This window comes from Ammodytes marinus, assembly GCF_949987685.1.
Source record: "Ammodytes marinus genome assembly, chromosome: 16".
Classification (NCBI taxonomy): Eukaryota; Metazoa; Chordata; class Actinopteri; order Uranoscopiformes; family Ammodytidae; genus Ammodytes; species Ammodytes marinus.
The window spans coordinates 22,041,576-22,102,091 of NC_137220.1; the positions used below are offsets into that span (position 1 = coordinate 22,041,576).

Sequence of the window (60,516 nt, forward strand, 5' to 3'; positions counted from 1 at the left end):
TTGCCTCCCCCCAAAAAAGAAATTGCCACAGCATCTGAACCTGTACAGCCACTTGTAATTTCAGCATTCAGTTAAATGTAGTGGAGTAAAATATATGATACATCTCTCTGAATTGTAGCGTAGTATAGGATGAAATGGAAGTAAATTGTATGTATTAACTTACCGATCACTGACAGCAGCATGTGATCCAGGAACAAGGCGATAAACACAATAACCAGGACCATCTTCTTCAGCTGAACCTCCTGTCTGAGCCAGGTCAGTAAGGCTAGGTTACAAAGCGTACATGTAGAGTGTTAGTCCTTGTATTCAAATTGGTCCCAATCCACTGTTGAAAGATTGCTACACTCAAAACTGAAAATAATTGATATCTATAGGCAGGAGTAAAACGTGATGGTATACAGCATGAGCTAAACTTGATCCGATGCCCATTGCGAACAAATGTCAGCCATCCATCCACAGTAATCAAAGAAAAGAAAGATTTCATTTCTGCCTTAGATTTAAAAATGTCCTCAGCATTGCGGCACAGTGTCATACCACTGCTCTTAATACTTTGTCTTTATCTTTAGTTTGTGTGGATTAAGTTTTTGAATATTTTGAATGTCTTCCCTTTGTCTGACTTTTGTATATCTGCATAGTGCATACATACATATCAATTTCCTTTATTCAAATCAAATCAGTTTTATTTGTATAGCCCAATATCACAAATAGACATTTGCCTCAGTGGGCTTTACATTCCATACAATATGACACACCTTGCCCTTATACCCTTAGCTCGGCTGAGAAAAAACTCCCTGTAAAAAAACCTTCACCGGGATTTAAAAAAAATTAGACAAAGTAAGGGATCCCTCTCCCAGGACGGACATACTGCCATAGATGTCATAAGTAGAGAAAAATCACGAAGGAATTTGATCATTGACCAGATGTTTACATGGTAATACTAAAGTAAAGTGTTGCTTCCATTCAGCATCCACATTTCTACAAACATAGCTAGACATTTAAATAGACAAATCTGTCTATGACTGTAAGTCCAAAAGATACAGCAGCAGAAGCATTTGCAACAAGAAAACCAAGAAAGTGATGGGAATAATCTAGCTCAGACTTACCCATGTTTCCGGCTATTTTATAGAGTGGAGTGTTGCCATTCGCAAACCCCGGGACCAACTTAGACAGTTCAAGCAAAAATAAACAAGCTACTCAGGTATACACTTTATCCTGGTGCATGGCATGAAACATAACATTGACACTGGCTATAGGTTACTGGGAGGACTACTACGTCTTATCTCACCAGATGCTATCCTTCACCTGCGCAAACACACACACTCATTTGCCACAGGAACCTATTTGCATTCCGTTGGTGATGCTGTACAACTGAGTAAGAACACTAGTCTTCCGGGCTGTACGCAAAGTTGTTCTTTCTCTTAATCAATTGCTGAATGTGTTCAAAGAGTTCCCTGGCCATTTACCCACTCTGGCTAATACGATGTGGAATATTACTTTCACAGGATTCCCTCGCATTATAGGGGCCATAGACTGCACCAACATTCCATTGAATGGACCCTTTAGGGAACAAGACGGTGACTATGTGAACAGAAAGTCATTCCACAGCATCAACATTCAGGTAAAATACAGTAGTTTAAACTCTTTTTCAGGGGATTGGTGACACACGCATTGCATGCATAGTACTAAAGGTTTTTCAGTGCAGCAATGTATAGCCCTATATTATTCAAATATCCATCTAAAGCACAGTCAGTACATTTCCTTCACACCATTAAAGCTGGGGTGGAGGATTTGGAGAGAAAATGGCAGTTGGGATAGAGATTCGAATCCAAATACCTCAACCGCTCCACTTTTTCTCTTTTGGACACCAACAAAGTCGAGCCAAAGTGAATGGACAGTCCCAACAGCCAATAAGAACAGAGAATCAGAGCCTCGCTCTGACTGGTCAAAGTGTACAGCTCATGTTAAATTTGACCTATCAGAAATCACATACCCCAGCTTTAATGATATTGGGCTCCTGTTTAAAAGCCTTTACTGGAATATGTTTTAATTTTTAATTTTTAAATTGTGAAAATAACCTTTAATGCCTTTGATGATGATGACGACTTGTGAACACCAGCTGATGGTCACAGGTCTGAGTGTTAAGTGGCTTGAGTCAATCCATGACTCATCTCTAGGACACCTATTTTAGCAAGGTATGACTTCTAAATACATCAATAAAGGCCTATTGTCAGATTTTTGGAGTGGATCATCACTGGTGTGAACCCCAATCCGCAGTAATCACAGGAAGCGTAGTATTTACGCGTCATTTGACGACTTTTGCATTTTGCATTTTGTCTTTCATTAAATGCACGTGTTATTAAGTTATTTTAGCGGACGTTGTGAGAACATACAGTGTAGCGGTGTAGGCGTGATGTATGCAAGGAGATGCAAGGGTTTTGACTCCTTTCTGTCAGCTGATCGCCAGGGATTAGTTACGGTGTTGTCAGGTAGAGCATTTGGTGCACGTGGCGGTCTGTATTTAAAGTGTAGCGGTAATTGATAATAATTGTCTTTTCCCTTATATGGAAAGTGACTATGCTAAAGTGAGGAACTGACGTGCAGGGGCAGTGACAATGCAGGTAAAAGTGAGGTGACCATCTTGTGAGATTTTTACTCCGCCTCACGTCGGGGGGAGGGAGATACGCCAATCTAGCTGACGTATACCTCCGAGGCAAAGTGAGGGACAACGGGCGGAGAGCTGTCACTCAAGAGATCGCGCCAATACATTTTAACCTCCAAAAGAATAAAAACTAACAGGGGCGGTGACAATGCAGGTAAAAGTGAGGTGACTGGGGCTGAAACATCAGCATGGTTACCAAGGCAAAGTTGGTTTCACCCATACATAATATATAATATGGATGTAGTATCCGTGCTGACCTCAGTTATTCACATGGCATCCAATAATCCTGGTTTATGCGCGTCGCCATCTTGTGAGATTTTTACTCCGCCTCATGTCGAGGGCTGGGAGATACGCCCATCTAGCTGACGTATACCTCCGAGGCAAAGTGAGGTACAACGGGCGGAGAGCTGTCAATCAAGAGATCGCGCCAATACATTTTAACCTCCAAAAGAATAAAAACTAGCCTGCTAGAAAAAAATTCACCCCCCTCAGTGTTGTCATGGAGATATGAACTAAACATACAGACTAGAATGGTTTTGTGGACCAGGCTGTAAATAGGTTTAATAAGACTTTGAAAACGGCCTGTCTAACAAGTGAGTCAAAGAAAAATGGCTCAGTCTTGGTACCACCCCCAGTGGCACTTTCGGGTTACTACAATTTTGGTCACTTCCTTATTGGATGCTGGTAAAAATCTGAGGTTTGGGGCTTGGTTTCACCACACTAACTAGTTAATATGTTGGGTTAAGTTGTTACTAAATATTGCAGTAACTATTAGTTGGAATGGCAGAATGTTTTAGACGATCACAATTTTTTTCACTAGTGAACCATATGTGGTTGTTAGTCGAATGCATCTTCAATTAAAGCCTATTATTTGTCCAGCTGTGAGGAGTCACTTCAACTCATGCACCAGAGCTCTTCATGCCACATTTACTTCACCGCTCATTTAGAAAAACAAATTGTACTATTCGCACAGTCATGACTCTGAATAGAAGTCATGTTTGCCTTGCGGGGAATAGATATGAGAAATCAACATAGCTATGTCAACTAAAATATAGGGCATGACTTGTTTCGCAGTAAGGGTATTTTCTGACTTTTTTAAAATCGTAAATAGCTGAGGTATTATTGGCGAATAAAAGATAACAAACCCAGCATAATATTCTGTACTTAAGAACCAACTTACTTCCTAGTTCTGTTTCACAGGAATGCTGTTACAACTGTTGTTCCTACCATGAATGTATGTGATTTGTGGAGCTAATGTGCCATGGATGCTATCAGTATTGTTTTTATTTGCATTAACTCAGACTTTAAAATAATAGTATGACGGAATAATCAGATTTTTATTGTGTCTTAAAATAACATTATTTGTAATGAAAATGTTTTCATGATTTTCTTTCTTTTGTCTTTACCTCGTCATCCATTGCAGCACCAGAATATGGATATGTCATACACGTCTCGCCCCCTGAGAAGTGGGACCTTGACATTTTAGTCGCTAGAACAGCCATCATGATTGTATAGACAACAAAATAAAAGAGCTTGGTTCAGGGGTGAATATCTGAGGCATCAACCTATATTACCTGATTGTAATCATGTTAGTACAAATTCAAATCACAGCATTACCACCTACGAATCCAAATATTGCACAGCCATGTCCTGGACTGTCATGGTTAACGTTGTCTGCAGTTCATTTCATTTGTACAGAAGGTCTGGAACTGCTGTAATTGGCAAACGTTCACTCACTTAGAGGCGGGTGTCTGTTGAAGTTTAAAGCTGAGTGGTTGACTGCTGGTTTGGTGTCTGTGATGTTGAAGCCTGAGTAGATGAGTGAGAAAACTCCTCCAGGATAGCTGGAGTTAATGGAGCAGGTGAAGACAAAGCTGTAACCCCTGGTGACCTCCGCACCTTCAAGAGTCCAGACCATCCCTCCATCAGGAGAGGTTAGGGAGATGCTGGGCTGCTGCAGTGGCACTGTGTAAACCAGAATACAGATGTAAAGTTGACACAGTCTGGACATGCATATCAGCAACATTTAGATGAAGACAGATACTGCATTTACAAGCATATAAGCATTGCTTTTCTGAAAAGTAATGCGTGCAAACAAGATTTCTAATGTAACATTTCCCACCAAAGTTGAAGAAAAAGCTCTGGGCACATCCAAAACATTAAAGGATACATAATGTACAATGCAAACAAACTATACATGGCAATAATAAGTATATATATTAAGACTAGTGTGTGCCCATATGGTGCTCAGACTTAGTATAGGTCTGGTAACAGTAAAAAAAATAACAATATCAATAATTATCTGATCAGCTGGTATCAAATAACAACAAATATAATTACAATTACAATGCAACTGGATCTAGGTATATTGTCTTTCCTTACTAGTTACAGACACTCTGACATAATCACTTAGGGGGGATGTGAAGTCTCGACCTGAAACCCTTTTCTCATACTGACACTGGTACGATCCCTCGATATCAAAGTTGACTTGCAAGATGTTGAAGGTAGCAGAGTTGGTTCTTGATGTTTTGGTCTTTCTGAATGAGCCACCTGTATGTTGCAGGATGAATGTTCCACCTAAATGCTTGAGAGTTGAGATTGAACATGTGATGCTGATGTCCTGACCCCAAGTAACCTCACTAGCAGGATTCATGGAGATGCTGGGCTTTGGGTAGCCTGGCATTCCCAGACCTGCCACTAGGCGCTGGGAAATAAAATGTGCTGCGCCTGTTGGTCTGGAAACTCTCCATTGAAGCTTTGTCAAAAAGACCAGAAATCTGGGCTCACGTTTCAATTGGTTCTATCTAACATGGGCACGCCAGAGCCCTTTGTATGGTACTCTGGGGAGGACGTAACCGGATGACGACAGTGACGTGCATGTGACGTCGAAGCCGTGATAGTAAACATCAAAGATGGCTGCGGATATGTTGTGTGAGTTTGAGACTGCTTTGGCCTCGACCCTTTACGATTTGGAAGACGGCACTCAAATATTTCATTAGCAAGTAAGTGGACCACGGCAAACGTTTAATTTAACAGTTTAACAGCTGTTCGCTAAACGAACGGGGCTTACGTCACCTTGTGCATCGCTCTGATTGGTTGTAGTGCTATCCAACTGCGTGCAGTGGCATTTGAAATGCACAAGTAGGAGCCGCCCTTTGAGTTGGAAATGACTATTGATCGTGGCCAGACCCTCTATCGTTCAAGATGTGAGGGTCTGGATTTCCAGGCTAGGCTTTGGGAGGACTACTAAAAAAAAACACAATGTTAAAATGATAAGATACATATTTGCTTTGTACTGATGTGTGTATCTTTATTTTAAATTTGTAATTTCTATTTCATTGAATGCCAATTAATATAAGATGAAGATTGGGAAAAGTATTATTTCCGTACCAGTAACAAAGAGTCTGACAGAATCACTCAAGGGGGAGCTGAAGTCTGTTGTGCTACAATTGTGTAGTAAATGGTAATGATGTTAACGATAACGGACACCAACATTAAAGGTGAAGTAAGCGGTTTATTTATTTTAATATAAGTGTTAAATTGCTCTTTATTCATACAGTTATCAGTACCTACCTTCCCTTTCAGGATAATAGCAATTTGGAAACATGTGAATAATGTGAATGCAGGAGGACATTGGACAATATCTAAGTTGCTAAATAAGTATGACCTGGGAGTGGGACACACAACCTCCTTTCCACCATGGAGACAGACACACACAACCATAGCACACATATTTAAGGATAGAAGAAGAAAATGATACTTCTTTATTAAACTTTTGTTTTTTTTTAAACTTGCTGTTGAGATTTGCTTCACCGTACATTACAAAGGACAACACTGAAAATGATTTGTACCTGACAGAGTATACTGTAGTGAGGCAGTGGCACGGTGTAAACACACTATGACAGTTAGTGATGCAGGCTAAGAAAAACTATTTACAGCTTTTACAATTTCGGACAGCACCTGTCATGGATGATGAGGCGATTTCCAAATGACCTTCATTCAACTATAATTCTGCAGAGCCCATCTTTTCTTTTGCTACAGGGGAGGGGGAGACTATTTTAAGGGATTATTATACTCCTGGAATGGATTTTGCTTTGGTTGAAAGGCAGCCATTGTGTCACATTAGAAGGAAAAAGATGTGCGTTTCACAGCTACTTGACGTGAGGACACTGCAACTGCAAATTTCATACAGACGACGATGCACAGTAAGACACAGGGGGGGGGGGGGGGAAACATTTGCCTCAAGCAATAGACGCTCGCCAACATATATCTACATTTCTGATTCCAGTGAAGAACAATTGAGTGACGGGTCATTGTTGGTGTGGCAGTGATGTGGGTGGAGGGAGGCAGTGTGGGGCGGTTGCTGGAAAGAGGATGAAGGAAGAGCTCTTTATAGCTATATTGTGGAAATACCATATATACACACACATGTACATTTAGGAAAAAATAACTCTTTTCTATCAGTACATCTCAGTCCCAAAAGTTCTCACAACTTTTTTTCTTTTATATATATACACATTATATTACACGTAATGATTCTGCATACTGTACATGAGTTTTCATAAAGGTGTGATTTAAGAAGTAAGTCTTCCTACATTTCAGTATCTCCATCCTTCATTTAGGTTCACACGCTCTGCATATTATTTAGCTTTGAGACGATATAAAAAATTAAAAGTGAGATTGTGTGTTTTTTGTTGCATTTAATCTATAAAACCATCATATCGGAACACAAATCAGTCCTAAGAGAAAAGTTGACCTGCTTTCATTCAACCCGATGCTGCCAGTCTGCAGCACCTGTATAAAGATATTTAGCCTCCCTCTCTGGAGGGTTTACGGGTTCAAACATTCCATTCAGACTTTCTCTGTTCCTTCAGTTCATCTGTTATCTGGTGCAGTTTTTTGTCTTTTGTTTCAGTCTGCTGTGGCGCGGTGGGAGGGTGTGAGCCGTGTGGAGCAAAGGTGCCCGGTGTATAAATTCAGGGGGAGGGAGATGCAGGGGAGCAGGGCATTGGGCTAGGGCTGCTTGAGGTAACAGACGAGGGCAAAGGGCTTGAATGGCTGCTCCCGGGTTTAGGTTCATCCTCTTCTTCTCCTCCCTCTCTGCCGGCTCCTCTGCTCTTCCCGGCTCCTTTCCCTCCCCCCGCTCCGTGGCCCTCCAGCCCCTCAGAGTTCTCCAGCATCTCCTGGATGAGAGGAGGCATGGAGCCGGGGATCTCCATCTTCAGTGTGATCACTCGCTCTGCTCCTGTGAGGGAAAGGCAGAGAGAGAGAGAAAGAGAGAGAGAGAGAGTTCAGGATAAGAGAAGAAGGCAGATTCCCCTGGAGAACTAGGCTGACAATTGCGCAACCTTAGCCCGTAACCTGCATGACTAACGTGATTAGGGCATCTACTTTAAATACAGGTGGTTAGATTAGAGTCCAACCAGTCCATTTCATCTGTTAAAAATTTACTTTTTTTTGACTGAAATCACTTTTCTATCCTCAGTAGCAGGATTGGAAATAATCATAATCTCAAAAGGAATCTAGTTGTGGTCTTGCAAATATGAGATCCCCTGTCTTTGCAAAATCTTAGTCTGTGACTATAAACTCAGAGACTAATGACTATGACTAATTGTCACACTTTAGTGCCTGTAACCTCTGGTGGGTGGTGTGTGTGTGTGTGTGTGTGTGTGTGTGTGTGTGTGTGCGTGTGAGTCTCACCCTTCACACTGATGCTCCTGAGGTCAGTAATCTTCATCAGTATCTTGGGGAACATACAGGGTTTATCAGGCCTCCTCCTCCTTACGTACATCTGTGCACATACACATAGACAAGACATGGAGGAAACAAAATATAGATATTTGGATAAGCAGCTAATTATGTTAAAAAGTTATCAAAATATACAGGTCCTTCTCATATAATTAGCATATTGTGATAAAGTTGATTATTTTCCATAATGTAATGATAATAATTGAACTTTCATATATTTTAGATTCATTGCACACCAACTGAAATATTTCAGGTCTTTTGTTGTTTTAATACTGATGATTTTGGCATACAGCTCATGAAAACCCCAAATTCCTATCTCAAAAAATTAGCATATCATGAAAAGGTACTCTAAACGAGCTCTTAACCTAATCATCTGAATCAACTAATTAACTCTAAACACCTGCAAAAGATTCCTGAGGCTTTTAAAAACTCCCAGCCTGGTTCATTACTCAAAACCGCAATCATGGGTAAGACTGCCGACCTGACTGCTGTCCAGAAGGCCATCATTGACACCCTCAAGCAAGAGGGTAAGACACAGAAAGAAATTTCTGAGCGAATAGGCTGTTCCCAGAGTGCTGTATCAAGGCACCTCAGTGGGAAGTCTGTGGGAAGGAAAAAGTGTGGCAGAAAACGCTGCACAACCAGAAGAGGTGACCGGACCCTGAGGAGGATTGTGGAGAAGGGCCGATTCCAGACCTTGGGGGACCTGCGGAAGCAGTGGACTGAGTCTGGAGTAGAAACATCCAGAGCCACCGTGCACAGGCGTGTGCAGGAAATGGGCTACAGGTGCCGCATTCCCCAGGTCAAGCCACTTTTGAACCAGAAACAGCGGCAGAAGCGCCTGACCTGGGCTACAGAGAAGCAGCACTGGACTGTTGCTCAGTGGTCCAAAGTACTTTGTTTTGGATGAAAGCAAATTTTGCATGTCATTCGGAAATCAAGGTGCCAGAGTCTGGAGGAAGACTGGGGAGAAGGAAATGCCACAATGCCTGAAGTCCAGTGTGAGGTATCCACAGTCAGTGATGGTCTGGGGTGCCATGTCAGCTGCTGGTGTTGGTCCACTGTGTTTTATCAAAGGCAGGGTCAATGCAGCTAGCTATCAAGATATTTTGGAGCACTTCATGCTTCCATCTGTTGAAAAGCTTTATGGAGATGAAGATTTCATTTTTCAACAAGACCTGGCACCTGCTCACAGTGCCAAAACCACTGGTAAATGGTTTACTGACCATGGTATTACTGTGCTCAATTGGCCTGCCAACTCTCCTGACCTGAACCCCATAGATAATCTGTGGGATATTGTGAAGAGGAAGTTGAGAGACACCAGACCCAACACTGTGGATGAGCTTAAGGCCGCTATCGAAGCATCCTGGGCCTCCATAACACCTCAGCAGTGCCACAGGCTGATTGCCTCCATGCCACGCCGCATTGAAGCAGTCATTTCTGCGAAAGGATTCCCGACCAAGTATTGAGTGCATAACTGAACATTATTATTTGAAGGTTGACTTTTTTGTATTAAAAACACTTTTCTTTTATTGGTCGGATGAAATATGCTAATTTTTTGAGATAGGGACTTTTGGTTTTACTTTACTTTTTTGCCAAAATCATCAATATTAAAACAATAAAAGGCTTGAACTACTTCAGTTGTGTGTAATGAATCTAAAATATATGAAAGTCTAATGTTTATCAGTACATTACAGAAAATATTGAACTTTATCACAATATGCTAATTATATGAGAAGGACCTGTACATGTGTGTATCCAAAGCCTAAAATATCTTCTTCCTCCGTGCCATTGACTAGAGCTCAACTGTTGTCCAGAAACCATTAAAAACTCAACAGTTAGCCACAGTGTTGGGACTTTTGACCCACATACACCTTCCTGCTGCCTGAAATACTCACTCTAGCACCAAATGTGAATTAATCCGCAGCTGAAAATAGTCCCAGAGAAATGCACTAGTTCCTTTTGTTTGGGTAAAGTTCACTAAAAAGGGACAGTGACCAGATGTTTTGTCGACGCCCTTTCACAAGAATGAAACAATATATCTGAGAGATGTTTTAAAAGATTCAGTACAAGTAGATGGGCTTGTGCTGAGATCCACAGATAGGGTGAAGTTGTCAAACGGGATGGTCACGTTGTTAGTTTGGGTCTTCTCATAGAACTTTTTGACAAGACGTCTATCCTTAGGTGAACCCCAAAGCTTCAGTTGTCTACTGTGTTCAGCTCATTTCTGTATAAGTGCACATCTTTTTTTTGGAACTGGAGGGTGTCTCCCTCTGGTGTGGCTACAAGGTAATAAACTGCGAGCAACAAGAGAGTGCTAGAACTACATGCATTAGAATTAGATGTCAAACCTTCAAAGCTTCAACGATGGGCTCCTGAAGAACATCCACCTTATTTGAGTGTTCCAGATCCTGGCGGTCTGCAAGCGCAAACACACACAGACACACACATTAAGATACCACACATTAAGATACCACACATTAAGATACACAGCCAATGCAACATGATATTACACAATTATAAACTATAAAAGTAAGGGCACAGAACAGGAATCTATACAGCCCTATTGCACACAACAATATTATTTGTCATCATTATCTATACTTAGACTTTTGCATTGGTATAACTTCAAAGTACAAATCCATCCTTGGATTGCTGTCAACATATGGGTTAGATATATATTTTTTTTTAACTGAAACTAATTACTTTTTATACAAATTTTAAATTATTTTCATCCATTGATTGTTACATTACAGATGCAATCCAATCTAGTGAAGCATACCCCCACAGAGCAGGCAGATGGCACTGAGTAACCCCGTCTCTGCGTCGTCCATCTCCAGCGGGAGCAGCGTGTTGGCGAAGGAGAAGACCAGGTCAGTGAGGGGGCCGAAGCCAGCGTTGTGCATCTGTGTGCGGTTCAGAGTCAAACCATCAGAGAAGGTCATGGTGTCCTGGTCCGGGGTGTAACGGGTGCAGATCCTCAGTATCTAGGGGAAGAAGGGGACAGAGATCAATCATTTAAAAAGGATTTTATATATATTATTAGATATTTTTTTTTTAAATACAGAACTTGGCGGTTGGAGTGGAAAAACTACATTGGGTTAAATAACACCCAAAATATCCATCCGTTTTAACGCACGTGTGTTCAATGTTCGCTACAGCACAACTCATTCAAAACATTTCTTTCAATCTCCCTATTTTTTGCGCATTATCTCTTGTTCGCACAAGTCAAAAACCACCTCAAGCGAGCGTAACAACTTGTTTGCGAATAAGAGGATTTTTATTAGAATTCTGGCGTTTCCATCACAGTTTACTGATTCGATACTTCATAATTGGTATAAAAGTAGGGGGATGGAAAATCAGCTACTGACTGTCTCATGCGTGCAAGGTTTGTCTTTGTTTACTGTAAGTTGCTCTGAGGGTTGTGTTTAGGGCTATGATCTCACCAGTATGTCGAGGCAGGCCGCTTTGAGCAGTGTGATCTGATCTGCAATGCTTAACGTTGTGAAGCCAGGCAGCTGCTTGGCGAACTCCACCGTCTTAATGATGCATTTGGTGGACAGTTCACTGAACTTGTCCCATAGGTTGACATCCAGAGCGACACGGTGCTCGGAGCTGTTGTTCTGCAGATTGGGGAAAAGAACACAAATCTCTTCAAATAACCTGACAAAGTTACAAACACAACACCTTGTGCGCACTCCGATCTGAATTTATTGAAATGAAACTGTGTCTGTCTGCGTATGTATGGTGTGTACCGTGGTGTATTTTCCCAGCTGGCAGAGGGAGGGGAATGTGTTCTGATGGGCCAGGCGGATTCTTTCTATCATCTGCTCGGTGTCCGCAGACAGGACGTAGATCTCCATCTCGCACGGCCTCTTCTCCTCCTTCTTCTTCTTCGTTCTGTCGTTTCGCACCACTGGTGGCGGAAGAGGAGATGGGGAAGATTTAGCTTGGGGGGGTTTAAGCGGGAAAGTTTGCTTTTAACATCTCAAATCAAGGACAACTGTTGTACAGTTGGTCAAGTCTTGTGTATATAGTTTTGCTTTGGCTTTTCTTGTATCTCCAGGGGCAGTCCTTTTCTAGTCCATATCTTAAAGGTTTTAAATCCCGACTGAAAGACACACTCCTGGGCTGTACTACTCAGGCTTTGGAGAATATACATTTCTAACAGTAAGCCTGAACTAAAGACTCACAACTGAAGGACTGAGGCATCTACAAGGCAGCAAAGGTCTACTGAAACAAGTTTACATTATGGGAAATGAAGGATGCAGCACCAGGCAGTTTGAGCCTTGAAAAGGCAGCATTGTATAGGGATGCCAGAGTCTGTGGTGGATTTGAAACCCCACCAGAGGGAGACAGACATCAAGGTTAAAACACTCTGCTGCCTGGGCACGCCGAGCTTCAACTGTATTGGTTTTTCGCTGGCTGAAAAACAGAAGTCACAAACAGCGCTGTGCTTGTTGGGATTAATATTGCATGACTACAAAGACACTTCAAGCGCTGACAAACATTAACCCTTTGTAATGTGCCTCTAGAAGCTGTGTTACTCCCCACACAGTGATGTTCTGTGTACTCACACTCCTTGGACATGCCCACATCCAGGCATTTCTGCAGCCGACAGGACTGACAGCGGTTCCTCGTCACCTTGTTTATGACACAGACTTTGTCGCGGTGACATGTGTACGCCATGTTCTTCTGGATGCTCCTCCGAAAGAATCCCTGACACAGAAACACATGGGAAATGATTCAAATGTGAAAAGTAGGGACAAGTTCTTTATTAGAAGAAAACAAATCCCTTTCACTACTGCTGGCTCTTTGTGAGAGTGCCAATCGACTTAAAAAAATCCTTTGTTTGTGCAATGACTGGCTGATCTTGTTGATGGGTAGCTGATTGCAGGTCAGTAGGTACATGGTATAACAACAAGCAAACAGAAGCCCACACAAATGTATCAACGCATGTGTTTTGTGTGTAGGATTAAATGAAGCAAAGAGGCTTACAGGGGGGGACGTGTTAAGGTCGCGACCTATTTCCAGACCCATTACGCAAATACCGAGAAAACTCACGCTATGTATAACTGTATGTCATTGGGTTTTTTCTAGCTGTTCATCTGTTCCCACACACATGTCCCCGGTCATCCAGAATAGGTAGTGGATGCTCTCTGTGTGTGCATGTTGCAAATGTGTTATGTAACTAGGTACATTTATTAAAGTACTGTACATAAGTAAAGTTTGAGGCCCTTGTACTTTACTTGAATCTGTCCTTATCATGCCACGTTATACATCTCCTCCACTACAATTCAGTGGGAAATATTCTACTTTTTACTCTACACTTTACACAACATTTATCTGATTACTTAAGTTACTCGTTACTTTACAAAATATTGTATACTACCCAACAGTGTACAGGGCTGCAAGCAGACATCGAACATTAGGCGATGTATTGGTAACTTGACTGTCAACATTTTTCATTTTCTAGGAACCATTTTTGATAATTGTAATTTTTAATGGAAATATGCCAAAAATGTCATGGTTCCAACTCTTTCAAATTGAGAATCTGCTGCTTTTCCTTTTAAATCATTTGAATGTTCCACCAGCAAACAATCTATCTATGAATGAAATGTGCGGTTTATTTCCAGCTTTTACATTAATGCATGAGTAATAATAATCTATTTATAGTAGAGCAATCACTTTTGCTTTTAATACTGGTACAGGTTCATTTTCCTGGTTAGACTCACACACTTGTACTTAGGTTACGTGAATGCAGCAGAACCTACTTCAATACTTTTGAATTCAGATACATTTGTACTTTTACTCCAGTGGTTGTAATAGTGGACTTGCAATTTGTAACGGATTTATTTTCCTAGTAAGGTATCTCCGCTACCATTTGAGTATGTTTTTTTTCCAGGTACTATTTTGTCGGCATAAGTTTGACGTATGTTCGGCTGCTTACCTTGCAGCCCTCGCAGGCGCTGACTCCATAGTGGTAACCTGAGGATTTGTCCTGACACACGAAACAGGGCTTGTAGATGCGAGGCGGAGGTGGAGGCGAGGCCGAGCTGGGAACGAGCAGGTCCTCTCCGGAGCTGGTGCTCTCCGTCTCTATAGCTGCAATGGGAGGAGGAGGTTTTACATTAAGTCACACTGCCATAAAAATGCATTTTGGTTCAAAAATGTAATTCATACAGTGTCCCCTATTTTTGTTTACCAAATGCTCAAGGTGCAGAACTGGGGGGGATACACTCGTCAGGTCAGTGTAACACTCATTGGTGCACTGTAACACCGAAATATTTGCACAGGTTGCCAAAGGAGCCCAATACCAAAACTAAATGAACAACTGAAGACACAGGTTTACATCAGAGTCAACCACCCTGAATGTCATCCTCACCTTACATAACCAGGGGCTCTTGACTGAAGAAAAGAAATGCACGGGTCGGGTACTGCATGCATTGCCCTCTGTTGAAAGCGTTACTTTAATTTCTCTTCAATCAAGTTGCTTGGTGGGTCTTTCCGGCCTGATATTTCATCATCAGCCATGTACCATAGAGCTATGATGAAGCACGCATAACTGTCTACTTAGCTAGAGGCTTCTGACTTTCATCCTCCTCTTCAAACCCGGTTTCTCTGAAAAGCTATTTCTTTCACTGTATTTTAATCCATTATGAGATCATGTGAGATTTTATGCTGTCAATAGTCAGCCCCCCTCTTCTTGTGCACAGCTTTTTCTAGGAATACACGCTTTCCATTTGTAGCAAATTAAGCCATAACATCCTACACCTAATTCTGTGTCCTGGGTCATTTTGTCAAAGGGGTGTATTTTATTTTTAGAGACCTGACGAGGATGCAGTGTGACACATTTTAAGGTCCTGACCCTTCAGATTAGGATGCCGAGACCGCACACACATCCTCTGCTTCTCCCACTCTCCTTCTGCCTCCTCTAACCTAACACACACACCCACCCTTCTCCCATCCCCCTGCTTTAGTAGCCATACCAGACATTCCAATATGGAGGAGACTCAACTCCCCTCTATTGCTCTGCTCTGTTTACGTAGTGAGGGAAAAAGAGACAGAGAAATAAAACGAAGAGATCCTCCTTCTCCTCCTCAGCCATCAAACCATTCCTCCACCTTCCCTCTCTTCACCCCTTTTATTTGTCTTTCCGCTCTTCTCACCGACACACTAGCCAACAGTTCCCTTCAGCCCTGTCTGACCTCTTTTAAACTCTCTCCTCTTCTATATATAAATATATTATTTTCGTTATTGTTAAAAGGGACACACACACACACACACACACACACACACACACACACACACACACACACACACACACACACACACACACACACACACACACACACACACACACACACACACACACACACACACACACACACACACACACACACACACACACACACACACACACACACACACACACACACACACACACACAGCTAAGTAGTGCCGAGCACGGGGCAACATTTTGAAAGACCGTAATATTGATAAGCTCTGATGTTATCAGTACTGCATAACTTACGCTTTTGTTTATGACGGATTTTCGCTATTGATGCTGGCACACAATCATGGCAGACCTGTGTCTGTGCAGGGGGCGGGCACTCACTGCCTGTCTGTCACTCCCTCACACACTCACTGAGACGGTGATAGATGCAGGACAGCATCCACCTCAAGAAGGCTAATGCTAGCGCTATGTTAAGCTAGCGGGAGCCCACGCTGTTAATTCAATTATACAAACGTATGACACGGGAGTGTTGTGACCATAAGTTGTGACTGGCTATCTTTCTGGGAGCGTACCATGGACCTATTATAAAGTTGAGAGTAGCCTACACGACTCTTTTCATTATTTACCGACAGTTGGCATTCTTACATCCGGTTTAGCGATATCAAAATAAGAGTCCGGATTTCAGAGAAATTAAGATGATTTAATTTTTTTTAACCGTATAACCTTTAGTATTAACCGGTTAAAGATCTTCTTAACGGTTAACGGTTAACAAGTTAACCATGGACATCCCTAGTCCCTGCCTTTGGTTTACTGTGCAGATGTTAATGTGTTGAGAGAAAAGCTGCCGGTTTGGATTCGTAGACTCACTTTCTTCATATTGTTGAGATGAGGCATGTTATTTTACCAGAGAGGAACAGGGTTCAACATAACTTTTTTTTCCTACTGGCCCGCCGGGCCAGTGGATCCGAGTTTTACTGGCCCCTTGTATATTTTCACTGGCCCTGCACACACTTTTTTTTTCTTCATAATTTAGTGTCAATAATTATAATACCTGTATTAGAAAAATAAAGAAAGATAACCAGATCTAAAGGGAATATCTATACTGTAACAGTATAGATATTCCCTTTAGATTTGGTTATTTTTCTTTTAGTTAATTATATGAAATGTTGATATTGCTCATACACATAATATAAAACCAGGCAAACATATTGAATTAGAAGCCTACAACTGAAAGTATGTTGAAAGAGTCGGCCAGTATTTTAAAGTCCAGTAGTTTGATGGTTGTTTTTATTCTTGAATTTGGGCAGTTTAATGAATAGTTCACCTGCAGAAGTCATGTTCAAACATTTAAAAAAAATAAGAGATTAATGTCTGATCATTCTTTGTGGTGTGGTAGGCTGTTTTTATTACTTTCTATATGCATTAGGGATGTGAATGTGTCGACCGAATGACCGGTTTTCCACTTCCGCGATCTGATTGAATGTCTCGAGCCTGAAAGCACAGTGCCAAACTGCGCGACTATAGGAACTGTACAGTGAGCGGAGTCCCTCCGTTCGTTTCTGTCTACAACCGACACAATCACCGGAGACGCATTCACAGCGTTTAAATAAAGCCTCTCATTTGTATCACCATTGGGGCTTGGATGCAAATACTGTAACATTACGGCGGCAGATAAAGGAAAAGCGCAGTTATCATTTTCTGCACCTCAACCTCTGCTGTGGGAAGAAAGAAAGGGGGCAAAGCAAGTCGATTAATTTGTCGACTCGCAGGCGGACGGTAGGCAGCTCTGCCAACGGAGCGAGAGTGCACCCGCTTGTTGCTCCGCCTGTCAAAACGCCCACGCATCGGTTGTCCACTGGCCTTTCATTAAAAAATATATTTTATATTAGGTTTATTATATTGAGTCTTAAATAAACACTGCTTTCATTACGACTCTCAACGCGCATTTCAATGAACCATGATGTAGTCTACAAAAAGATACTGAACTGTGATTGGCCAGTCACTGGCCCGGGCGGGACAGTGACTGGCCAATCAACTTGCCCTGCATATGATTTTACTGGCCCCGGGCCATCGGGCTATACGTTATGTCGAACCCTGAGGAATATTTGTCATTCGGGAGGAGGATATCCTTCCATATTAATCAGATAAGGATAATAGTTTTTATATATTAATTTATCTCATCAGTAAACATATTGAAATTGCCTAATATTTGTTTGTATAGTCATTTGACCACTTGTTTTTTGAGAAGCTAACGTTCAAATGTGTACCTAAATACAGCCACACTGAGCTGCTTGCACGACTGCAGGCTCTATCTATCTAAAGTCACTCATATACTATAACTGCTGCTTCTACTACTATGTGTTGTAAAAGGTAACTGTTATTAATAACATGTAGTAGTTTGCTCTACAGTGAGGTGAATTTTGGACATCATTATTTGGCATCATCACTGAAACGTGCTACAGTCATATGAAAAAGTTTGGGACCCCCTTCTAATTTTAGGGATTTTTGTTAATCATTAGCTGGGATTTCAAAGAAGCAAATTCCTTTACATATATGACATACCTTAGGTAAACAGAAGCAGTTCAGCGGTGTCATTTTGTTTATTGGAATAATAGAAAATATGCAATAAGCATCATAACAATTTGACTGGTGCATAAATGTGGGCACCCCAAAAGAAAAATGTCATCAGTACTTAGTTGAGCCTCCTTTTGCAAAAATAACAGCCTCTAGACGCATCTGGTAGCCTGTGATGAGTGTCTGGATCCTGGATGTAGGTATTTTTAACATTCTTACATACTAAAGCGATCCAGTTCAGTTAAATGTGATGGCTGCCGAGCATGGAAAGCCTGCTTCAAATCATCCCATAGATTGTCGATGATATTCAAGTCATTCGACTGCGACGGCCATATCAGAACATTGTACTTTTCCCTCTGCAGGAATTTGAACTGTGTTAAGGGTCATTGTCTTGTTGGAATATCCAACCCCTGCGCAACTTCAACTTTGTGACTGATGCTTGAACATTATCCTGAATAATCTGTTGAAACTGGGTTGAATTCATCCGACTATCCACTTTAACCAAGGCCCCAGTCCCTGAAGTGGCCACAGCATGATTGAACCTCCACCAAATTTGAAAGCAGGTAGCAGGTGTTTTACTTGGAATGCAGTTTTCTCCTTTCGCCATGTAAAGCACTTTTTATAATGATCAAATAACTTATTTTTTGTCTCATCAGTCCAAAGCATTTTCTTCCAATATGAATCTGGCTTGTCTAAATGAGCTTTAGCATACTCCAAGCAACTGTATCTGTGGTGTGGGCGCAGAAAGGGCTTCCTTCTCATCACCCGGCCATACAGATGTTTTGGTGCAAATTGCACTGAATTGTTGAACCATGTACAGATACACCATCTGCAGCCAGATGTTCTTGCAGGTCTTTGGAGGTGATCTGTGGGTTGTGTGCAACCATTCTCAAAATCCGCCGCATATGCCGCTCTTGTACTTTTCTTGGTCTGCTAGACCTGGGTTTAACTGCAACTGTGCCTGTGTCCTTCCATTCCCTGACAACATTCCTTACAGTAGAAATTGACAATTGAAAAATTTGGGAAAGCTTCTTGTAGCCTTCCCCTAAACCATGACAATGAATAATCTTTGTTTTTAAGATCTTTTGGGAGCGGTTTTGATGATCCCATTCTGTCTCACTTCTGCAGAGAGTCAAAGAGAAGTGCAACTTGCATTTAGGCAGCTAAAATACATTTTCTCATGATTAAACAGATCATGAGAAAACCTTTATATGAGGTTCAAGGCTTAACAACATAATCCATCCAATTTTGTGTTTAAAGTTCTCAGTTTTACATGCTGTTACATGCATTAAAATCAGCAAAACCACAAGGGTTCCCATATTTTTGCTCAGCCAGTTTTTCACATTTTATTTAATTTCATAAAACTAAATACTGCTTTTCAAAAAATCTTTGTTTGGAAAACATCCCAGTACTTAGCTGTTCCTGGTAAATGAAAGACATACCACTTTTATCTTTTTTGTGTGAAAGCAGAGTCAATTATAATGCCGGCTGAGTGGGGTTCCCAAACTTTTTCATATGACTGTATATCTATGACTATATAATGTCATCTTTGCATCTATACGTGTAACACGTTTCATTGTAGGACTGATAGCAAACAAATACTTTGTAGTAATTAGGGAACATTCTTAGTTTTGTTTGTCTAAAAAAACGCTCAAATCCAATCCAAAGGTCAAGTCAAATGATAGACTTTTGCTTTAATAGACAAGGAGTTTTTCGAAGGTCAGCCCGGATGCTACATCCATATTATTTACTATCTATGAGTTAGACCAGCAGCCAGCTTGCTTTGAAGGCCTAGGTTTTAACCTTTTAACTGGATCAGTCCCCAATCAGTGGACACTAGGGCTGCAACTAACGATTATTTTGATAATCGATTAATCTGTCGATTATTTTCTCGATTAGTGTTTGTCCGTAAAATGTCAGAAAATTGTGAAAAATTGATAAATTTTCCAAAGCCCATGTTGACGTCCTCAAATGTATTGTTATGTCCAAAACACACAGACATTTCAGTTTACTGTCATAATAGGATTAAAGAAAATATTCACATTTGAGAAGCTGAAATCAGATAATTTGGACGAACCATTGATAGTAGTTCGCCTTTGCGCCAGATTGCACACAGCACTTTTGATGTAAAAGGGTGAACTCTGTTGCTAAACAAATAAAAAATTGGATGATTTTTGAGTTCAATGATAATGAGAAAGAGCTCCTGTGCTGTGATAATCCCGCTTTGCTGCTCTGATGTCCAAACAAATCTCTCTGGCATAGCGGCTTCCGGTGCATAGTCACATTTTTCAGTTGGTGCGAAATGTGTCTCTGCAGGGCTCTGAGGCCATCGCAGAGAATCTCTGTGGCTTCACGGAATATCTGCGCAATCGTTTTCGCAGAAGTATTTAGGGCTTTAGTTTTCCCGGGGTGAGAGGGGTTGGTTTATTGTCATTATACAAGACAGGAATGCACAATTACAAAGACATGCAATTGTAGCAGCATGGCTGTAACAAACTATACAACAACACATTATTTGCTAACCCTATATAACCATAATGCATAGTTAGAACCCTCCCAGATCAGGTTAGATCAATTCCAATATTGACAATGCTAAATGTTAGCCAGTGCTAGGGTAAGCAGTTTATTAAATCTGATGTAAAATGCTGTTAAATGTTCTCCCCAGGCGGTTCTGGCTTTATGCCAGCAAACAGTCCCTGAATAGAGAGCATGCTTTATCAGCTTAGAGACTGGCCTCTGATCACAACACTGAACTACTCTCACCGGACAGTTAACAAGATGCAGACAGAAGTTCTTCAACATTGACGTCCATTATCACTGTTAATGATCTACTCCTGATGTGAATCAAAACATAACTTTAAACCCCATGTACAGTGTCTCTATACCATTCTACTAGGGGTTTGAACGTTTACAAAAATGTCTATCCGTGTACACAACGGAATTTTTTTCGTGTACACGGTTAACCGTGACGCCATTGTCCTCGTGCGCCCGCCGTCCTGTAGGCGAGCGCACACACACACACATACGCGTTCGCCTGTCATGTGCGCCGTCATTATCGCGCTTCATTAATTTCCTGATTAATATAGCCTATCGCTTTCTACATGTCCACGTTTATGCAGGTTGAACAGGTGTTATAAAGTTCGGGTTACTTACGCGCGTAGTTCACGTCAACCGGGTAACTTTAATCTTTAGGTTATCTTTCATCACTCTTCCGTGGCTGTGAGTCGAGCCCGAGAACGGCGCCTCCCCGTGTGTGTGTGCGTGTGTTTGCGATTATACACACACACACACACGCCGAGGGACAGACAGATTGGGCAGACTAGCTTTTATCCTCCCCAAGTAGTTTATTAGTGATGTAAAATCAATAAGTGCGTGTCTCCAGAACATATTTAAAAACTTTGAAAAAAAGAACATTTAAAATTTGAAGATTTTTTTTTTTAAACGGTTTTCGTTTATTGATTTTTCCAAAACGGTTATGATTTACTAAACGGTTACTCGTGTACACGTGCACACCCCTACATTCTACACCGCTTCTGTTTAATATTCAACTTAAAGTACAAGTGGGCAATATGGATAAAAGCCTTCTCATTGTATATGAAATGATATCACGATATCAGTTTCAATACACAATGGCATTGTACATGTAGTGGACTGTGTAGGGGAAATCCCTTTGAGAACCAATTATGGGTGAACTTACCAGATGGAAATGTCTGTTTTTACTTATCAAATGCAGTACAAGTTGACAGGTTAAGGTATTTCATCCCACAAATCATCATTCAACAATCCTTTAATACAATTAGAGCTGCAACGATTAATCGACGAATCGATTATTAATCGATTACTAAAATAATCGTCAACTATTTTGATAATCGATTAATCGTTTCAAGTAATTTTTTAATAAAACATTTCCAAATTCTCAGATTTCAGCTTCTCAAATGTGAATATTTTCTGGTTTCTTTTATCCTATTATGACAGTAAACTGAAATATCTGTGTGTTTTGGACATAACAATACATTTGAGGACGTCAACATGGGCTTTGGAAAATTGATCAAAATTTTTCAACATTTTCTGACATTTTACGGACCAAAACACTAATCGATTAATAATCGATTAATCGAGAAAATAATCGACAGATTAATCGATTATCAAAATAATCGTTAGTTGCAGCCCTAAATACAATCCAATATTGCCAAAAAGCAATGACAGTTCATTGTTTTGCTCACACTGGCCAAATTTAACCAGATATGTTAAGGAGATGGCTTCCACAACTCAAACAATTTGGCAAAATCTCTGATGGATGACATATTTATATCGTCTTCTGACAAATTTCAGCAATCTAGAGCTTAATCAATGAGTTTATCAATCAATACGTTGATCAAAAAGGAAATTATAGAGCACCTTCCGTGTCCAATTTTAAAAAATACCACTTTTTTATCAGGCAAATAAAAAGCCGAAAATGTGTTGGCTCAGACGAATCAAAGCATTTGGCAACACCAGGTTGTATTGAAGGATTTTTACAATTTGTTTCTGATGCTTTAAACCAGGGGTGTCCAAACTACGGCCCGCGGGCCAACTGCGGCCCGCGGCCCGCTTTTTATTGGCCCGCGGCCGATTTTAAGAATATAATGTAATATGGCCCTTTAAAAAAAAAAAAAACATTTTTTTTTTTTTTTTTTTTTTTGCATTTCTTAGTTAAGCCACTAGTGCAGGGGTGTCAAACACTGATTGATTGGCCTGTGGCACATTTTAAAAATATAATGTAATATGGCGCTTTTAATTTTTAAATAATTTAAATGCACTCATTATATTACAGAGAAATATGTCCCATAAAAGAAAAAGAGCCCATCCCAGAGGACCCTGCATAATATTTTATTTTAAATTAATATTATTATGGAAAATCTATGTCCTTCTCCAATAGCTTCTAATTCATCTGACACAGTGTCTCCATTTTTTTTTCATACAAAATTAATACTTAAAACTTAATTTCCCTCTCAAAGTGCACCAGATTCATGCATTTCACTTTAAAAACGTAAAAAAATCTCCCGGGGGGGCATACCCCCGGACCCCCTTAGGAGGGTCGAGACCTCGGCTGGATACTATTTTCACCCTGCTGGATATTGGATGCAAAGGCAGAAAACACTGGATGTATCATTGGCATATAAGCAAGAGGGGAAATGTGTCTGTTTAATGTGCAAGGAAAGTGTTACCGTGAAGAAGGATTACAATTTACGAAGACACTATGAAACTAAACATCAGAGCAGCTACATGTCCTGATAAATGTGTTATTTTTGCAAAGTGGCCCGGCCCTTCGTAGATTTTTCTGTATGTGGCCCTCAGTGAAAAAAGTTTGGACACCCCTGCTTTAAACACATCTCAGTTTCACGTAAAGATAAATATTGGATCGGGTTCTGCATCAAATACTCAAAATGAAAAAGGACTTGGATTGGTATCAGGGCCAACATGGTTATTTGGAGAAATTATGAAGAACGTTTTTGATGGTCTTGCCAATAAGTAACATAACAGGAAAAAGCTAAGAACACAAAAATAACAATGAGCTTTAGCTCTGCAGATAGTGTTAATGCTGTACGGAAGTTTTAGAAATGCTTGTACTATGTACATACCGTATTTTCCGCACTATAAGCCACACTGGACTATAAGTTGCAGGTGTTATAATGTTCAATTACCATATGTAAGAGTTTGTGCACATAGGGGATTGTCGGGAAAGAGATAGCTGCTTGAGGAAGCTCCCATTCATTAACATTTCAACAAACAAGTTGCATATTTGCATAACGTATTCAAGTGTTACCATTTAGTGCAATAGTAGCTACTAGGGATGGGCACGAGTGTTTTCGCTACTCGTGTGATCGCTTGCATTCCTCGAGGATCAATCGATTCCTCATTAAACTTTTTTCTATTTTTAGAACGCAAAGCATTTGTCTGCAGAACAACGGTTCACCGCAATAAAGCGCTCAATGCTTATTGTCAAACAGTCACAGTTGCCATATAATATTAAGGATTTTTTTCCACAAGTTTAAAACACATTTTCCTCACTGAAAGTAATTAAATAGACGGGCCACAATTTAAACCGATCGAGTAGGTCTGTGGTGCGGAGAAAAAAAGCATGGTCTGTAGTTGTAACAAAAAAAATAGCCTAAGTCACCATTTAAAATAAGAAGGGCAGCAAATAATATAAAATGATTGTCCTACAATTTAAATACATATAAATAACTCACCAAAGCAGATAGTTGTATATCCAACCGCGTAATGCTCACTCCGTGTCCGTGAATAATTACCGCGACTAATTCCTCATTAACAGAACGTTACACCGGTCGGTTTTTGAATCTTATCCCCATATTCCCTATTGAAGGCTTCTTAACTGTTGTTGGCTCGGAGCCAATGTCCCTGAAGTAAGCCTTGCTTCTTCTTTCTTTCCAAGCGGAGAGCACCTTGCATGCTCACTTGGAGTCTAGGCTACTCGTTACTAACTGAGAGTAACAGGTGTCATCTCCCCTTTTTATAAACGTAACTTTATCATCTGCTTTGAAATAATTGGACAGTTATATTCAGTGTTCAGCTCCGCAGTGCCGTGAAGAACACAGGCTGCGCTGGCACGGAGGTGGCAGTTATTTGCAGTTGCTGTTTGACACAACGCTCAGTTTATTGCACTTGCATCAAAATATTTAATTTTGTTAAACTTTATTTTATCCGTTTTGTACACGTATATAACATTTTAAAATAGGCCTAAAGGCTACAGACACTAAAAAAAAAGGATTTTCCTCATCCACCAATCGAGTTCATTTGAAACGAGGAGTACTCGAGTACTCGATTACTAACGCCCATCCCTAGTAGCTACAGAACATATACTGTGCTGTGTAATAACAGGGTCGAAAAATGGGGAAAAAGTTGCGGCTTATAGTCTGAAAATTACGGTAGGTATTGGTACAACCTAATTATAGTTGAGGTTTATATGGTTCTCTTTCTTTTCTATATGGTTTTCTCCTTTATCTTGCTTATCGGTAGCAGCCAGAATCAACACACAAATACACGCACACACTGAAATAAAGACATTAGTAGATTCAAACGCTGACACACAACCATCTAATCCTCCTCTTTTCACGCACTCACACACAGGTCAAACTTGGTCAGTATACCCTCACATTCCCAGACAAACTGTGAGTGTGAGTGAATGTGTGTGTGTCCCTGTGTGTGTGTGAGTCCAACACAGAGAAAGAGAGGTCATTCAGTGCGGGGAAGTGATGACTGGGCAGCTGACACAGGGAAGAAAGAGGCAGATAGAAGGAGAAATAAAGAGAGCGAGAGATGTAGGTCACTTCCCAATTGTCAGTGAGTCATTGCTCTGGATCTAACCCAAACACACACACACACACACACACTATCCCCCAGCCACTGCCTACATGTCACTGGAGCAGAAACTCAATGTGTGTACGTGCCTGCGTCTTTGTATGGCCTTTGACCTTTGAACCCGTTTGACACTCTTCATTCCAATCACGTACAAAGAAACACACACACACACTGAGGGCAATCCTTCCTGTCTTTACAGCTTGAATTTACGAGCACTCCCCTCCTGCTTCTATGTGTCTCTCTTTCCCTGCGTTTCTCACTGGCCGCCCACATTGTACCTCCTCTGTTTATGACTTTAACTAAATTGTAACAGGCCATGTTACAGTGACATCATCATGTCTGACTCAGAGGCTGACACCAATCATGTGCTTTTTTCCCCTCAGGATCGGCCGATAAAAATACAGATTTCAATGTTTACTCTGTGATAATAACAAAATTACTGTAAAGTAACTGTATTGTCTGTCTCTTCTTAGAATGGTCATACCCATATTATTGGGATATAGCATAGACGTGTCACTTAGATTAAGGTCTCCATTAGTAAACACTTGTTAAACTCATGAATAGGCCTCCAAACATTATTCATATACTTACATTATTCATATACTTGAATATCTAACAAATGCTGAGTCAATTTGGTAACCTCTCTTTCAATTCAAACAAGAACTCATAGAGGCTAGTGGTACAGTCAAATAGTATTTACAATACAGTAACAATCTTGCCATAGACCTGTCTAGAAATATGTATAAAGGTAGAATACAGAAATGCCTCAATGTCATTCCCAATTGGAATTAAACTCCATAGAAGAAGAAAAAATGTAAATGCCTGGCTGTCCTTGGGCCTGGGCACTTCTCATTCAGGTGATTGTTGAGTAGATTGGACTATGCAGAGTGAAGCTACAGGGACTTCCGGTTTTGTGGGGAATGATACCAAGCTATGGCGAGGCACTAGAGCTCACTGAGCTTACTTAACGAGCTTCACCATGTTATCTTCATGTTCGTCTTTAGAACTCCCTGTGTAGCTTTGAGGTTGATTTGATCAAGCTTGTAGGAGTTGTGCGTAATACTAAGTATTACTAAGATGCAATATTGCCATTACCCAGCAGGAGGCGCTCTCACTATTGCTGAATATTAGTATATGACTGTCATCAAGCCTTGGTTGTCACTAATCTAATTTCGAACAGATACTGACTATACTCCACTTTACCAATAATTTGCTGCAACACCGTTGGTCAGAATCAAACAAGCGTCGGGGCATATCATCTTCAATGCCGAAGGACTTCCCCTATCATTTTTGTTTTGCACACAATGTTGTTATAACTCCACCAATTAGTGGAGTTACAAAATATATTGCAGTTTAAGCTACTTTAGCAAAAAAGCACAGCAAGGACGTCCTGTGATTTTGTGTGTGAGGCCTGTCTGATAGGACGGCAACCTGTCCAAGGAAGGGCCACGCCTCTCAGCCAATGCATGCTGGGATTGGCATTAGCCCCCCACGGTCCTGCATTTGCAGGACCGTGGGGGGTCCTGCAAATGCATGTATTTACTTACATTTGTAATACAATTTTTCTGTACCATCCTAAATGTATCCATTGAATCCAGTACTGAAAGCTGACTTTGAATGCTTACTTATTCTCTCACCAGAAGAGATAGTTCCTGATTTTTATAATCATTTTGCCACTTTGGCAAAATTCTTGTAAAGATGCAACGTTTAAGATTGTTCCTCTATATTCTTCAAAACAAACAATAATGCAATATATGTTTTGTCTTTTTTAATCCGTACCCAAACTCGTTCATCATTTTGGTTATAGTAATTTCAAAGTTTCTAAAAATATTCAAAATTATAAACTTATGAAGAAACACTAGATAAAAGGACAAATTATGAGTTATTTAATCAATTAAACCAATCAGTCAATGGTACATTTCTATCAAAATGTACACGCGCATACTCTATCAGCCCTTGCCACCGGTCCTAAAAACTCTCTAGGGGAAACACTGCACCATCAGGAAGATTTTCAAAGAAATCCTAAAAAAATTAATGATCATTAACCATACGTATTATGATCTGTTAAAATAATTGTGGTAAAGTATGCCCCCTAATCCCTAGTTAATTCAATCAGAAGTATACACTGCTACACTTTGTGCAATAGCATAGCGTAGAATAGAAAATAACTACCTTTGAAATTATTGATTTAGCTGTTGATTTTTTTTTTTAATATTCCCATGACTGTTTGGTCAATAAAATGTAAAAAAGAAAATAGCCAAATCATTTTCCAAAACCCAAGATGACTTGTTTAAATGCAAACCCAAAAGGCACAGTCTACTTTCAGAAGCAGACAATCCTGTGTGTTTGAGATGCTGAAAACCAGTAGCCTACATGTAATGTTTTGATAAATAGTGATCCAATTATGAAAATAGCTGCAGCAAACACGCGGCGCTCACTGAGCCTGAGTTCATGGAAGGATGGCTGGATTTGCTGAAACATTGCAGACAGCCGCTGCTCAGGGTGGATTACTGCACGGGCACACCGGGCACAGGCCCAGGGGCCCAAGGGCTCAGGGGGGCCCTTAGCCAGAGATACTGATAGTAACTTTTCATGTTTCAAAGTGAAAGAGCTCAGTCACTGATGTCAATAACAGGGTCCAAAAACGAATAGCCTAAATATAAGGATACTCGTTAAAATTTAACAAGATAGAAATCATCATGGGCCCCTCAACTAGTAGGGGATAAATACAAAAGCTAATTAAAATCAACAGCATTAGTAGGTCTGTCTAAGGCAGCGGTAAGGCCCGCGAGATTATTTAATCCGGCCCGCGACTTGTAGAGCACACATTTCTGAGCATTTAAAAAAAAAGTAAGTCTCTAGCCCATTCCTGTGAGGAGTTATGAATGTTTAAAGAAATAACCAAAATGCTCACTCCAGCCGCTAGGGGGCAGCCAAAATAAAAAAAGCACATTTTAGCAACGTGGGAAATGGTAAATGGCAATCTTGCTTCACCGCTATTAATAGCCCCTTTTACACAGAGATTGCGGCATATTGACGGAACAACATCACTCCAAAATGCCGGCTTTGCTTGCTTCTGTGTTATTTACACAGAACCAAGCAACGCCGGCCTGCTGGCGCATCAGTAGCGCCTTTTACACAGCGCTCCGGAATGAAAGAGGTGCTTGTAAACAGCGTCAGGTGTGACGTAAACATTTAGCGCCGCGCCGGTCAGCTGCTTTACAACAACAATACTGGCCGGTGAATTGAGAGCAGAAGTGCTGGAGCTTGCAGTAAGAGGGCCGTATTTTACTGTCCCCACGATGTGCCAGTTGATCTCGCTACGCGCTGAGTCCAACATCTCTGGGACACTGTTAACCAAACTGACAAAAATCACTCCGCTGCTCACTGCTTCACCTCTGTGTCTGTCTGTGTGTGTGTTTGTGTGACAGGTTGGTTGTGAGCGAGTCTCTTTGTGAGACAGACATAAACATACACACAGTGTGTGAAGTCACGTTACTGTAGGCAGAAATAAAGTGTGGATATACGCTCAGACTTAGGATAATAATAGCGGCGGCGGAATCCAGTCAAGACGATGTGAGTACGTTTGGCCGCATATTAAGACAGTAACTTCAGGCTGCAGCCCGCAATGTAAACGTTCCGCAGTAATTTTCTCCATGAATTGTGTTATTTATGTTGGGGGATAATGCTTTGTTAGCTAGATGGAACTCTTGTTAAACATATTGGCCGATTAGAATTATTATTTGTAGAGTGTGCGAGTCTTGAGTTGTGTTAGCAAAACAGTAGCTCTGTGGCGAACAGCTGAGCCCGAGCCTTCAGTCAGCTGAAACAGACAGTCTAGCGGGGCGAGCAGACTATTCCACCGTTCCTTGGTCGTTCCTATTTACTGGCGTACTGAACTACGTTTTAGTTACATAAGAACCTAGAGCAAGAGCCCTCCGCTGCGCGTCGGGCTCCTGCTTCAGCTTGTCGGTCTTTATTTCTAGCAAGTGACCCGTTCGCTATACTTTATCCCTTACTTAGCCTAGCCTAGCTTTCCCATTGTACAACTTCTCCTGGGCAGAAATAGACTCATACACTCTGCAAAATGAAGCGCGGGGGTTTGGATTGAGCAACGGACCTTATGATCAGCTAGATCAGGGGTGTCAAACATACGGCCCGCGGGCCGGATCCGGCCCGCGAGATGATTTGATCAGGCCCGCGACCTGTAGAGCATACATTTCTGAGTATGTCAAAAAAAAAAGTAAGTCTCTAGCCCATTCCTGTGAGGAGTTATGAATTTTTAAAGAAATAACCGAAATGCTCACTCCTGCCGCTAGGGGGCAGCCTAAATAAAAAAAAGCACATTTTAGCAACGTGGGAAATGGTAAATGGCAATCCTGCTTCACCGCTATTAATGTTTCCTCCAGTGCTTTATGGCAAAGTAAAAACCAAAAAAAAAAAAACATTTTTATTTTTAGTACATTTATTTTATTACTTTTTAATAAAAATAAAACTATTTTTATTTTTAGTGCTGAACAATTAATGTACTAGCAAGCGCGGTGTGTCTGCGGCTCTGTGTGCGCAAAACGAGCAGGAGCATGCTAGTATAGGCCTACAAGATTGATTTCCTAATTTTCAATGCTGCTTTATTTTTATGTTTTAAATTGGGAAAAACGAATTCCAAAACAACCAATAACCTCTGTATTTAAAAAGAAATCAAAACAGTAGAAGTTGCACTTTTATTTAATTGTATTTTGTACAGTCTGCATGTTTGCACAAAATGTGTACCTGTACATATAGTAAACAAAATTGGACAACTGTAAGGTCAGTGCCTGTTGTATTTGTGTATTCAAATAAACAGTTGTTTATTTCATTAGTGCACATTGGCATCTTTGAGCAAAATACCCCCAAAATTATTGCTGCGGCGCTGCGCGCCGCACCTCCTATTCCCATGGCCAGCAGCAACCTTTACTAAGACATTTCCTGGGGGGTACAGAGATCCCTTGTGATCCGTGATAATGTAGGTTACAAATGTAGGCTGAGTGATAAAGCATATTACTGATTTGGAGTTATTTTGCCATTATTTTACTAGTCCGGCCCACCTGAGATCAGAGAGGCTGTATGTGGCCCTCGAACCAAAATGAGTTTGACACCCCTGAGCTAGATTATACGCCGTTCCTTTTATTTGGTGATTTTTACGGGACATCAGGCCGCCGTGGTTAATGTTAAACACACGTCCTTCAACTGCTAACATGGTCGCATGTTTAGAACGTAGACTATGGAACGTCAAACGCCCCCCAGTTCCGCATCAACAAGCTGGAGCATTTAAACAGAGAGGCGGAACTGATCGTGTCGGGAATCTTACTACCCCCCGAGGTAGTAAAATTCCCGGAACAATCACTCGCACCTTTCTTCCCTCGTTCCGCAACTGTCGCATTTACACAGCAGGGCGGAGGGCCGAAAGGCCGGCATATTCCCGGCTTTCACTGGCTGTGTAAAAGGGGCTAATGTTTCCTCCAGTGCTTTATGGCAAAGTAAAAACCAAAAAATAAAAATAAAGCTATATTTATTTTTAGTGCTGAACAATTAATGTACTAGCAAGTGCGGTGTGTATGCAGCTCTGTGCGTGCGAAACGAGCAGGAGCATGCTAGTGTAGGCCTACAAGATTTATTTCCTAATTTTCCATGCTGCTTTATTTTTATGTTTTAAATTGGGAAAAACGAATTCCAAAACAACCAATAACTTCTGTATTTAAAAATAAATCAAAACAGTAGAAATTGCACTTTTATTTAATTGTATTTTGTACTGTCTGCATGTTTGCACAAAATGTGTCCCTGTAGTAAACAAAATTGGACAACTGTAAGGTGGCTGTTGTATTTGTGTATTCAAATAAACAGTTGTTTATTTTAGGGATGGGCATAATTAATCGATTAATCGATCATTGCTCGTTAAGAATATTGTCGATCACGTGAAATTGTTGTCGATCATATAGCCGTTGTGTTGCACAGTGTGAGTCAGGCAGCACAGCAATGAGTTTCACTATGTGGCAGCACCAAAGACTGTATGGGCAGCAATTAAACCTACCAGCAGGGGGAGATACTTAACTAGTAGTAGGAGACAACAGAACAGGCTCAGGCAGCAGCCTGCGAGCTGCCGTAGATGGGAAAACATAAACAGGAAGAAGTTAAGGAGAAGTTTGGCATCGGACCGGACAGCTTTAGAACCAAAAATAACTAAGTTCATTAAGCATTGTGAAACCTTGTATAAGTACAAGTACAACACTTCAACACTTCACTACAACAAACCAAATTATGTACCACTTGTACATTGAAGCCTACATCCGACCCTGTTTAATGTGTGACGTTAGCGCCGCTAGCATTAGCGGCTAACTTTAGCGTCTATGCTTTCCTACTTCGCCTTCATCAGGGAACTAATTTGCACATTTTGTTTATTAGATGAAGTAACGTTAGGTCCTTTACCACTCAGAGAAACGTGCCGTGCCCTTATGCAGTCTTTGGCAGCATCTTAGGAGGCGCATATGTGTTTAAACTTTAAAGGTATCGTAGCATTGGCTCCTTGTTGGGTCATAGCCTCGGGCTTTAACCAGCACCGCATTTTATTATTATGTTATTTTAAAAAGTTGCCTTGCCTTAATAGATTGTTGTTTGCCTAGAAGATCTTGGAATAAAGATGTAATTGAGTAAAAACCTCTTGTATACAGTCTATGGTAAAAACGCTGTATGTTGGATGTTCTGTTGGCATTTTTTAATATGTAAAAAAAGATAACGATTAATCGATAATTGCTCGTTAATTTTCCCGATGATCGATCAATTGAATTTCTTAAAATGCCCATCCCTAGTTTATTTCATTAGTGCGTATTGGCATCTTTGAGCAAAATACCCCCAAAATTTTTGCTGTGGCCCTCGAACCAAAATTAGTTTGACACCCCTGGTCTAAGGTGCTCCATGAGGGGCCTTGAAGTCCCCCTCACTATACAGAAATAAGATTTATATGTGTGAATTCTAAATTGTTCATAAAAAGTAGCTATCCACCCTTTATCTGTTGCAATGGGCCCCTGTATCATAGAACATGGGTCTACTCTGCAGACCAATCTACTGTACTGTTTTTACAGTTGCAGAGTAAAGAGTGCTGCCTGTTTAAGAAAAATCTAAAAAATAATGTTCCTTCTGCATCTCAGGATTTGATAGAGCCTCTAAAATGTCCTCTCAAAGTGCACCAAATTGATGCATTTTACTTTAAAAAGGAAAAAAAAAAATCCAGGGGGGCATGCCCCCGGACTCCCCGACAAGGTACAGGGTCCCTCCAACAGTATCCCAAAATCATGTGGGAAACACTGACTTCCTTAATATGTTTTTGCCATTAATTGTATCAGTGTGGAAAAGTCAGTGTACCTGAATGGAAAGGGACAAGTGGGGGACCCTTTAAGAGTTTGTGCCCAGGGGCCCATTATCTCATAATCCGTCTATGTGCTGACCTACTGAGGTCATTTGGGTCAGTCCACTGAAAACCCTCCAGTTGCACAATACACAGTGCAGAGCCGCAGACAGCATATCGTATACGCCAAACTCATACGAACAGCATCAGCAGAAAAGGAATGGCATTCACAAGCAGAGAATAACCTAAACTGACAGCGGTCTTACATAGGCTACAAGATACAGATTAAAGCCATGGTCATAAAGGTTGTAGGGCTGGCCCGAATTATTCGAATATCCGAGTATTTGTTTGTTAAATTAGTATTCGGAGCTCAATTCAGTATTCGGGATATTCGTTTTTTTTTAAAATGTTTTACTTTTTTTTTTTTTGCAAAGGTAGCTCAAACTGCAGTATATTTTGTCAGCAAACAATATTTGGATACACAAGTTATAAAACAATTGTAAAATACAAATTAGAAGTTCATTTAAAATATATTATCGAATTATTTGAACTTTGACCTAGTTGGCCGCTGCCCTTTGCGCAACCGGTGATGTAGTAGGCTACGTGATGATACAAGAGTGAGGCAAACTAAAAGCGGCACCAAGCGCAGGAGGGAGAGAGAGATGGAGGAAGAATAGATTGTGTTCCTAATAACTCTATAGGCTACCACAACATTAGCGCGATTTCGGAAGGAAATGTAATGCTTATGTTTGGCGTAATGCTAACGTTAGCTTAGCTCAGCTGTTTGTTTACATCAGCCATCATTAACCGTGACTTGCTTGCATCATGGGAATAGGCGGTCAATAATGGATATAATATGGACAAAAAAAGACTATCAATATTGGATCTTTGTATGGATTTATAAATCGCCGAAAAGATGCACGTTCCTGGATGAATTGATAAGCTCCTGTATGGGTTATGATGGCGCAGATGACAGCTGATTTGGAACGAAAAACAGCTGTTGCCTCCACGGGGAAAAAGTAAGGAACTCCAACTTTACTACCGTTCAAAAGTTATTAAAGCATCAACAAACTACGCAGCTTGCTGTCTCGGCTCACACACTCTGTTTCAGTGAGTACATTAGCATTATTAATGTTGGTTTGATGGTGTGTTTTTCTGGAACGAATATCCGAATATTCGCTCGGAAAAACCTACGAATACTCGAAGCCTGAAAAATGGCATTCGGGCCAGCCCTAAAAGGTTGCATCCTTTTCCATGCACTTGATTTGAATGGTGTAAACAACAACATAGGGAGTCAAAATAAGAGCTAATAGGATATGAAACATAGTGAAGTAAGTAGCTTGTAAAGGTGGAGACAGCAATTCTGGAGAATACTTGTTTTATCAAAATCAACACACACAAACACAGTACGGACAGGAGTCGAACATGAGGAGATATTCACTGATGTTGATAGCAAACATTCTCCAGAATGGCTGACTCAACCTTTAAAGTAAAAGTGAATGTACACATTGTGTATAGCAGTGGTGTTTTCATCTCATATTTAGGTTATTTGAGGCTGAAAATGAGCCTGTGGTGGTGCACCTGATAGGCTACTAGAAGAAGGGGCTGGCATGTGTCCATGAGTTACAAGCAGTGAACTCATGCATTCGACCCCCAACCCCCCAGCTGACAACAAATAGCATATCAAAGCATACAAGCAAAAGCTTTTACCCTGCAGCACCCCCCTTGTCATTGTTAAACAAATTAAATAATTTACACAGGCTTATTGTGTGGGTAATTCTGTTCATATGCCCTAAAACTGACACACATTTTCCATATAGGGTAGGCCTACTCACAGTGGCTGGATCCGCTCCAGTGCCTGGCGGGCACCAGGGAGCCTCCGAACGGACGCTGGAGTCCTACGCCGGACAGGAGTCCCTTGTCCGGCCCGAGCCCCGGGGGTCTGTGGTAGTAGTCCATGCTCAGGAAAGATCCGGGACTGGGGCTGCCCGAGCCGGGGCTAAAACCCACAACATCCCCGCTTTCGTACATCCCCGAGAGGCGGGAGACGCGTTTGATGTCTTTGTAGGCTACCAAATAGAGAAGAGAAAAAAAGATCAAAGCGTCCCAGGATCGAGGTTGGGAGGGAGGGAAGAGTTCACATCTTCATAACAGACTGATGGGAGGAGGAGGGATAGGGGGAGGGGGAGGAGAGAGAGAAAGAGATGACCGGTCCGCGGTGACCTTTTAGCCCTTGGAGGGGAACAGGCAGTTGACTGTCTTTTGTTCCAATGTCTCCGTTATGTCGACTTTTGCACGACCGGAACGAGTTTATACGACAAAATTATAATGTTGTTGTGCTGTCTTCTTACCGTGTTTTTGTTTGTACAGTCCAAATGTTACAAGTGCCTACAACTTAACTGCCGTTCTGGTGGAGTTGCAGGCAGCACTCATTACTGTGTAGCACCAGCGATTAAAAAAGGAGGACAACCACGGGAAAGCACAGTAGGCTACATTAGCCTACTTTATACCAATAGGCTACAAATGTGTTGTGTATTATTGTAGGCTATTAAGAGTTTGTAGTGACCTCGACGTCCACAGGTCTTTTCTATCGATAGCAGTTTTTTTCTTATGCAGCAGTATTTTGATATGCTAGTAGCTCAAATTATAATGCATTTGTCATATCGCTACTCCGTGGAAGACATGCTCAGGCAAATGGTCCATTTCTTCGCCAGTCCTACTCCAGATAGCCGGTAGCCTAGCAGGCTAATGTTCGGATATATCCGTGCACGCTGTAAATGTAACAGTCGCCACCGAAAAGTAAAAAAAGGTCCAGTCGGTGAAAGAAAAAAACAACACAGTCCTGGCACGATAATAGCCTACTGTACACTCGCAGTCGTGTTATGTCTTTCAACTTGCCGCTGCCTGTTCCATGAAGCCTATCCACCGGACGAATTGGCGACAGTGAGGTAGGTCGAGATATCCGTGGTGATCTTGTTAGTAGTTCTGGTCCAGCAGCCGTAGAGGCAGAAGTGTCCTGTAGTAACCTCTGCTATGTACCCGACGGCTTCTCTCTCTCTCTCTCTCTCTCTCTCTCTCTCTCTCTCTCTCTCTCTCTCTCTCTCTCTCTCTCTCTCTCTCTCTCTCTCTCTCTCTTTGATGAGTTACACCAGCTGCTCACGAGCTCCACCTACTTGCTCAGCGCGTGCTTTCGAAATGGATGCTTTCTGACTACTTAAAAAAATTGGCTACTGCTGCTGACTCCTCTTTTGTTTCTCTATTTGTATGGCAGCAATGACTAGTATAGGTTAAGTAATAATGTCATGATTAGCCTAGGCTCCTATCACCTCATAGGATATATAAACAAAGGGGCTCCATCGTAGCTAGCAACATACCAGTTTACAGAGCATAGGCTGTGTATTAACTGTGTATTACTTGTGTATACTTTCTAAATTGTGTAAGTTTCCCTGCTTGACAGGGAAGACATTTTAATGTTAATTAGACTAGCTTGATTGTTAGCAAGTAAAGACTATAGAGGTTAATAATTAGGAAAGTACAACCAAATCCCAAAGTTTTTTGTTTTTAAATTGATGATATAAAAAATAATTAAAACAGTGCCTGCCTACCTACCTGGCATATATTATTTACTATAACTGAACTTGGTGGCACTGGAGGGATGCATGGTCAAACGGTCACGATGATCTCCAACTTGATCAGATGCAATATTTAAATGTTGCAGTTACTTGGAAGTGTGTTGTAGTGTTTCAAAGAATGACTCTCTTCACATGTTTTCTACATCATTTTGTTATTGATCATAATATTTGAAAAAAAGAGGGAAAAATAGGAATGGATTTAACATTTTTGTATATCTTGCAAAGGCCATGTAGGCTAGTAAAAGAGGGAGTCAAATACTGAAATAATTTTTTTTATTTTCATTTGTTAAGAACTATAAAAGACCATTTAAAAATGAGCATGTGCTGTATAGCTACTTTAATTGTGTGCCACTAGGCTTTCACCACGGCTCATAAATGAATGGCACATTAGCATCCACTCGTGCTTCACCTCCCCCAGCTCCCTCACCATAAACACGGTCAAACATCTTTTCTATGAGTGAGTCCGTGTCCTTGCTGTTAGTCCTCCCTGTATTGATTAGCTGCTGGTTACGATATGAGCGACGAAAGGGGAAATAGATCACATTAATTGCTGCCTGTTAATCGAATACAGGACATTTAATCAATGGAAAGCACAAAGCGGAGAGGTGAAAATGGGTGGGGCGGGGGGACAAATAGCACAACAAGGAGCAAGATGAGGATGAAGCAGAAACTTTTATGAACTTGCATGAAAAAGCAAGTGGAATTATTTATTTTATTAATCTTAGGGAACACAGGGCTAAGGATACATAGGAAGGCACATACATTATTTAGAGGTTTGGGAGGTAAGCAGGGCAACTCTTCTGGAGCATTTGCCAGCTTTTGTAACTCATAGCCCGTCTGTAGCTCTACCAACACATTTAAAATTGGATTACAATCTTTCCAGTAGTTGTTGACTTAAACCTGCAGTGTGTAGAATTTTGGGATTTTTTTCATGGCAGACTTGGTTGAAAATAATTATAATATCCATAAGCACGTTTAATTTAGTGTAGAATAGCTGAATAATTCTAAGGGGTGGGGTTACCCAGGGAGCGTTGCATTCTAGAACTTTGTAGAATTTTCTAGAACTTTCTTGATGATGTCATATTACACACTGCACCTTTAAGGGAAAACTCACACTTGATGATCCTTGCCGGGCTTATGCGCAATTGCCCCCCCCTCTCCTCCCCTGCTGACTTTGCCCGGCTTGCACTTACCCCCTTGGCTTATTTCCACTGGCACTTTTGGCCGTGCACAGCCAAACTCCGCCGCACTGATTTGCTTTTCCATTACCACTTTTAGTGTGCTGAGCCGCGCCAATGATGAACCTTCTCTGGAGTGGGGCCATAGCGTGCAGGCCCCGCCTCCAAGTGGGCTGACAAATCAACGCCATCATTCAGTGATCCCTTAGCAACATGTGAATAGCCTCCGCTGCTCAGTCCCCATTGCTTAGTCAGACGAGCCAGACATCTCAGAAAAATACAAGAAACCCATATTTCAAATTATTAAGCATATTCAATGTACAATACAGTGTTTCCCAAAATCCCGAATAATTCCCTGCATATCTAGCATATCTTGTAAAACTATATCTGCCAAAATACGAGCGCCTAGTCAGCTAGCTAAAAAAAAAGTCCGCTAGCTCAATGCTAATGTTTACAAGAAAGTGCCAGAAATACACATTTCACCTGCGATGATGTTAAACTATACTTTGATTTGCGTACTGATACCTTACACTGCACCAGCAGACAGCCCTTTATTTTTTACACTTTTTCCAAGCGTAGTTCGGCCATGTATTACTACCCAACTCGAGCCGGTGCCGTGCAGTGTAGGCCTATCAGTCCGCAAATCTGCATTAAAAAAAATCCTAAATTTAGTGACAATTAAACAGATATACGTCTTTTAGGTAAGCATTTACATACTTGGCGAACGGATAACTATTTCAGTGGTAATATCACATCAAAATGAACAATGAATTTAAATGTTTGTACTTTCAGGAGAGAGAAAACAGGTTGAGAGGAGAAATTTAGGTGGAAAGTTGTGAGGTAAGGCAGCAGAGAAGGAGGACAGGAGCAGAGATCAAAGTCGGGATCCTGATGATGGAGATGCTGATAGTAACGGTAGGTTCTCCATTATTCATCAGACAGCTGTACTGTGCTGTAAGTAGGTTACAGTTGCAGTGCATCGAGAAAGAGAGAAATGGGGAAAGGGAGACAGAGCCATGGACGGGCTGGAACCAAGGAATAATGAGAGAAATAAAGAGGATGTGAAATAGGATTGACAGACAATAAAATCCCACGTGATGACAGAGACAGAATTGGGGGGCCAGAGATACAGGGAGGTATGAATAGAGAGGGAGGGAGGCCCAGGAAATCACGGTGGGTATATAGAGAAGTGTAAAATTAGAGATGACAGCTTCAAGAGAGTGGTAAATGGAAGGAAAACCAACATGATTTGACAACGCTTCTGTGTGCATGGGGTAAAAAGAAAATGTACACACACGTGCATGTATAGAGGTATTTCTGGTTGACATCATAAATAACTTAAGAGCACAGAAATGATCACGCAATGCTGAACTGAGGCAGAACTTATGAAGCTCACATTTTTTATGTGATATCCCGACCGGGGATGAATAAAGTATTTCTCCGTCTATCTTTTAACAGGCATAACACACGCAATCTGTTTTATAACTCACATGTTATGTGGAGTGGGCACATAACATGTGTTCGGAAATTTACATTTTTGTTGTCCCATTTGCCATCTTCCGTGCTTTGCTTTATATCTGCATATGGCTGAGCCCTGCAGGGAGGTGCAAAATGTTGCAGAGAACAGTTGATGCCATCATACAGATTATTCCAATGGAATTTCTGGAATTAGTTGAATTTGATGCTTTAATATGTCCAGATGGACTCAAGCACTTGTAATGGTGAATGGTGCAGGTTAGGGCTGGGCGATATGACAATATCATATCGTGGACGATATGAAAGTGTCTACCGGGAGAGATTTGGCCATACCGTTTATACCGCGGAGAAAAAAAGTTCATGTGGCGGGAGCATAGATAGATAGAGCGGGAGGCAGCTGTCCCTCCGAGTCCCTACAGTTACACTGCAGTTACAACGCCGCGCCACACGGGGGCTCTAATCTAATGTGATTCAAGTTCAGTACGGTTATTGTAATCCATTGAATTTAAAGGAAAAATACTATACCGTGATATATATCCATATCGTGATATACAATTACCTATATCGTGATATAAGATGTGTTCCATATCGCCCAGCCCTAGTGCAGGTTATGGTTCTGGTCTGATAGCAATAGCTCCGGATAGCATGAAGACTCGGTAGGCAATTGTGGGATTCTCCTCACGGTACTTTTATTACACATTGACCATACCAAGCCAGGTCTCTACGGCACTATATCTATTAAGCATATGTGTTCAGGAACATAGTCCGAGATTCCTACCAACACCAATTCATTACAAAATAAAGAATATAAAACGGAGACTTCACTCGTAGACTGCATAGTTACTTTTAGCAGAGCGGAGAAGCACATGCGTTCTTCTTCATGTTCAACATTAGATTCCACAACAAACAAAGGGAGGTGCCACCTAGTGGCGCTACATGTATAAAACCGACTGTTACATATTCCCCCCTGTTTATAATATGGCTGTCCTCAGCCGTACACAGCAGAAGAAGCAACCAAACTAAACTAAACGTTTCGCAATACATTACTGCTCAGTTGATAGTTAGCCATTATATTCACAGGGCATGAAATACTGCTCAGCGTACTGATATACAAGCTAGATATATAAGCGGACAGAAAACAAAAGGAGGCGACACCTATAGGCGCTACATGTTATAAAACTGACTGTTACACACTACAGGGAGAAAGCAAGTCATTGATTTTATTGAGGAATATAAATAAACAAGGTAAGGTAACTTTAATCTCTTTCACACATGCACTGAACTTTGGTAATTAGCTGGAGTTTACCAGGTGAGCTCAGCTGTGGGTTACGCTGCGCAAGTATTAAGGACGAAGAGATCCACAAACATTCAGCAAGTCCAGGCGCCGCCCATCTCCCAAATTACCCGGACTGTTTCTAGCATATTTGCATACGTTCCACACTTCAGGACAATCTCCTGAAGTGTGCTGCATGTGTGAAAGGATAGATCTGCACATTCCCCTGGTCAGATTCTCCATGGATATGTTCAAGTTCACGTGTGAAACCGGGCAAACAGGAAAATCCTAAATCATCTCCAAAAAAAACTAAGGTTCTGCTAAACTCAAATAACGCCAATGCTAGCTTAATATCAGACAACAAGCTAGCACAACTAAATATAAATTGGTTAAAGATACTGAGCTATTGTTAATCCTCGTAGCCTCAGGTGTGTTCAGTGCATACAGAAGGTATTCACAGCGCTTCACTTCTTCCACATTTTGTTATGTTACAACCTGGAATAAGGCTGGATTCAATACATTTTTTTCTTCAAAATTCTACACACAATACCCCATAATGACAACATCACAAAAAAAATGTTTTATTTATATGTTTGCAAATTCATTAGAAATAAAGAAAGAAAATATAATATGTACATAAGTATTCACAGCCTTTGCACAACACTTTGTTGTGGCACCTTTGGCAGCAATTAAAGCCTCTGGCTCTAGGACATTCACAGAGTTGTCCTGAAGCTCCTCCTTCGATATCTTGGCTGTGTGCTTGGGGTCGTTGTCCTGTTGAAAAATGAATCGTCGCCCTAGTCTGAGGTCTACGCACAATTCTTTCGACTTCACGCTTGTTTTGTGGTCTGACATGCACTGTTACCTGTAGGACCTTATATAGACAGGTGTGTGCCTTTTGATTTCACGTCCAATCAACTGAATCAATTTACCACAGGTGGACTCCAATTAAGCTGTAAAAACATCTTAAGGATGATCAGTGGAAACAGAATGCACCTGGGCTCAATTTTGATTGAGCTGCCAGAGAAGTCAGTCAGCACTTCCCAGACTGGACTGTGTGGGCGAGTTACCGTAGTGTGAGTCAAGGGAATATCGTTATCTTGGCAATAAAACATATTTGGTAGACGTCATGAGTATTGTCCAATCAGCATTAAGATCGGGCACCGTAAAGCATCTCTGCTGCCGCTGTGTGTGTTCAGACTTTAGAATTGGCTAAAAGTCTCTATCAAAGCCTTTTTGATAATTAAAAAAAATTATTAGAGGCTTTGATTAAACGCTGTCAATGCGACGGAGGTGAATGTAACTTACTCGGCTGAAAACAGAAACTAACGGAGGGACGCACTGTAGGCCTACAGTCCCTTTATTTAGTCGCACTGTCAGTTTGCCGACATGGCTCTGTGTATTTCGACTCTATACTCGAGACACACAAACAGATCGCAGAAGCCGTTAATGGGCCGGATATCCCCGACAATCATTTTATCCATCAAACCACAGAGTTTTTTTCTGAGCGGCGGCTCACTCGCTCACACTGGCGAGGTCTCCCGGTGATTTTCACCGTCACAACGATCGACTCGCTGCTTTGCTCGGGCGGAGGCTTTGTGTGAAGGTGATTTAACATCACGGTCGTAGACTAATGTTATAACGTTATGCTGCATATTTTGCACTGCACTTTTGACCCACACAGGACTCTTAAGTAAAGCTGACATTTTAATGAGCGCACATTGCGGAAATGAAGCGCCTGCAGTGCGCTCACAATCAGAGCCGGGCCCGAGGCATAAGCCCCCCAAATTTTTTATTTTATTTTATTTTTTTATTAGTTTGTGCGTTTGATATTAACATCATATTATTATATCATACAACAAATTAATACAATGTTTTGATGTAGATAGTTAATAGCCCAATAATTTAATCAGTTAATCTGGGAGGTAATCCGAGTGTAATTGATCACATCACGTTCACGTCCATGCACAGTGTGTATTGAGTTTATTTAAAAACATTTGGAAATGGGGCTGCCCTCAGATGCCAATGTAGGCCTACTGTATAGCCTATTTCAGCCTCGTCTGTGGAAAAAAAGATAGCTGGACAACAGAGTTATTCTGCTTCGTTCCTCTCACTGCAAATAAATGTATATATATTACAGAGAAATATGTCCCGTAAAAGAAAAAGAGCACAAAGCCCAACCCAGAGGACCCTGCATAATATTTTATTTTAAATTAATATTTTTATGGAAAATCCATGTGTCTTTCTTCAATAGCTTCTAATTCATCCGACCCAGTGTCTCCAAATTATTTGTTAACACTAAATTCCTCAGATTTAGCCTCTTAATATTCCTCTCAAAGTGCACCAGATTCATGCATTTCACTTTAAAAAGTAAAAAAAATAATCTCCCGGGGGGGCATACCCCCCGGACCACCCTAGGTGGGTTGGGATCTCAGCTGGCTACTATTTTCACCCAGCTGGACATTGCAGGCAATAGTGGAAATCTCTGGTTGTGTGAATGATATTTAACAATAGTCAATAATTTGGACAGCCCGACCGAGTTTGTAGGTCTGTTTAAATGACAGCTATCACTGGGGTTAATAAACTCATAGGCCTACTTTAATGTTTCCATCGAACTCCAAGGAAAATTCCTACTATGCGGGTAACTCATCTTACTCCACTTTACTCACTCATGTTTCTTAATCAATTGTTTGGCCCTCTCCCATTGATTATGAATAATATATCTGGCACATGTAAACAACATCACTGCTCTGGTACTATTCTCAAGCGCATGTTAATCATTCTCATGCTTTTCATCTCTGGCAATGTACATCCTAATCCAGGACCTTCTGTAGTTATAGATACTCCTACTGTTCTTAACCTGCCAATTTCTGAACCTCCGGTTATGCCCACTGCATCTAACTTGACTTTTGAAAACTTTTGTGAAAGTACATCCTTAGGTTTCCTACATGTTAACATTCGTAGTCTACTTAGGCATTTTGATGTTCTGAAAACCTGGGTACATACTGTTAACACAGATATCCTAGCCATCTCTGAATCCTGGTTGAAAAAAAGTACCACCGACATGGAAATCTCAATTCCAGGCTACAATGTTTTTCGTCAGGACAGATCCTCTAGAGCAGGTGGTGTAGCCATGTATGTTAAAGATCATATTAACTGCACTGTTGCTCTATCCAAGTCTGTTCCCAAGCAATTTGAATTATTGGTGCTCAAGCTACAACTGTCTTTACGCTTCACCCTCTCTGTTGCTGTTTGCTACAGAAAACCTGATGCCCCTGCTGACACACTAACAACTCTCAGTCAGCTTTTGGTCCCATTTATCTCATCTGAATTCATCCTTATGGGTGATTTGAACTGGAATATGCTAAACCCCCCTGCTACTGTTACTCAACAATTTGATGCTTTAAACCTCACTCAACTCATAACTGAAATCACTCGACACAACCCTAGATCTCCCTCATCCTCTACACTGATCGACATTATTCTTACAAATAATCCTTCTAGCTACCGTTCTGGGGTTTTCAGCGATAGCTTGGCCGACCATTGTGCCATTGCTTGCGTTCGCTCTGGTTTTTCAGTCAAACGCCCCCCAGTAATTGTATCCAAGCGCTGTGTGAAGAAGCTTGACATGCAGGCCTTTCTCAATGACACTGCTGCCGCAGACTGGGAGAGACTCAACTTATTCACCACTATTGAGGACGCTTGGTCTTACTTTAAGAACACTTTCAGCCTTATTATTAATAAACACGCCCCACTGAAAAGATACCGGATTAAGAATCGCCTTAGCCCTTGGTTTTCTCATGACTTGGCAGAACTTGTTCGTCGAAAAAATTATCTTTGGCGAAAAGCTCGAACCTCTAAGTCTCCAGCTGATTGGCTTGCCTTCAGGCAATGCAGGAACAAATCCACCCAGGCCATCAGGTCAGCCAAAATCTCTTACTTTAAGGAGAAGCTGACAACGTGTGGTACTGATGCGAGGAAGTTTTGGACCACAGTTAAGTCCATGGAAAACAAACTCTCTTCTCCAAGCTTACCTGCATCCATGGTTTTTGATAAGGTTGTCATTACCGACAAGTGTCGCATGGTTTCTCTCTTTAATCAATACTTTGTAAACTCTACTCTAGCTTTCACTTCTGCTGACCCACCACTCACTTTGCCCTCCCCCTCCATCACCACTAGCTTTTCCTTTAAACCATTCTCATTTTCTGAGGTTCGGGATGAACTTTCCCGATTGGACCCAAATAAGTCTGCTGGCTTTGATGGGTTGGACCCAAAGTTTCTCAAAGCCGCCGCTCATCATATTGCTGACCCAATCACAAGGTTATTCAACCTGTCCGTTCATCTCTCCACATTCCCTTCTGATTGGAAATCAGCTTTGATATTTCCCCTCTTTAAGGGTGGCTCTAGCGCCGACCCCAATTGCTACCGGCCTATTTCCATCTTGCCATGCTTGGCTAAAGTACTAGAGAAGCTGGTCCTCAAACAACTGGATTTTTTTCTTACCACAAATCACATTTTGTCTGATCTTCAATCTGGGTTTCGTTCTGGCCATGGATGCATCACAGCCACACTTAAGGTCCTTGACGACATCATTACTGACTTGGACAACAAGCAGGTCTGTATTGCCAGCTTTATAGACCTAGCCAAGGCATTTGATTCAGTTGATCACATGACCCTTTTGAGTAGGCTCTCTAGCATTGGTTTATCCCCCACCTGTTGCAACTGGTTTGCCAGCTACCTGACTAACCGAATCCAACAGGTCAAGACAGAGAACATTCTGTCGGAGCCACTAGTTATTACTAAAGGGGTGCCTCAGGGCTCAATCTTGGGGCCTATGCTCTTTTCCATCTATATTAACGATGTGGCCAAGGCTGCAGGCAGCTCCAGCATCCACCTTTATGCTGATGACACTATCCTGTACGCATCTGGCCCTTCTCTCTGCTCCGCAGCCTCCACTCTTCAGGACAGTCTCACTTCTATTGAGCACTCTTTCCACAAACTCCATCTACGGCTCAACTCTAAAAAGACCAAATGTATACTTTTCGATCGGAAAAACAACACTTCCAGCCCACCCAAGATCCTTTGCGCTGACAACTCCGAACTGGAGTTTGTCAAGTCCTACAAATACCTAGGGCTTTGGCTGGACTCTTCCCTTTCATTCTCCGTCCATATCAACAATATTCAGAATAAAGTGAAAGCCAGATTGGCCTTTCTCTTCTGGAACAAAGCATCCTTCACACGCTCTGCTAAACTTACACTTGTAAAAATGACCATCCTGCCCATCCTTGACTATGGTGATACAATCTATAAAATGGCTTCAAAAACAGCGCTACACAAACTGGACGTTCTTCACCATTCAGCTATCCGCTTTGCCACCAATGCTCCCTTTCATACACACCACTGTGAACTTTTCAAACTGGTGGACTGGCCCTCCCTCCAAACCCGCCGACTCCGACATTGGCTCCAGTTTATTTATAAGACACTCCTGGGCAAGACCCCGTCTTACCTTTCCTCCCTTCTCCATCTCTCCAGAAGCACTTACCGCACAAGATCATCTGAGCTTATCAAACTCACTAACCCACTCACCAGGTCCACCTTCGGCCGAAACTCCTTTCATTTCGCAGCAGCTTTTGACTGGAACAACATTCAAGACACCCTCAAACTTACAGCGTTTACTTCACAGTCTGCCTTCAAGCAGAAACTTAACATTGTTTTAGTAGACCCACCCTGCTCCTGTTGATTCCACTGTTTCTCACTTGCATACACCCCTCACACACAATATATCATTGACACATCTTAATTTTTTATTTTTATTTTTTGTTCACATGCATCCGCTCGCATACACATGCTTGCACGCACACACGCATACATTCGTTTAATTTTTGTGTTGTTTCTTATTTATTACACCCTGTCCAGACCTTTACGCCCGTCCCGACTAGTTTTTAGTACTTTAGTGTTTTCTATTTTGTTAATGTACATAGGCTGTGCACTTGTACATCCGTTTTATATTTGTCTAAGTGAGTCATGTTTGTGTATTTGTTATTTATACCTTTACTCCTAGTGGGGCCTCTTGGACCAGATCAATATTGTAAATAAGAAACTGTTCTTAATGTTTTATCTGGAAAAATAAAGGTTAAATAAAAATAAAAAAATTAAGCTGAAAAAAAGAGCTGCAGCCTAGCAACTGTTGCTAGGTTGCAGCCTTTTTTATTTTTTGTGTCACTGTTTTGAGGGGCGGAGCTTCTGGAACAGAATCCTTTGATCTCTGAGCTGGCTGGTTTGAGGGGCGGAGCTTCAGGTACATTATTCCTTTAATTTCTGAAGATCCTTTGATCTCAGGTTGTGATGATGTCACCTGAACATTCGACTTTCAATTCTAGGGAATTCCTTTTGGTCAAAACATTCTTGGTCTTCTTTGCAGCCGGTCGCATACTAACCAAACAGTTCGTGAAAACTAAAAAAACAAGGAGTTTAGAAAAGAAAAACCAAAACGCATCAAACAAAATGGATCAAAATACGGAAGTTGTCCCCATAATTGGAGGAGGCGTACCAGTTCTGACAGAGGAGCTGCCACAGTTTACAGTGGAAGGGGTTCGTCCACTCATACAAAACTTTTTTGATCATATGACAGAGGAACAGTGGACCCTTTTAAGGTCCGGTACCCCTGAGGAGGCCACTAAGATATTGTTGGCCGACCTGCTGTTAGATGTTATAGCAGCAGTTGTGAAGGAACTGGTGATGGCTCTCAGGGGCATCAATGCTATTGTGTCTGAGGAGTTTGTAGTTACTAATCTGGCACACAAACTCCCTCAGTGCTTCGCCGAGATTCTCGGAGTAACGGACCAGGTTGTGAGTGACAGCTCAAAGCGGCTCACGGACCTGATGGGTCAGGAGATAGCAGATAGTGTAAACTCTGCCATCTCCATCAGTCTGGGCAGGGCGGAGCCTATTATTAGTCAGCGTGTCACTCCCCCACGCAAACTCAACGCCATGGTCAATAATGCCTGTAAAATGGTACAGGCATTCGGAGGGAAGCTGAAGGTGTTGTGCTCTCCGCGACCACTGAGACAGAGGAACAGTGAAGAGAAGCAGGAATTGGTAGTCACTGATGACTGCTCTCAGTCAACAGTCGGAGCTGTAAGAACACCGACCCCGGATAAGGTTTCCTCACACAACAGCATGGTGACAGCAACCACAAAGGCTGTCCAGGAGCTGATTAGAAAGGAGGTCAATGACATGATGGAACCTCTTTTGAATGATGTTTCGGACTCTGACTATGAGCTGCTTCACGAAGAAACCTCCATGGAGATTGATTTTGCAGCAGATGACATTGCTCAGGTCATAATTGAAAAGAGTTCAGAGGAGGCAGAAGCAAAAGATGCAAGTCCAGAATCAGAATCCACACTGAAGGGCAAACCAGCCATGAAAGGTGTCGGATGCAAGGTGAGGAACTTCCTTGCAAAGCGCTTTGCCAAAGCTACTATCTATCACATAGTGACACAGCTTAAAACTAGATTCAACCTTGACCCAAAAGTTGAAAGTACAAAGTCAATGGAGTCACTAATAGATAGTGTTAACTCTCTGCTTATGACAGAGGAGGGTGCACAAGAGAGTGGAAAGGAGGTTCATGTCTTCCGTAAATTTAAAAATGTTTCCAGCGATAAAATGCTGGTATTTACTCAAGGACTATCAGATCTCCTCTACAGTCACATTACGGATGGGATGACACCAGAGATCATCTCAGAAACAATTAGTAGAAGGGCAACCTGCAGGAGTGTGTCTGTTCCTCCATCACAGGTCGACATGTATGCGACAATTAAGACCAAAGTGTGGGGTTTTGTGGCACTGATGGGCTGGTGGGTTAATACCCAGGTCCTCCGCCACAGTAGAAGGGTGACACTGGTCTTAATGGAGGCTGGGCCACCAGCACAGTCCCTGGAGGTCACCGCCGTGGAGGTGAGTGACCCTTTGCCAAATGTAGTTGCTATAGATGAAAAGGCGCAGATAGATGGAAACCTGCAGATAGATGGAAACAAACAGATGGATGGAAACCTGCAGATAGATGGAAATGAACAGATTGATGTTAACGAACAGATAGATGGAAACGAACAGATAGATGGAAACGAACAGATAGATGGAAACGCGCAGATAGATGGAAACGAACAGATAGATGGAAACCAACAGATAGATGGAAATGAACAGATAGATGTTAACCCGCAGGAAGAAAAACGTAAGATGTTTGTCAGGGTTTTTGTTGAGAAACTGGTTTCACGTACACTCAGCGAGGCTAAAATTAGCTGGACGATTGGTAACATAGAGGTCATCATCCAGCGTATCTTTGAAAACACATGGGCAGAAGTTGAGGGAACAGATTTTAACACCTCCATAAAAACATTTAAGAAACTAGACAAGGTAATTATGAAGGACCTGTGCAAAAAGTGGGGCTGTGCAGAGATGGTTCTGGTGTCAATGTATGTAGGGGAACCAGAACTTGAAAAATACATTGCCTCATTTTTCGGGTATTACTTGATTGTACCACCAACAAAGCATGGCATCATCCGCAGGTTCCTTTCAGCTACTCTCAGAGTCATCTCAAAGCCCTTTACTAGAAATAGGTATTAGGAGAAATGTAGCATTCATCTTGAAGGACATTTTTTTCTTTCAAAATGAATACAATAGAGATGTCAAGTCCTGCCTCAAGTCCAAGTCATCTATCTTCTCCTCTGTTCTTACCATAATGTTTGGCAGGACTTGGGTTCATAGGGCCACCTCAGTGTGACATCATAGGGTTATCTCCGGGTGCTCCGGTTTCCCAAAAACCACACAGCAGTTAGACACTAGCTATTGGTTTTATTAATAAGAACTTGTATCATCTCATCTCATGTCATCTTCATCTGACATGAGTTGCAGGGGGACACCATCAAAATAATCATTGTGCAATCTTTAGATTCTCATCCTTTTAGGGCAAAATCATCTTCATGCCCTTTACTGCAGCTTTAAAATGTAGAATTAGGTATTCGGTGAAATGTAGCTTTCATTTTGGGGGAAATGTTTTGATAATCAATTTCCTTTTTTTCAGAATGAATACAATGCAGAGATCAAGTCCTGCCTCTATCTAATCTATTTTCTCATCTGCTGGCTTCTGCCATCATAGGGTTTTACTCCGGGTGCTCCGGTTTCCCTAAAACCACACAGCAATTAGACACTAGCTATTGGTTTAATTAATAAGAATTTGTAACATCTATCATCTCATTTCATCGTCAGGCAGGACTTGGGTTTGGGTGGGGGGCGCCGGGTTACATATTATAGCAATAAGAACCAAACTATTAGGTGTCATTAAAAATAAATAAAAGAACAGTTCAATAAAAATATTCAAATTCAAATTTCTGCCTATATCTCTTGTCATTTACAACATATACCTCAGACTTAAGTCACTTTCACTTGAATTTCATTTCTGTGTAGAAAACAAAGAAAACAGTGTGTTCTTTTGCAGATTGTTATTTCTTATGAAATCCACTTGCATCATCAAAACAATCATTCTTCGTTACAATCATGAACCACAATTCTTACAGTAGGCTTATTTGATTGTAACATAACCAATTAACTCTCAAAAGCTTCTTGGTGACCCTAACCCTGACCCAAATAGTGTGGCTTTATTGTTTGAAACAACAACATCCAAACACAAATGCATTTAAACTTTAAATGAAGGAGTGTCATACTACAGTTTCAACATATAAAATCCTGCTTTCACATATTCTTAAATATCATCGTCTTCACTAAGTTTTAATGAACAACTTACAGTAACAGCAAACAAACAGCGACAAACCTAACATATTTGTATAGGACTAAACAACTTTATATTGATATTTCACAAATGTGTTGTATTGGTTAACTATTAACTAATCATGAAGAAATTATTATTAAATGGTCAGTATATAGTTTGTCGATGTAGGCTATCAACATGTATTATTTTATTATTATTCATGTGTGTGTGTGTGTGTGTGTTCGTGTGTGTTTTTGTGCCGGTCTGTAGCTATGTATTCAGTCCTGAATTGACTATATTAGGCCTAGTTTATTTAAGTTTTATCAAGTTTATTTATTTTAAGTTTATTTATAATAGCCTAGGCCTATTTCAGTAGGCTATATTGATATTTTGTTAGTTGGACTATCAAAATGTTATTTAAGAATATAACTAAAACCTGGAAATCCAGACCCTGATATCTTGAACGATAGAGGGTCTGGCCACGATCAATAGTAATTTCCAACTCAAGGGGCGGCTCCTACTCGTGCATTCCACATGCCACTGCATGTATTAAGCCCCGTTCGTTTAGCGAACAGCGGTTTAACTGTTAAGTTAAACTTTTGCCGTGGTCGGTCGGCAAAACAGAACACTCCACTTACTTGCTAATGAAAGATTTGAGTGCTGTCTTCCAAATCGGAAAACAACCCGTCTCAAACTCGAACAACATATCCGCAGCCATCTTTGATGTTCACTATCATGGCTTCGACGGCGCATGCACGTCACTGTCGTCATCCGACGTCCGCCCCATAGCACCATACAAAGGGCTCTGGCCCGCCCATATCAGATAGAACGATTTGATTGGTAGCTCAGGATTTCATGACATATAATGAGCTTCAATGGAGAGTGCCCAGACCAACATGCACAGTACATTTAATTTGCCAGCGCCTAGTGGCAGGTCTGGAAATGCCAGGCTAACTAAAACCAGTAAACAAATGGTAACGGAAAGTATTCGCAGATCCTCACTTTTTCCACATTGATTAATTATGCAGCTCTTCGCAACACCAACAGTTCAGTGTTTTTTTATTAACAGCCACAAGCACATGAATACGTGTCTCTTCTGAGTTTCATTTATCAGTGCACTAAAGTTGTTTTATACTAAATAATCAACTCTTACTGTAGTGCTGCAAACAAACATGAGGGCATCCAGTTCACATATTATATGTATACATATATTGTATGTTATGTGCATGTCATGGCCAGCGGGATGGTGCTATTTATATTTAGCACAAGATGATTCTCCTCTGTGTGTGTGTGTGTGTGTGTGTGTGTGTGTGTGTGTGTGTGTGTGTGTGTGTGTGTGTGTGTGTGTGTGTGTGTGTGTTCCGCCCTGCTGGTGGCCCTTTGCTGTCATTATTTTCAGGTCAGTAAGAAGCAGATGCAAAGTGCAATGTACAACACAGGGAAACAACTGGACTTTAAAGTTTAATTGACATGAATAAATGTATATGTGTGTTTTTCGTGTGTGTATATATGTTTTTTTCTTCTTGCTTTATTGAAACCACATAGTGATATAACACAATGGAGGCTACAATCTTCTACTGGGCAGATGGACAGGGACATGTAAAACACAGACATGCATACACAACACAAACAAAATAACATGAAGAGATTTGGGGGAAAAACAAACATTGTGTGATAATCATTTCTTGGCTCATTTAGCACTCAATCAGTGTTTTTTTAGTGTGTGTGTTTTTCATGTTAATTGAACAAGATACAACACAGCTGTTCTATGCATTGCATTTAATGATGACTTTTGATTAAGCCTCTCCTCTTCATTTCTTTGCTGTGTGTGTGTGTGTGTGTGTGTGTGTGTGTGTGTGTGTGTGTGTGTGTGTAACCCTCGCGTGACTGGAGTAGAATAACAGATCAAGCTGAATTTAGTAGTTAAACATGACGAATGCTGTATGACGGTACATGCACGCACGCGCACACACACACTCACACTCACACACATACACACACACACACACACACATACACACACACACACACACACACACACACACACACACACGAACACACACAGTAAAGACCCAAAATCCTGCAGAATTGTGTGTGTATGTGTTTGACATGATTCCCTGGAAAACAATAGTTGCTTTTGCCTATAGTGTTCAAGTTTCAGCCAACTATTATTGTCAGCTGTGGGGAAGGAATACAAATCAATGTCTACAGTTTTTTTTTAAAGAACCTAATAATCAGAACATGTATCCAAGTCAAAAACAACTGCTAATTGCTCCAGAAAATGATTCATCACTCCACTCTACTCATGAAGCCTGTTGGGCAATATTAGAACAAGACTCAGACTGACTCTCATGCCTACATAGGATAAACTGCTTAAGGCCAGTTACTGTGATGCAGTACACTCGCGTTGGAAAGTCAGTCAGAGCGAACAGTCAAAACTTAACTTTCAATTCATGTGGATACAGTATATGTTTGCCTCAATGTGTGCCTCCAGTCATTTAGCGACCACTTTCTACCTTGATGGAGACGTGCCGTGATCTATTGATATTCACACAACTGTAGTGGATGGAAAATGAGGATGCATACCGCACTGTTAAAGTTTCAAAAATGCACTTCAGTACATTTGGATGTAAGACCAGGGTAGTAGATGAAGAACAGGAAAAAAACACAAAGGAGGATAAACCAAACAAAATGTTGGTGGAGCAAACACTGAGACACCTGAGGCTACATAAAAAGGAAGAGAGATCCTTGTGCCTGAGGGCAAACAGACAAAGGAGAGTAACTCAGCTCCCAGCCAGCTCTCCATGACCCCGATACTACAGTGGCAGTAATGTGGGGGGAAAACATGCCTGAGTGTGCGCATGTTTGACTGCGGGAGAATTGGGGCTGGTGTGTAGGGTCAGATAGCTCTGCACTAGTTACACAATGTGTTTGTAACTGCAGTCGCTCATTGCAGTTTAAAACCACAAAAGTGAGGAATTTCTTCTGCATTTTTAATCCAGGACAAAGGTCATGCTGCTATATTTCTCCTCGCAAGAGATTTCAGCGATTCTGGAAAGCTTTTGTTTTCAAAAATCTCTTTTAGTTAAAATAGTAAATGTTTCCTTACAATCCACTACCTGACAGTACTGTGTGCGCTCGAAATAAATCTGGAGTTGTTGCACAGCCTAGGCTCTGTAAACTGGTATGTATAGGTGGCCCACCGTAGCTAGCAATATGCACTTTTATAAATCCAAAGTATTAACACTGGATTTATTTTCCATTGCACAGAGTACCTACAGTCAACAGATCGTGAAGAAGTATTCCCTGATTTTGACAATTGATTCATACACTTCCTGTAAAAAGAAACCCTCCATACAGTAACAGTTGTGCCCCTTGCTACTTGTTCTTGCACAGGACGAGCACACTGCGTGTCAATACACTGCTGGCCCCTCTGCCCCAACTAAACAGGGGAATGTAGGGGAATCCCATCATGTCACAGCTCCCCCATTGTTTTATTCGCCCATAGAGCTTCCCCTCCCTCCATCCCTACCTCCGTGCTCACTCCCTTTACTTCCCTTGCCCCCTCCCTTGCTTCATAACTTCTGTTCCTTCCAAGACTTCCTATAGTGGCAAATTCCAAAACAATCTTGCAAAGCACTTTTGGAACCCACAAAGAGTTTCCATCAAAGTCTTTAGTTTAAAATGATTGTACTTTCTCTACATTTTTTAAATATATAAAACTGTTTTTGGTCACATTTCCAAAATGAATTTCAATGTTGCCATGTGTCTGCTGGATGTCGCAACTGTTTTGCTAACTCTTTGGCCATATCAGCATCGTGGTGTGATAATATGACCGTTTCGTGTTTGTTCAATTGCCAGCGAGATGCTTTGAAAGTCCGAATATAACTGCTCCCAATATATACAGTTGTGTTCAAAATAATAGCAGTGTGTTTAAAAAAGTGAGGCAAGATCAAAATCCTTATCATAGCTTTTATTTCCAAACACGCAAATGCATTGGGGACATTGCACATTCTATTCCAAATCCAAATATGAAGAAACATTTGTCAAATGTGTCTTCATCTTTACAGAAAGTGAAGAAAAAGGAATATTAGACTGTTCAAAAAAATAGCAGTGTCTGCATTTTTCTTTACAACTCAAACATTTACTGTATCAACTGAAAAATGCATGAAGATTTAGCTTTCCTATGAATCACTGAACTAATATTTAGTTGTATAACCTCTGTTTCTGAGAACTGCTTCACATCTGTGTTGCATGGAGTCGACCAACTTATGGCACCAGGTGTTTCAGCCCATGACGATTGGACTATATTCAACAATTGCTCTGCATTTCTTGGTTTAGCCTCAAAAACAGCATTTTTGATGTCACCACATAGGTTTTCTATTGGATTGCTAAAGAGGAGTAACCCCCCAAAACAAACAGCAAGTGAATGAGGCTGCATCACAAAAGAAGAATGCAAAAGTTTGGTGATGTCAATGGGTCACAGGCTTGATGCAGTTATTGCAAGAGAAGAATATTTTATGTCTATATGTTCCAATACTTTTGCTCACCTAAAAATGTGGTGTTCCTTTACAAATAATGATATTTTCTCAGTTGTGAATCAGATCCAGATGTAAATACCTGGAAATGAAAGCTGAAATGTTGATCTCTTGTCTCATATTCATCTTTTGGTGTCAAACCCAAATGTTTTCAGTCTACAGCAAAAAGAAAGGAATTGGCCTCACTGTTCCAAAACTTTTGTAGGGGACTGTGGTTAAAAGCCAATCCAAACATTCACACCATGTCACAAAGCTCAAATCCTCTAAAACAGGTTTCTGGAACGTGACAATAAGTTCACTGTATTCCAATGGACTGCACAGTCACCTGATCTCAACCCAATAGAGCCCCTTTGGGATGTGTGATGGAACGAGAGAGAGAGAGAGAGAGAGAGAGAGAGAGAGAGAGATTGTCGAAAGTATGCCACGAAGAAGAATGCCAGTTCGGAAGGTCAAAGAAGGTCCAATTCGGTACTAGCAAGGTGTACTTATAAAGTGGCCAGTGAGTGTCGACACATTCCCCTACCGGCACCTCTAAAGCTTGCTAATAAATACAACACTAGTGTAACACAACACGCTGTGGCGTTTATGGGGGTTATGTGCCACAATATTTATTTGCCATTGGAATCAACTAAGAGTTAATTATAGTATGTGTTAGACAAACAAAATCTCTATTTCTATTGAACATAGCAATATGTGAGTGTGTCAATATTCTCATCTAAGTCTTGGCGATAAATATCAATACGCTTATTTCCCAAAATATAATATTAATATTGTTATTATTATTATTCCGTTGAGCACATGTAGTTTTGCTATTCAGGCTCTATTAATTTGCTGGGTCATTGGTGTTGCTCTCTGGAAAACACTGTAACCAATCTGCCATTAATGTTATCAGTTACACCTATGCTTTCCCTGTTTCAATGATGGTTGGTTGTTACAGCTCTTCACTCATTCAATTTTTTTTTCTTTATCTTACGTGTTCCTCTGTTCTAATTGTTTTGCTTGTGGCATCTCCATGCACGCTCATTATTGTCTTGTAGCGAGGAAATACAGACTGATGTCTTTCTCCGTGAACCTCTGCAGAGTGCACTTCCTCTTCTTCCATTGGCTGACGCCTACAGCAGGATATCCTGTGTCACCAGCCTGCGTGTGTGTGTGTGTGTGTGTGTGTGTGTGTGTGTGTGTGTGTGTGTCAGTCATTCGGCAGCACTACACCCTTCTCTTGAAATCTGCCAGCCTTGTGGGTTCCCCCTTTTCTCTGCGATCACATGCGGATGCTGGAGATCAAATCACTAGGACACAATGTCGTTCCTCAAAAGCGAACGTGCAACCTTTCGCACCGAAAACAAGCTCAATGGTGTTTTGTGCCCCCAACGGGCAGCACTACATGGAAGGCCCTAACCCTAATCCTAACTGTTGTGCCCCCAACGGGCAGCACTACATGAAAGGCCCTAACCCTAATCCTAACTGTTGTGCCCCCAACAGTGCCTTCCAGGCAGCGCTGCTAGGCTCTGTTGGGGGCACAAAACACCATACACCCCGAAAACATCCAAATTAAAAATAGGACTACACAAACATGTTTGCTGAAATTTGTCACGATCCTAGTTATCCAAACTAAAGGCTCCCTGAGGACAAATAAAGTCCACCGATTCAAGCGTGAGATGACTATCTGTATCTTTTTCTTCCCGCATTAGTATGCCTGACTATCTATTCATTCTTAGTTCCGTGCCAGTCAGTGAGAAGGAGCAGGGAAGGAAAAAGGATTGATTAATTATTGAGGATACTGACACATGGCTTCCATCTTCTTTTATTCTCCCTCTGACCTACATAGTGAACCACCTGACCCTGGCTCCAAAACAAACCTATCGGCTTCAAGCTCGCTGGGTGTTTGCTTTTGTGTGAGCACGCAAAAGTGCATCAGTTCATCCCTTTGAGTCAGCCTGCACACTTGGAAAGAGCACGAGAAGAAGAGGTAGAAAAAGTGCAGAGCGGCAGTGATGAGAGCTAATGGTTAAGCACACTGATCTCTTGGCTAATAAAATCAACCACCCCCCATTAGCACATCAGAGATGGTCTGCAGGAGTGTGCGTATGTACATTCATGTGCGTCCATGTGGGGCATTAAGCGTCTGTCAGGGGGCCCCAAAGTATTCTGGGACAGAATGGAACGTTGGGTCAAAGGGTAAACTCAACTCCTGCATATTTCTCTCTTTCACTGCACCAGCCTTTTTTCCCCTTCCCCTTTCGTCTTCCATCACTACTGTGAATCCCATCTCCTACATCTTTCTCTCTCTCTCTCTCTCTCTCTCTCTCTCTCTCTCTCACACTCTCTCTTTCATGCATGCTCAGGCTGAAGTACTCTTTGCTTGAATAGATAGTTTTCCTTTATGTTCCTCATAACCAGCGTTTGCCCCATTACTCAAAGGTATTGAAACACTCATTACATATTTCTCATAGGAAAAAGTAGGCAGCATTATTTTGCTAAACATCGGGAAAACGTCTGACGATGCTCACCCGAACAGCAGGCGATATGTATGCAAACTCCCGGTGAATTATGATCATATTTCGGCGGAGGCTCGTGCAATAATCGCAAACAACATGCAAGTACCAATTCAGTTTGACTGCAAGTGACAATTGTCGCCAATTCGCATATTCTCTCGCAATCTTGTATCTCCAACTAGTTTCACTTTATTTATACCCGAGGGTAGCAAGATAATTATATTACATTGTTTGTCGCATCCAATCACAAAACAAACTACAAGATCAAACAGCACAAATTAAAACGTGCTATAACATGATAAAGAGTTCTCAATGTTCCTCCAATCACAAAATAGGGGGAGAAATAAATATCTATATAAATAGGATGTCTAGAAACACGCACAAAAATAACCTCTGCAAATAAATATTGCTAAAAAAAAATAAAAATAAACGACATTGTTTATGTGCAAAATCGCTACCTTTTGTTTAACTCAGTGATAGCAGCAGGAACGAAGCTAGACCAAGCTTTACCTATTTTGATTAAGGGAATTTCTTTCTTTTAAGGATGTGTGACCAAACCATGCGACCAAGTTCAAAGACAGTACAGATTCAATAAAGGCGATAATCCCTTATCTTGGTTTTGTGCAACAGGCCTCTGGACAATGTAAAAACACCGAAGTTACACTGTGTGTGTGTGTGTGTGTGTGTGTGTGTGTGTGTGTGTGTGTGTGTGTGTGTGTGTGTGTGTGTGTGTGTGTGTGTGTGTGTGTGTGTGTGTGTGTGTGTGTGTGTGTGCACAACCCACACCAACTGCAAATTGGGAGTGCAGGTGAATTACGTATGGAACAATTAAAATGATCTAAGTCTTCCATTTCTCCCATTATTGCGCTCTCTCTCCGTCTGTCCTTATGCATTACTTTTTCTGGTCCACCTCTGCCCTCCTCTTTATATCCTCTTCCCTCCATCTCTTTGTCTGCCTTCGTGCCAATCTCTCCTTACCTCTCCTTAATGAGTCTTTGTGAGGGACAGTAGCCTTTTAGCAGGGAGAAGAGTTAATGGCTTTGCTGATGGCTGCTGCTAATGTCTTTGGGCTAATGGCCTTGGCCACCGCTGATGATAACCATGAACTAATAGCATGAATGACAGATAGTCTACTGCTTTCAGACTCATGCTCTATATCAAGAATAGATAGATAGTCTCAGGGGAAAAACTAGGAAGTCCAGTCCCGCTGAATATAGCAATAATACCCAAAGGATCCATCTTTATTGTGATTAGGTATATAGATGAAGGTGAAGTAAAATATACAGCCAAGTACCAAGACACGCCCTTGCACTGTGTAACACAAGAGCTTGCATAGCAAACCAACCAGGGAGAGCAAATAGCAGGTTTCCACAGTAATCAAAGCTTTGTTTAATTACTTTTGCATGTGATATTCATTTAAAATAACTTCAAATGAACAGCATGACTGATGGCCATTTTCCTAAGAAATTCCATATCTTTTTAGGTTGATGTCTTCGGACATTTTCACACCCGTCGGTTTGGGATGATCGAAACGAACTCAATCTGAACTGCATTTTGGTTCGCTTCACCAAGTCATCGAACCAGAGGAAGCCATTGGTGTAAAAGAGAACCAAACCTGTTGAAAAGTCATCCAATGTATCATTCTCCCAACTGGTGCGACCAAGGAAGAGAACTATAAAGTGTGAACCGCCCTTAAGGTGCCTTCATTCTGCACATGATGAATGCAGCAAGATTACATACAAAGTCAATGTATGTTTACACGCCACTACGTGTCAAGCGGCACAATGAATGCCTTTGGTGCCACGCGATGTCACATCCAACGTGTCCATTGCTTGAAGTAGAAAATATTGGACCTGTCAAGCAATGTTGCGTCACGATAACCAATCAGCGTTGAGATTAACACGACGTCTAGACAGAGGACACACAGATTGCTGAGAAACACAGAGGAGATATGGCCGTGTGTGGAGACATGGTACTGTCTGACACCAATTCAGTGTTGCTAGTGCCGTAAAGCACCGCACATTCTCTGCTGCCAAAGTTACCTAGTGCTTAAAGCAGACAACTGGGGTGCTCTGTGGGAATGGTTCTGACATCATTCTCCCTGTTTACACATATTGGACTTTTAGAATGACTTTGAAAATGTTTTATTGAGGTGGAAAAGTTACATATTGTTGCTTTAATGCAACTGTTGCAAAACAAGTATCTAAATGTTCACCTTCATTAGGGATTTGCTTTTCTTTCTTTTTTTTTAAGATTTTTTTTCTGCATTTTCAAGAGTGCAGAAGAGACAGAGGTGAAATGGGGCAGAATGACATGCAGAGAACCGACCACGAGTCAGATTTGAACCCGGGTCTGCTGCGAGACCTGAGCCTCATGGGGGGGAGGGGCGCTCTAACCACTACACCACGATTGCCCCCGATTTGCTTTTCTTTTAAAAATGAATCCGAACCATAGCCCAGTATTTGACAAGCGAAACAGTGCACCTGTAACGTCAAGTGCTTTTTTCCTTGAAGTAACAACCTGAAAAATATAAGGATGATATATGCTGCATGATGGGTTTTCCGGTCACGTCAGAAAGCAGAAGTACTTATACCCGATTCTTTCACAATGTGTACAGTTGGGCGTGAATGTCCTGCAGCGAAAACAAAGCTCTTGCACTGCGTTCTGTGTCGCCCTATACATAGAATTCTGAAAATGTCCTTAGACACACATACAGGCATTTTTTAATCAAATACACCATTGAACCGGACAAAATCATTTATCTGTGCCTTCTAAAACAAAGCACAGTTGGAATATACCTCACATTTATTACTTTACTTTCACGTAATATTTTTCAAGGGTGTCTACATTTATTGGAGATTTTGACAGCTAAGAGACAGACAGGAAACACAGGGAGAAAAGGGGGGGGGGGGGTGTATTTTTGTAGACATGTTGAGAATAATGAATACTTGGTTATGCCTTGGGAGAGATCGTGAATTGGTGGTTATACACAGCCTAGGCTCTGTTAATGGGTATGTAAACTAAGGGTATGTTAGCAATAGGGGACACACCATAGTTAGTGTCATGCCTGTTTAGCGTGCCAAGGCTGAGGCACGCTCTTACATCTTGGGGCCCTAAAGTCTCTCCCCAGCAACTGCCATCAAGGGCACTGTGTTTCACATTCTGAATTTGAGATCCCTTTTCACACATAGTCATTCAAGAAG

At 41.3% G+C, this 60,516-nt stretch overlaps 1 protein-coding gene across 1 annotated transcript; it reads right to left on the reverse strand.

The window, feature by feature from the left end:
- Window positions 1–6,461: 6,461 nt before the first annotated feature.
- Window positions 6,462–35,911, reverse strand: rarab (retinoic acid receptor, alpha b). The gene is made up of 9 exons (XM_080043742.1): window positions 34,794–35,911; window positions 14,358–14,512; window positions 12,985–13,126; window positions 12,163–12,323; window positions 11,854–12,030; window positions 11,190–11,394; window positions 10,759–10,826; window positions 8,360–8,450; window positions 6,462–7,904 (listed from the first exon to the last, which is right to left on the reverse strand). The coding sequence occupies exons 1-9, from the start codon at window positions 34,987–34,989 to the stop codon at window positions 7,636–7,638; spliced, it is 1,464 nt and encodes a 487-aa protein (XP_079899868.1). The 5' UTR covers window positions 34,990–35,911; the 3' UTR covers window positions 6,462–7,635.
- Between the last annotated feature and the right edge of the window lie 24,605 nt (window positions 35,912–60,516).

Excerpts from the sequence above, each read along its gene's own strand:
- rarab (XM_080043742.1), bottom strand. The coding sequence starts at position 34,989 with ATGTACGAAAGCGGGGATGTTGTGGGTTTTAGCCCCGGCTCGGGCAGC. Across the intron at positions 14,513-34,793 it reads CTGGAGCGGATCCAGCCACT|CTATAGAGACGGAGAGCACC; the intron begins GTGAGTAGGCCT and ends CTCCCATTGCAG. Across the intron at positions 7,905-8,359 it reads CAGGAGCATCAGTGTGAAGG|GAGCAGAGCGAGTGATCACA; the intron begins GTGAGACTCACA and ends TTTCCCTCACAG.